Genomic DNA, 72,089 nt, shown 5'->3' on the forward strand with positions numbered 1-72,089 from the left:
TAAAATGCACTTGAAAAGGATGTACTTCAATTGTTTTCTCTCTAACATCATCACTGAACCCAGTACCATTAAAAAACAAAATTAAAAAAAACAATAGTTTCGTTTATCACAATAGTCTCTGGGAAAATATATAGTCCAGAAAAAATTGTTATCGTGACAGACCTACCAGTAGGGGAAAAACAAAAACAAAACAACACAAAAAACTCAATGAGTCCATGAGGAAAAGGGAGCAATAAACTGTTTAATAAATGAGTAAAATGCAACTTCAGTTTTTTGGTGTTTTTTTTTTTTTTTGCTACTGTAGCAGACGTCCAAAATGGGAGCAGTACATTTTTCTTTTCATTTCTTTTTTCTCACTATGGTCCGGAACCAAAATGTTTTCTGTGGGAGTGGGATGGGATGGGAATGAAAATCCACTCCCGTGTCACACTCTAATTCACTGACATAATGAGTTTTTTTTCATTGAATAGGAATGAAATGAACACAAAGAAAAAAGTATTTTATAATGTTTCATATTGATACTTAGTGTGAAACATGGGCCTGTTTGGATAAATATGCGTCACTAATTTTCGTGTCTCTAAACAAAGACAATTAGATACCTGCTGCTGCTGCCACCTGCTGGTATGGAAGAGTACTACAATGTAGTAAAGACATGACTACGCTGCCGGGCGCTAGACCGCACAGGCACACAAATGAGATAATTTCTCACGGCACACCTGACAATATCTCGCGGAACACCGGTTTAAAAAACATTGCTCTAAACTTTAGTATTATTACCACACACTTAAAAAAAGTACTTGATTTTCGGTTGCACATGATTAAAATGTGTTAAACTAATACATATTAGTTTATTTTTCAGGAAAAAAACAGGAAAATAACGATTAACTAGAGAATGCAATTGCTCCTGGAGAAATTGCGTGTGAAGGCGAAAGAAGCTGTATGGAAACCATGGAATGCGTTGGAAAGAAGTTGAATGAAGCTGAATGACCTTGAAAAAAATCAAAGGGGAAACAAGAAAAGAGGAAGTAAGGAAACAATGAAAGAAGGAAGTCAGGGGGGGAAAAAAAGGAAAACAAAGAATGATAAGCAAAGGAAGGGAGAAAGCAAGGAACCAAGCTAGCAAAGAAAACAAGCAAGAAAGAAAACAAAGTAATAATACAAAATAGTAGGAAGGAAAGGATAAGGCGAAGAAATAAGAAAGAAAGGACAATAGGAAGCAAGGAAGGAAGGAAACAAGGAATCTCGGGAAGGACAGAACCTGCTGATGAGAAATCAGGGTTACCCAATATTTTTTAACAAAATACTTAACCCAATACTTTTGAACAACATGGCTGCTTCATTAGGCACACCTGGGAATGAGAATTCTGGGTGTCCCAATACTTTTGAACAACATGGCCGCTTTTTAGGGACACCTGGGTATGACAATTCTGGGTGTCCCAATACTTTTGAACAACATGGCCACTTCATTAGGGACACCTGGGAATGACAATTCTGTGTGTTCCAATACTGTAAGATGGCCGCCTTACTGTGGCTGGCTGAGTGACGAGAATCATGGTTGTAGCTAATATCCCTGCCCAAGATGGCCGCTGCACTGGGGAGACCTCGGGATGAGTATCCCCAGTCTAGCTAATGTCCCTGTCCAAGATGGCTGCTGCACTGGGGAGACCTTGGGGTGAGTATCCCGAGTCGAGCTAATGTACCTGCCCAAGATGGCCGCCGCACTGGGGAGACCTCGGCGTGAGTATCCCCAGTCTAGCTAATGTCCTGCCCAAGATGGCCGCCGCACTGGGGAGACCTCAGCATGAGTATCCCCAGTCTAGCTAATGTCCTGCCCAAGATGGCCGCTGCACTGGGGAGACCTCGGGGTTAGGATCCCCAGTTTAGTTAATTGCCCTGCCCAAGATGGCCGCCGCACTGGGGAGACCTCGGGGTGAGTATCCCCAGTCTAGCTAATGTCCCTGCCCAAGATGGCCACCGAACTGGGGAGGCCTCGGGGTTAGTATCCCCAATCTAGCTAATGTCACTGTCCAAGATGGCGGCCGCACTGGGGAGACCAAGGGGCAATAACACCGGTCCACTGGAAATGAATGGTGAAATTGTGTGGCTTTTTTAAGGGTGAATGAGTTGAATGTGAGGGAAGTAGGAATTTTGGGCGTGTTGAAAAGCTGAATGAGAGTTGAATGAGTTGAATGACTTCAATTCTTCAAGATGGACGAGCTAGCGGCGCTTACCCGGCACGAGAGGGACTTCCGGGAGGCTAGCCTGATGCTATTCACGGAGTCGTGGCTAACAACGCTAACGCCGAACGCGGTCGTAGAATTGGACGGCTTCCAAATCATACGCGCGGACAGGACGCTGGAGAGTGGAAAGAGGAAAGGAGGAGGGCTGGCTGTGTTTGTGAACGATAGATGGTGTAATCCTGGGCACATCACGATTAAGGAGCAGCTTTGCAGCAGGGATATTGAGCTGCTAGCTGTTGGCATGAGGCCATTCTACATCCCGCGAGAGTTTAGTCATGTGATCGCGGTGACCGTCTACGTCCCACCAGCTGCCAGCAGCGACACAGCCTGTGATGTCTTGACTGCAGCAGTGAGCAGGCTACAAACACAGCACCCAAATGCCCTGGTACTCATCTCTGGTGACTTCAATCATGCCTCCCCTTCCTCCTCTCTGCCTTCATTCACACAGTATGTCACCTGCCACACCAGAGACAATAAAACACTGGACCTTTTCTATGCCAACACCAAGGAGGCATACACATCACTGCCCCTCCCCCCGCTGGGCAAAGCTGATCACAACCTGGTGGCTCTCCAGTCTGTGTACAAACCTCTGGTCCGCAGGCAGCCAGCTGTGACCCGCACGGTTCAGAGATGGTCTGGAGAGGCCGAGGAGGCCTTAAAGGACTGCTTCAGCACAACTGTGTGGGAAGTATTCAGCGATGCTCACGGGGAAGACATTAGTAGTCTAACGGACACTGTTACAGACTATATAAATTTCTGCATGGAGAACACCATACCCACCAGGACAGTAAGGTGTTTCTCCAACAACAAACCCTGGATCACACCAGACATAAAAGCTCTCCTGAAGGAGAAGAGGAGGGCTTTTGCGTCAGGCAACATAGAGGAGCGGAGGACTGTGCAGCGCCAGCTGAGGAGGAGGATCAGAGAGGGGAAAAGGTCCTACAGGAAGAGGATGGAGGAGCAGCTGCTGCAGAATAACGCCAGGGGAGTTTGGAGGGGCCTGAAGACCATCTCAGGCCACGGACAACCCAAGACCCGGACTGGGGGGGACCTGCAGTGGGCAAATGAGCTGAATCTCTTTTTCAATAGGTTCGATCAGATGCCTGGCTCCACTCAGTCTCTCCTGCTGCAGCCTCCACCTACTCCTCCTGCTGGGCGTGCCACCCCCTCCCCTCTTTTCTCCACAGTCTCCAGCTCCCAGCTACACCAGATAGCCACCACTCCCTCCTGTCCAGCCTTGGCCTTCACAACATCTCAGGTGAGGAACGAGCTGAAGAAGATGAAGGCGAGGAAGGCAGCGGGTCCAGATGGCATCAGCCCCCAGCTCCTCAAATCCTGCGCAGACCAGCTGTGTGGAATTGTCCAGCACATGTTCAACCTGAGCCTGAAGCTGGGCAGGGTCCCCCAGCTATGGAAAACATCCTGCCTGGTCCCGGTGCCAAAGACCCCCCACCCGAAGGAGCTCAACAGCTTCAGACCAGTGGCGCTGACGTCTCACCTGATGAAGACCCTGGAGATACTGGTCCTTGTCCACCTGCGCCCCCTCGTGAGCTCCTTAATGGACCCACTCCAGTTCGCATATCAGCCTGGCATCAGTGTGGATGATGCCATCATCTACCTCCTCCACACTTCACTCTCCCACCTGGAGAAGGCGGGGAGCACTGTGAGGATCATGTTCTTTGATTTCTCCAGTGCGTTCAACACCATCCAGCCCACCCTACTGGGAGACAAGCTGGAGCGGGCGGGGTTGGCCCCACACCTCACCACATGGATCCAGGACTACCTCACAAACCGGCCACAGTATGTGAGGACACAGGGCTGTGTGTCTGACGTGCTCCTCTGCAGCACGAAGGCCCCACAGGGAACTGTCTTGGCTCCCTTCCTGTTCACCCTCTACACCTCGGACTTCAACTACAACACCCCTACCTGTCACCTGCAGAAGTTCTCTGACGACTCTGCGATTGTCAGCCTCATCACAGGCGGAGATGATCGGGAGTACAGAGAACTTACTCAGGGTTTTGTGGACTGGTGCCAGCAGAACCGCCTCCTGATCAATGCGGGGAAATCCAAAGAAATGGTGGTGGATTTCGGTAGGCGCCAGCACTCTTCACCTGCACCAGTGAATATCCGGGAAACAGATGTTGAGAGAGTCTCAACTTACAAGTACATGGGTGTTCATCTGAACAATAAACTGGACTGGTGCGACAACACAGACGCCCTCTATAGGAAGAGTCAGAGCAGACTCTTCCTACTCAGGAGACTGAGGTCTTTTGGGGTTCAGGGGACACTCCTCAGGAACTTTTATGACTCTGTGGTTGCATCGGTCATCTTCCAGGGAGTGGTCACCTGGGCAGGCGGCGTCTCGGCCCGGGACAAGAAGCGGCTGGACAAACTGGTCAGGAGGGCTGCTCCCTGGACTCTGTGGACTCGGTGGGGGACAGGAGGATGTTGGCCAAGCTGTCATCAATGCTGGGCAACCCGGATCACCCCCTCCAGGGCACCCTAACAGCACTCCACAGCACCTTCAGTGACAGACTGTTACACCCTCGCTGTGCAAAGGAGAGATTCCGCCGTTCCTTCTTGCCTGCTGCTGTCAGACTCTTTAACAAGAACATTGTGTAGTCTCTACAAACTGGCGGACATTAGTGCAATTGTGCAGTCCTGCACCTGAGCTCATATCGTGCAATACCCAATATTCCCCACTACTGTAATACCGTGCAATACTCAACATTCCCCACTACTGTTAGTCTACTTTTATTTTCATCCTATGCTGTTCCTTACATTTCACTACAGCACTGCAGCACTGTCACTTAGAGTATTTTTTCCTCTGTACTATGTACAGGCCAAAATGAGTGTTCCTCATATTTTTTATGTAGATGTAGGTTGGTGTGTATATACATGTGTATATACACATGTTACTGCGTATATCTACATAGGTTTGATCCTAAATGTTTGCCGTCAAAGTTATACATTAATGGCCACATTATGCCGCCGCCCCTGTGTGACCTATATCTTTGCTACTGTAACAATGAAAATTTCCCCACTGTGGGATCAATAAAGGCATTCTTATCTTATCTTATTTTATCCCTCTCACATATGGAAACGTCACCATTGCTCTGTGTTCTTTTTTGTTTGTTTGTTTTTTCCTTCCCCCCTTATCTTATCTTATCTTATCTTATTTGGGGGATTTGGAATGGTATAAATGTGAAAAGTTGAATCTTCCAATGGAAATGAATGGTTAATGGTGGAATTTTTGTGGGGTTTTAAGGGTGGATGAGTTGAAAGTGTGGTGTGTAGGTATTTTGGGGGTGTTGAAAAGCTGAATGTGAGCTGAATGAGTTGAATGACTTGAATTTGGGGAATTTGGAATGGTGTAATTTGAAAAGTTAAATGTGCCAATGGAAATGAATGGTGAATGGTTACATTTTTGTGGGGTTTTTTAAGGGTGAATGGCTTGTATGTGTGGGAAGTAGGAATTTTGGGGGTGTCAAAGCTGAATGTGAGTTGAATGAGTTGAATGACTTGAATTTGTGGAAATTGGGAAGGTGTAAATGTGAAAAGTTGAATGTTCCAATGGAAATAAATGGTTAATAATGGACTTTTTGTGGGTTTTAAAGGGTGAATGAGTTGAAAGTGTGGTGAGTAGGAATTTTGGGGGTGTGGAAAAGTTGAATGTGAGCTGAATGAGTTGAATGACTTGAATTTGTGGAAATTGGAATGGTGTAAATTGGAAAAGTTGAATGTGCCAATGGAAATGAATGGTGAATAGTTGCATTTTTGTGGGTTTTTTAAAGGAGAATGAGTTGAATGTGGGGCGGCATGGTGGTCGACTGGTTAGCAGGTCCGCCTCACAGTTCAGAGGTCGTGGGTTCGATCCCGGCTCCAGCCTCCCTGTGTGGAGTTTGCATGTTCTCCCCGTGCCTGCGTGGGTTTCCTCCGGGTACTCAGGTTTCCTCCCACATTATAAAAACATGCATGGTAAGTTGATTGGACTCTCTAAATTGCCCCTAGGTGTGATTGTGAGTGCATATGTTTGTTTGTCACTGTGTGCCCTGCGATTGGCTGGCAACCAATTCAGGGTGTCCCCCGCCTACTGCCCGAAGACAGCTGGGATAGATTCCGGCATGCCCCGCGACCCTTGTGAGGATAAGCGGTATCGATAATGGATGGATGGAGATGAATGTGTGGGAGAAAAAATACTACCCTGGAAGTCAGGAATTTTCTGAATGTTTTGAAGCTTGAATGAAGTGAATCGGGTGAAAAATGTGGAAGGAGTCCGACGCCAAAAAAGTGAAGTGGAATAATAATAATAACTAGAGAATGCAATTCGTGGAGAAATTGTGTGTGAAGGTGAAGGAAGCTGTATGGAACCTCAGAATGATTTGGAATAAAGTTGATTGAAGTTGAATGACCTAGAAAAAAATCAGAAGGAAACAAGAAAAGAGGAAGTAAGGAAACAATGAAAGAAGTAAGTCAGAAAAAAGTAAGGAAAACAAAGAATGATAGAATCAAATGAAGGGAGGAAGCAAGAAACCAAGATACCAAGGGAAAAAGCAAGAAAGAAAACAAAGTAAGAATACAAAATAGTAGGAAGGAAAGGATGAGGTGAAGAAATGATGAAGAAAGGACACTAGGAAGCAAGGAAGGAAGTAAACAAGGAATCACGGGATGGACGGAACCTGCGGATCAGAAATCGTGGTGTCCCAATATTTTTTAACAAAATGGCCACTTCATTAGGGACACCTGGGGATGAAAAATTGGGGTGTTCCAATACTTTTGAACTACATGGCCGCTTCATTAGGGACACCTGAGAATGAGAATTCTGGGTGTCCCAATACTTTTGAACAACATGACCGCTTCATTAGGGACACCTGGGGATGAAAATTCTGGGTGTCCCAATACTTTTGAACAACATGGCCGCTTCATTAGGGACACCTGGGGATGAAAAATCGCAGTGTCCCAATACTTTTGAACAACATGGCCGCTTCATTAGGGACACCTGGGGATAAAAATTCTGGGTTTCCCAATACTTTTGAATAACATGGTCGCTTCATTAGGGACACCTGGGGATGAAAAATTGGGGTGTCCCAATACTTTTGAAAAACATGGCCGCATCATTAGGGACACCTTGGGATGAAGATAAGATAAGATAAGATAAGAAGGCCTTTATTGATCCCACAGTGGGGACATTTTCAGTGTTACAGCAGCAAAGATATAGGTCACACAGGGATGGCGTCATAATGTAGCCATTAATGTATAACATTAACGGCAAACATTCAGGATCAAACCTATGTAAATATATGCAGTAACATGTGTATATACGCACCAACATACATCTACATAAAAAGTATGAGGAACGCTCATTTTAGCCTGTACATAGTACAGAGGAAAAATACTCTTAAGTAAGTGACAGTGCTGCAGTGCTGTAGTGAAATGTAAGGAACAGCATTGGATAAAAATAAAACTACGGTATTACAGTAGTGGGGAATGTTGGGTATTGCACAATATGAGCTCAGGTGCAGGACTGCACAATTGCACTAATGTCCGCCAGTTTGTAGAGACTACACAATGTTCTTGTTAAAGTGTCTGACAGCAGCAGGCAAGAATTAGCGGCGGATTCTCTCCTTTGCACAGCGAGGGTGTAACAGTCTGTCACTGAAGGAGCTGTGGAGTGCTGTTAGGGTGCCCTGGAGGGGGTGATCCGGGTTGTCCAGCATTGATGACAGCTTAACCAACATCCTCCTGTCCCCCACCGAGTCCACAGAGTCCAGAGAGCAGCCCAGGACCGGCCCTTCTGACCAGTTTGTCCAGCCGCTTCTTGTCCCGGGCCGAGACGCGGCCTGCCCAGGTGACCACTCCCTGGAAAATGACCGATGCAACCACAGAGTCATAAAAATCCTGGGTGTCCCAATACTTTTCAACAACATGGCCGCTTCATTATGGACACCTGGGAATGAGAAATCAGGGGTGTCCCAGTACTTTTGAACAACGTGGATGCTTCATTAGGGACACCTGAGGATAAAAATTCTGGGTGTTCCAATACTTTTCAACAACATGCCCATGATGGCCGCCATAATGGGGAGACCTCGGGGTGAGTATCCCCAGTCTAGCTAATGTCCCTGCCCAAGATGGCCACCGCACTGGGGAGACCTCGGGGTGAGTATCCCCAGTCTAGCTAATGTCCCTGCCCAAGATGGCCGCCGCACTGGAGAGCCCTCCGGGTGAGTATCCCCAGTCTAGCTAATGTCCCTGCCCAATATGGCCGCCTGTCCAAGATGGCCGCCACACTTGGAAGACCTCGGGGTGAGTATCCCCAGTCAAGCTAATGTCCCTGCCCAAGATGGCCGCCGCACTGGGGAGACCTCGTGGTGAGTAAGTTGAATGAGAGCTGAATGAGTTGAATGACTTGAATTTTTGGAAATTGGAATGGTGTAAATGTGAATTGTTGAATGTGCATGAATTTTTTAAGTAATTCAAAAGTAGAACTGGTTGAATCGGATGAAGTATGTGGAAGTACTTGATGTTTGAATGTGCCATTGGAAATGAATGGGTTTTTTTGGGGTGCAAAAGGTTTCATTTTGGGGGAACCGTAAATATAAGGGGTGAAATCAACAACCTGAAAAGCTTAATGAGTTGAATGACTTGAAATTTTTGGAAACTGGAATGGTGTAAAAGTGAAATGTTGAATGTTCCATTAAGAATGAATGGGATTTTTTTGGGGTGATAGACGGGAAATATTGGGGGAACCCTAAATGTTAGGGGAGAAAGAAATACAAATTGTAATTACATGAATTTTTTGAATAATTTGAAATTCAAACGAGGGGAATCAGATGAAGTATGTAGAAGAAAATGATGTTTGAATTTGTGCCATTGGAAATGAATGGTGCCAGTGGAAATGAATGGGGTTTTTTGGGGTGAAAAAAGTTGAATTTTGGGGGAACCGTAAATGTTCGGGGTGAAAACAAGGAGCACCCATGGCATGAATTTTTTGAATAGTTTAAAGTTCGAACATCGGGAATCGTGTGAATTTTGTGGAAGTAGTGGAGCGCCAAAAAAGTGGGAGGAATAAGATTAATAATATTAATAATAATAATAAAATATAGGACTAACACATGTGTGAAGGCCTTCACCGCAGTGGGCAGACCTTTGGGTGAGTATCCCCAGTCTATCTAATGTCCCTGTCTAAGATGGCCGCCGCACTGGGGAGACCTCGGGGTGATTATCCCCAGTAAGCTAATGTTCCTGACCAAGATGGCCGCCGCACTGAGGAGACCTCGGGGTGAGTATCGCCATTCTAGCTAATGTCGCTGACCAAGATGGCCGCCGCACTCAGGAGACCTCCGTGTGAGTATCCCCAGTCTAGCTAATGTCCCTGCCCAAGATGGCCGCCGCACTGGGGAGATCTTGGGGTGAGTATCCCCAGTCTAGCTAATGTCCCTGCCCAAGATGCCCACCGCACTGGGGAGACCTCAGGGTAAGTATCCCCAGTCTAGCTAATGTCCCAGGCCAAGATGGCCGCCGCACTGGGGAGACCTCGGGGTGAGTATATCCAGTCTAGCTAATGTCCGTTCCCAAGATGGCCGCCGCACTGGAGAGCCCTCCGGGTGAGTATCCCCAGTCTAGCTAATGTCCCTGCCCAATATGGCCGCCTGTCCAAGATGGCCGCCACACTTGGAAGACCTCGGGGTGAGTATCCCCAGTCAAGCTAATGTCCCTGCCCAAGATGGCCGCCGCACTGGGGAGACCTCGTGGTGAGTAAGTTGAATGAGAGCTGAATGAGTTGAATGACTTGAATTTTTGGAAATTGGAATGGTGTAAATGTGAATTGTTGAATGTGCATGAATTTTTAAAGTAATTTAAAATTAGAACTGGTTGAATCGGATGAAGTATGTGGAAGTAGTTGATGTTTGAATGTGCCATTGGAAATGAATGGGTTTTTTTGGGGTGCAAAAGGTTTAATTTTGGGGGAACCGTAAATATAAGGGGTGAAAACAAAAACTTGAAAAGCTTAATGAGTTGAATGACTTGAAATTTTTGGAAACTGGAATGGTGTAAAAGTGAAATGTTGAATGTGCCATTAAGAATGAATGGGATTTTTTTGGGGTGATAGACAGGAAATATTGGGGGAACCCTAAATGTTAGGGGAGAAAGAAATACAAATTATGATTACATGAATTTTTTGAATTATTTGAAATTCAAACGAGGTGAATCAGATGAAGTATGTAGAAGAAAATGATGTTTGAATTTGTGCCATTGGAAATGAATGGTGCCAGTGGAAATGAATGGGGTTTTTTGGGGTGAAAAAAGTTGAATTTTGGGGGAACCGTAAATGTTCAGGGTGAAAACAAGGAGCACCCATGGCATGAATTTTTTGAATAGTTTAAAGTTCGAACATCGGGAATCGTGTGAATTATGTGGAAGTAGTGGAGCGCCAAAAAAGTGGGAGGAATAAGATTAATAATATTAATAATAATAATAAAATATAGGACTAACACATGTGTGAAGGCCTTCGCCGCACTGGGCAGACCTTTGGGTGAGTTTCCCCAGTCCAGCTAATGTCCCTGTCCAAGATGGCCGCCGCACTGGGGAGACCTTACGGTGAGCATCCCCAGTCTATCTAATGTCCCTGTCTAAGATGGCCGCCGCACTGGGGAGACCTCGGGGTGATTATCCCCAGTAAGCTAATGTTCCTGACTAAGATGGCCGCTGCACTGGGGAGACCTCGGGGTGAGTATCGCCATTCTAGCTAATGTCCCTAACCAAGATGGCCGCCGCACTCAGGAGACCTCGGGGGTGAGTATCCCGAGTCTAGCCAATGTCCCTGTCCAAGATGGCCGCCGCACTGGGGAGACCTCCGTGTGAGTATCCCCAGTCTAGCTAATGTCCCTGCCCAAGATGGCCGCCGCACTGGGGAGATCTCGGGGTGAGTATCCCCAGTCTAGCTAATGTCCCTGCCCAAGATGCCCACCGCACTGGGGAGACCTCGGGGTAAGTATCCCCAGTCTAGCTATTGTCCCAGGCCAAGATGGCCGCCGCACTGGGGAGACCTCGGGGTGAGTTTCCCCAGTGTAGCTAATATCCCAGGCCAAGATGGCCGCCGCACTGGGGAGACCTCGAGGTGAGTATCCCCAGTCTAGCTTATGTCCCTCCCAAAGATGGCCGCCGCACCGGGGCGACCTCCGTGTGAGTACCTCCGGTCTAGCTAATGTCCCTTTCCAAGATGGGTGCCACACTGGGGAGACCTCGGGGTGAGTATTCCCAGTCCAGCTAATGTCCCTGCCCAAGATGGGCGCCACACTGGGGAGACCAAGGGGCAATAACTGGAAATGAATGGTGAATTTATGTGGGTTTTTTAAGTGAATGAGTTGAATGTTTTTGAAAGTAGGAATTTTGGGGGTGTTGAGAAGCTGAATTTGAATTGAATGAGTGTAATGAGTCCACTGATAGTGTAGTGGTACACACGCCTGAGTTGTGTGCGGGCAGCGTGGGATCGATTCCCGCTCAGTGACAGTGTCTGTGTGTGCCCTGCGACTGGCTGGCGACCAGTTCAGGGTGTAGTCTGCCTTCGCCCATTGACGGCTGGGATAGGCTCCAGCAACTCCCCGCGACCCTGTATAGGATAAGCGGTTTGGAAGATGACATGACATGACATGAGTGTAATGACTTGAATTTGTGGAAATTGGGAAGGTGTAAATGTGAAAAGTTGAACGTTCCAATGGAAATGAATGGTGAATAGTTAAATTTTTGTGTTTTTTTTAAGTGTGAATGAGTTGAATGTGTGGAAAGAAGGAATTTGGGGGGTGTTGAAAAGCTGAATGTGAGCTGAATGAGTTGAATGACTTGAAATTGTGGAAATTGGAATGGTGTAAATGTGAAAAGTTGAACGTTCCAATGGAAATGAATGGTGAATAGTTAAAGTTTTGTGTTTTTTTTTAAGTGTGAATAAGTTGAATGTGTGGGAAGTATGAATTTTGGGGGTGTTGAAAAGCTGCATGTGAGTTGAATGACTTGAATTTGTGGAAATTGTTAAGGTGTAAATGTGAAAAATCTATTGTTCCAATGGAAATCAATGGTTAATGGTGGAATTTTTGTGGGTTTTTAAAGGTGAATGAGTTGGATGTGTGGGAAGTAGTAATTTTGGGGGTGTTGAAAAGCTGAATGAGTTGAATGACTTGGATTTGTGGAATTTGGAATGCTGTAAATGCGAAAAGTTAAATGTGCCATTGGCAATGAATGGTGAATAGTTGAATTTTTGTGGTTTTTTTAAGGGTGAATGAGTTGAATGTGTGAGAAATAGGAATTTGGGGTGTGTTGAAAAGCTTGACCAATATGCGTCGAATGAGATAAATGTTGGGAATTTCAAATTGGAATGATGTAAATGTGAATTGTTGAATATTGCAATGGGAATGAATGGTGGAATTTTATGGGGGTTTTATGGGTGAATAAGTTAAATTTTTGGAAAGTAGGAATTGTGGGTGTGTTGAATAGCTTTTTCAATGTGAGTTGAATGAGTTGAATCTTGTGAATTTGAAATTGGAATGGTGGAAATGGGAAATGTTGAAAGTGCCATTGGAAATGAATGTTTTTTTGGGGGGTGAAAAATGGGAAATATAGGGGAAACGATAAATTTGGGGATAATAAAAAAATACTACCCTGGAAGGCATGAATTTTCTGAATGTTTTGAAACTTGAATGAAGTGAATCGGGTGAAAAATGTGGAAGGAGTCGCACGTCAAATAGTGGGGTGGAATAATGATAATAAACTGTAGGGATATCATATGTGTGAAGGCCTGCACCCTCACACAATAATGAAGAATAGAAATAACATATGTGACAGCCAATGCCTGTTTTAACATGTACGGCCGCATGCGGCTGTTATTGAAATGTACAGGCATGGTCAGCCATTGGCCGGCAGCTGCAGTGGGGAGGCGGATCTTGCCTTCGAGGATGAGGAGGCCTTTGTTAGCTTTTTGCATGCATACATATATTTTGTTGGATTACATGAGAGGACAACATTTGAGTGTTTTCATGCACGAGTGTGTATCGTCAATGGTTACATTTAAATGACAGTTAGCATTGATATAGGAAGCATGCAATTGTCCATCAGGTTGGTCTTGCTGGTGACAGAGTTCAGAGATCCTGCCCTGGTTGTTTTTTTCTGTCATCAGTCTGGAGGACTTTTCTTGATGTCTGTTCTTTGCTGTTTTGCTCTTGTCAGCGTGCTGAAGATCTGTTGGTCCGCGTCGGATGCGGCCGGCAGTTCGGGTATGAAGTTGCCTTTGGATGGCGGTTGTGCCAATACTCCTCGGTTGATGGGTATGTGCGGTATGGTGTGGAAGGTGCAGTAAGGTGCATTGTTTGGAGTGTGGTTGGCAGTTATGATCTGGGCCGTCAGAGGCATGTTGATGGCCAGTCTTTCTGGAGCTGTTTCTATGTATAGTTCCATAGTGATGAGTACTTGCGCGGTGGTTTTGATGAGATTGTTGGCGGAGTCGAACAGCGGTATCATTTTTATGAACCAGTTGGGTATGGGTGACATCCACTGCTGTTCCATGATGCCCGGAACGCCACACAAAAAACGCTTCTGAGAGAGAACATGAACCAAAGAGGGCAAAAATCGATGAGGACAGCAATTATTTTTATTCCTTACTCTATTCTTTGATTTTTTACATGATGCACAACTCTAATTTATTGTAAAATAATCTAATTGTAACATGTATTTGTTACATGTTTTCAAACATTTTTATGCTTTATAAAACATTTATGTCTGAATATTAGGGGGTTTGGAACGGATTAGGGCAATTACATAGAAAACGCGTTTCAACTTACAAAATGTTCTACTTAAGAAATTTCTTCCAGAACCAGTTAATTTCATAAGTAGAGGTACCACTGTAGTTGAATAAAGTTGAATGACCTTGAAAAAAATCAGAAGGGAAACAAGAAAATAGTAAGTAAGGAAACAATAAAAGAAGGAAGACAGGGAAAAAAAAGAAGGAAAACAAAGAATGATGGAATCAAAGGAAGGGAGGAAGCAAAGAACCAAGATAGCAAGGAAAACAAGCAAGAAAGAAAAAGTAAGACTACAAAATAGTAGGAAGGAAAGGATGAGGCAAAGAAATTAGGAAGGACACCAGGAAGCAAGGAAGAAAGGAAACAGGGAATCACAGGAAGGAAGGAACCTGGGGATGAGAAATCAGGGTGTCCCAATATTTTTGAACAAAATGGCCGCTTCATTAGGGATACCTGGGGATAAAAAATCGGGGTGTCCCAATACTTCTGAGTAACATGGCCGCTTCATTAGGGACACCTGGGGATGAAAATTCTGGGTGTTCCAATACTTTTGAACAACATGGCCACTTCACTAGAGAAACCTGGGGATAAAAATTCTGGGTGTCCCAATACTTTTGAACAACATGGCCGCTTCATTAGGGACACCTGGGGATGGAAATTCTGGGTGTACCAATATTTTTGAACAACATGGCCGCTCCATTAGGGACACCTGGCGATGAAAATTCTGGGTGTCCCAATACTTTTGAACAACATGGCCGCTTCATTAGGGACACCTGGGGATGAAAATTTTGGGTGTCCCAATACTTTTGAACATGGCCGCTTCATTAGGGACACGTGGGGATGAAAATTCTGGGTGTCCCAATACTTTTGAACAACATGGCCACTTCATTACGGACACCTGGGGATGACAATTCTGGGTGTCCCAATACATTTGAACAATATGACCACTTCATTAGGGATACCTGGGGATGAAAAATCGAAGTGTCCCAATACTTTTGAACAACATGGCCGCTTCATTAGGGACACCTGGGGATGACAATTCTGGGTGTTACAATACTTTTGAATAATATGGCCGCCGCACTGGGGAGACCTCGAGGTGAGTATCCCCAGTCTAGCTAATGTCCCTGCCCAAGATGGCCGCCGCACTGGGGATACCTCCGGCTGAGCATTTCCAGTTTAGCTAATGTCCCTGCCCAAGATGGCCGCCGCACAGGGGACACCTCGGGGTGAGTATCCCCAGTTTGGCTAATGTCCCTGCCCAAGATGGCTGCCGCACTGGGGAGACCTCGGGCTGAGTATCATCAGTCTAGCTAATGTTCCCGGCCCAAGATGGCCGCCGCACTGGGGAGACCAAGGTGCAATAACACTGGTCCGCTGGAAATGAATGGTGAGATTGTGTGTACATGTGAAAAGTTGAATGTTCCAATGGAAATTAATGGTTAATAGTGGAATTTCTGTGGGTGTTTATGGGTGAATGAATTGAAAGTGTGGGAAGTAGGAATTTTGGTGTGTTGAAAAGTTAAATGTGAGGTGAATGAGTTGAATGACTTGAATTTGTGGAAATTTGAATGGTGTAAATGTAAAAAGTTGAATGTGCCAATGGAAATGAATGGTGAATAGTACAATTTTTTTTGGAGTTTTTTAAGGGTGAGTGAGTTGAATACGTGGGAAATAGGAATTTGGGGTGTGTTGAAAAGCTTTACCATTATGAGTTGAATGAGATGAATGTTGTGAATTTCAAATTGGAATGTGTAAATGTGAATTGTTGAATATGGCAGTAAGGATGAATGGTGGAATTTTGTGTTTTTTTTACAGGTGAATAAGTTTAATTTTTGGGAAGTAGCAATTGTGGGTGTGTTGAAAAGCTTTATCAATGTGAGTTGAATGAGTTGAATCTTGCGAATTTGATATCGGAATGGTGTAAAAGTGAAATGTTGAATGTGCCATTGGAAATTAATGGGTTTTTTTGGGGGGTGAAAAATGTGAAATTGTGAAAAAATTTTAAATTGGTGAAACAGGAAAAAAATACTACCCAAGAAGGCATGAATATTCTGAATGTTTTGAAACTTGAATGAAGTGAATCGGGTGGAAAATGTGGAAGGAGATGCACGCCAAAAAAGTGGGAGGAATAAGGCGGAATAATAATAATAAAGAATCCGAATAACATATGTGTGAAGGCCTTCGCCTTCACACAATAAGTTTAAAGTGTAGGAATAACATATGTGTGAAGGCCTTTGCGTTCACACAATAATAAGTTTAAAGTGTAGGAATAACATGTGTGAAGGCGAATAATAAGTTTAAAGTGTAGGAAGAATTTCACCTTCACACAATTAAGTTTACCACATTTTAATTATGTGTAACAGATGTCCATGTTCAAATTAAGTAAATCCAAAGGATCTTTTTTTTTCAATGCATACCATTTTAAACTGCAGAAAATTGCTAATCAATCTAATATTCACATTAACAATATTTATCACTTTTAATGCGATGATGTTCATCTTGACTTCTTATTTGTTAAGTAGGTTTGGGGTTTCATTTTTTCCAAAAATGATCTTCTCATTCTAGTGAAGAGAAAACTCTCTTACCTTGTTGACAGTTTCGGCTGTCACTGCAGCCTTCCTCGGAGCTGTTGCTGCTTCCTTGTGATGTGTCAGCAAGATAAGAGAGTTATCTCTTCACTAGAATAGGATCATTGTCTGAAAAAAGGAAACCCCCAAATGTATTTATCAGTTTTGTTAAATTTCATTCTAAAACTATCATTATTATTATTATTATTATTGTTATTATTATTATTATTAATATTTTATTACTTTTTGTAAGTGTTTGTATAATCACAGACACAGGAGAGTACCATAAAAGAATCTTGCCTAGGGCACCACATTTGCTCAGATCAGCCCTGGTCATGTGGAACAGATGCGCACCCACCCCTTTGAATGGGAACATCCTTTTATGTAACTGTCCAGTAGCGCTGTTTTCTTAGCAGTATTAAAGTCAACTGAAATTCAAATGTTGCGTTTAAGGTGCAGTAAAATAGTGTTATAATATTTATAAATAGTTCTGAATATTTTTATACAACGTAACTTTATTTCATTGTTGATCAGCGTAGTTCGCAGAGGGAAGTGACGTCATCTAACCGGAAGACGCGTACGCGGAAGCAGAAAGTTAAGCAAAAGATTGTCAACAAGAGAAACGTGATGGTAGTTAAAGAAATCAAGCACAATTCACATGCATCTTATGCCTTTGGTAGTATCGTGGGTATGTACAAGTTTAAGTTGTTAATTAATGCACAATTCTGTGACGCTTTTAGTTGAAAAGATGTTTAGAAAAACGTTACGATATAAGCTAGCACTCGCGCTAGCGTTAGCACAACAGTTTATCGCTATACCGGCTGAGGTAATGTTGGAGTTATTTGTTAAATTGTATATGTGAAGTGATCCATACAGACCAAATTTAAATTGTTTTATTGTAATAGCTGTACATTGTGTGAAGTGAGAGTAATGTTGCCTCGTACTTTATGTTACAGTTTCACCTTTTTCTACGCCATTAAACCTGTGGACTCAAGTACCGTCTTCAGAGTCTTGGTGTGTAGAGAAGGAGTTTAGCTGACTGTCCAAACAAGGCTTTGACAGTACAAGCGATGTTCAGGCTTTTCCTGTCCCTGACTTACCCTGTTGTCTTAAGATCAGACAAAGGGTGGTGCCAGGAATGATGCAGTGCTGGGCAGTCCGTCCCTGGGCCGGACGGTCGGACCCTCCAGCCCGGCCGGATGCCCATTTTTGGGGCGGATGTGGTGGGGGGTGACAAATTTTTAAAAATGGCTGGACTAAGCAGTGGATTTTAGTCCGGCCCACTAATCGGCCCTCATGATGGATGATAGATCAGTGGATAGATAGACAGACATCCAGACAGACAGCTTAATCATTGGCTGCCACCTTGCGACGTCACTTCTTGGTGACACACAGTAAAAGACCCATAACTCCCAGACGACTGTTCGAACTTCCTTCTTCTTCCTTCTTCGGCAGTGCAGCAAATAAATACCAAAATAAATACACATTAATCAACCACAAAATTAGTTTTGTAAGCTTAAAATAGAGTTTAACTTAGTTATAGTTTTTTTAAACACATTATTTCACTTCATTAATGAAAATATTTGTCAAATGATAGTTTTTGTTATTTATTGTTATTACAGATGCTTTGTGTGTCTATGCGTGCTTGTTCTGCTGCTCCGTGTGATACTAAGTACACTCTTGACACTAACTGGCTGTTGGTGTCACAATGACGCTTTGAGCTCACATTTGCAAACCCCAGCAAAATGGGCCGAGAGGCAAATGTTTTCGCCTCAAATGCTTCATCCATGGCTTGGCACACCCGCCTGACCACCAAACTGAATTAACTATATATGAAAACGCACCATCAGAAACACTCAACTCGAGTTCAGATGACCCACAGCTTGTGAGTGGTGAGCTAGGTGAGTGTAGTGTAGTGTAGTGAGTGTAGTGTAGTGTAGTGAAGTAGACTGGTAAATTCGGCTCAGCTCTTTCTTCACCATGACAGGCCGTTAGAGAGTCTGCATTGCTGCAGATGTTGCACCGATCCGACAGAGCACCCAGTCCATTTTTCCCTCACTAAGATGCTTGAACACCTCTACTTGGGGCAGTATCTCATCCCTGACCTGGATAGAGCACTCCATCAATGTAAGACCAAGAGCACATAACCACGTTTCCACCACTAGAGCCGGGAGCACTGTTGCGTCTTTCTATCCTTAAAGCCTGGAGCGTATACGTCATTTTCTTTTTTTTTATCGAATTCTCTGTCTCTTAACCAATGAAATGCATCAGAACATACACATGACGGTGTCGTGATCCCAAGGAGGATGTTCCAGAATTCGTTTGAGTCATAATGGCGGACGCCGTCGATCGTGGGAGCTCTGAAATGAGTATCAGCAGTGATATAGACCAGTGTTTTTCAAACTGTGTGCCGAGATATTGTCAAGTGTGCCATGGGAAATGATGTAATTTGTGTCCCTGTGCAGTCCAGCACCTGGCAGCGTAATCATGTCTTTGCTACATTGTAGTACTCTTCCATACCAGCAGGTAGCAGCAGCAGGTAGCTAATTGTCTTTGTTTGGAGACAAACAAATTAGTGACGCATGTTTATCTAAACAGGCCCATGTTTCACACTGAGTAAGTATCAATATGGAAAATTATAAAATACTTTTTATAATGTCATTCTTCAAAGTTATTATTATGCTTATATAAACAACACTTAATATTGTTTAAATAAGCTTTTTTCTTCACTATTTCAGATGGTGGTGTGCCATGGGATTTTTTTTCAATGAAATAAATGTGCCTTGACTCAAAAAAGTTTGAACACTGATGTAGACGACACGCTTGTAGAACCAGTCAAACGTGATATATGGTTAAGATATATGTTTGCAGACAATGACAATATCGACGAGAAAAGAGGATGGTAATTACCACTTGATTTCTAAAATCAAAAATAGTGCTTCTCTTGCACTGACACTTTATTTTTACTTCTTTGATTGAAACGGTAAAGATGAATAAACTCTGGACTGTGTGAAAGCCACGTCTAAGCTCTCAAACTCTTTCGGAATTATGTTTCCAAATCTGCTATAGGGGGTAAGATATTAGTTATTTTGTAGGTGTGGAATTTCTGTGAAAACTTCAGGTTCTCAAGGGTAATTCCAAAGACGACCTTAGGTTTTGGGGAGGTTTTGAGCCAGGCGCTTTAGGCTTTAATGAGTTAAAGTGCGTATACACTACCCAGTTATATCAAGGCAGAGCATGCGCAGACTGGATGCAGCCTGGATGCAGCCTGGATGCAGCCTGGCTATTATGATTGAACTGTTTACATTACGCTTGTTCAGACTGGCAAAAAGAATATACCACCCCTGTGAATAAGAATGAAACTTAATTCAGATTCCGACTTTATTCTGATTGGGGTGTTTATATGGAGCATTTTCATTCCGATTGGTCATCCAGACTTTCTAATCGGAATACATGGCTCCATGTAAATCCGGCTACTATAATGATGGCGTGAATTATAGATTTGTATTCATTTGTTTTTATTTGATTAGATGTGGTGTGTTATTATTTGCTCGCGTGTGGCATGTGACCTGATTAACTCTCACTTTCTTTGCACCGGCTCCAATCAATGTGTTCAGTCATGAGCACAGTATTCTGATTAAAATACTTCAATATGATTGATTGAAAACACATTGCAAAAACACATGCTCGTTCAAAGAAGCCTGACACAGTGTCACTAATGGCACCCTGAATTTCCACATTTTACATTACAGCCTCATTTTAAAATTTAATTAACTTGAATTTCATTCATTTTTCCCTCAAAATTGTACACACAACAACCCAGAACAACAATGTGAAAAATGAAATCTTCCGAGAGATGGACGCCTGTCTAAACTGGGCAATCAAGGGAGAAGGGCCTTAGTCAGGAAGGTGACCAAGAACCAGCTGTGGAGACAGAAAAACCTTGCAGAAGGACAACCATCTCTGCAGCACTCCACAAATCAGGCCTGTGTCATACAGTGGCCAGATGGAGGTCACTCCTTAGTAAACGGTTCACGGCCCACCTGTAGTTTGCAAAGGCACCCGGAGGACTCTCAGGCCATGACAAAAAACAATTCTCTGGTCTGATGAGACAAAGGTTGAAGTTTGCAAGACGTCATGGTTGGAGGAAACCAGGCACCGCTCATTACCTGACCAATGCCATCTCAACAATGAAGGATGGTGGTGGCAGCATCAACCAGTGGAGGGTTTTCATCGGTTGACAATGGGAAACTAGTCAGGATTCAGGGAAAGATGAAGAGTGAGACTGAGATCTAACTAAGACCTTAGGGATGGCCAAGCTGACTGGTCCCAAGAATGTTGACGGCAGAGCAGAAACTCAACAGGATGGACATTTTACAGACTTTTACAGACAGTTTAAAGGCTGATCCTGAGAACTTTCAAAACAGATCGGCAACTCACGCTCAAACATGGGTTCACTAATTAGAACCTTAGTCGAATTTTCAAAGCAAGCAATGGATACAGTTTGATTTTCCACCCCCAAATAAGGTCAAGCCGACAGCATCTGTTGGCAAGAACATGGCTGCGGTGTTTTGGGATTCTGAACTCGTAATTATGATAGACTATCGGGAAAAGGAAAAAAGTAATAGCGGATAGCACTACGTTTCAGAATTAACACTATTGAGGGACAGAATCATAGAAGAAAGCTGAGGGCAGTTGTGCTCTTGCTTCAGGTCAACATGCCTGTACACACTGCTCAAGTGGCAGTTGCAGAAGCAGCCAGATTTATTACCCCACCGGTTGACAATGGGAAACTAGTCAGCATTCAGGGAAAGATGAATTTGAATTATTACCCCACCCCCTTACTCTCCAAAGTTATCTCCTTCTGACTTCTACCTGTTTCTTAAACTGAAATCACACCTATGTGTTCACCATTTTGATACAATGAAAAGATCATATGTGCAGTGGAGGAGTTTTTAGGGAATCAGGATGCGACAGATACGTGTCCGTCTAATGCGGACAATAGAGAATGTGGATCCCAGAAATGCAGAACAAGACAAAAACCGTAGAATACAAAAATCTTTAATTCCAAATGCAAATGACCGAGAAAGTAGGAACAGAAGTCACTGGCGAAAACAAAGCCAGGAAATATCAAATTGGAACATCAAGTGCTTGCAAATGGCAAGGAAGAATAGATTAACCAAAAAATATAAACGAGATAGCAAATCCCAATTGCATGGAAAATAAAGCTCTCAGTCAAAATGACGAGGAAAAAAAATATAAAGGGCGAGAGATCTAGAAAAATTAGCTTGGGCTGTGAGGCGAACAAGGTCAACCATCCAACAAGAAGTGATGGAGAAAAGAGTCCTTTTAAACCTTGCTGATTATGATCAGCCACAGGTACACAACTGAAGGGAAGCCCCCCATTCTAGCTGGGCGAGAGAGAGATAGAGTAAAAACACAACAGGGCAAAACCATGACAGTACACCCCCCTTAAAGGACACCTCGCGGCGGACCACCCGGTTTTGAGGGATGAGCATGAAAGTCACGGACGAGCGAGGGATCTAAGATCCAAGAGCCGGGGATCCACTGATGTTCCTCTGGGCTGTAGCCCTGCCACTCGACCAGGTATTGCAAGTCCCTGCGCCTTGAGTCCATGATCTCCTTCACAGTGTAGGAGGCGGCGGATAAATAGGGGGCGGTGCTACTTACCTACAAAATACTGCATGGCTTAGCACCACCTATCTCGTCGATTTAGTGATACCCTATGTTCTGATCCGAAGCCTTCGGTCACAAAATGCCGGCCTTTTAGTGATCCCAAGAGCCAAAAAGAAGTTCACAGGCTCCAGAGCGTTTTCTATTCGGGCACCGATGCTTTGGAATGCCCTACCCGTGGATATTAGATGCACTACCTCAGTAGAAATGTTTAAAACACGACTTAAGACTTATTTGTACGATTCTGCATTTAGTTGAACTGTTTGTTTTGGCCTCTTTACTGCCGCTTCTATTCTTTTTCTGCCCCCTTTTCCCAGGCTTGGGAACTAGGTGATGACGACCGAATTGGAGGTTGCTGTTTCGATCCAACAGCAACTGACTGCTACAAGATTGGAGGCTGACCACATTTTCGGAGGCGCTGTTATGGAGATTTCTACATTGACCATTGGGCCCCTGCTCACTTCATCGATGTCATCTTCCTGCAGCACTTCATTTGATGAACTTTCACATCACTTTAACAAACACTGTATAGTACTATAATGTGTGTTCAATGTTTCCCATTCGGCATCCATTGCAGCCTGATCATCTTGGAAGGGGGATTCCCCCATCTGTGGTCCTTTCTCAAGGTTTCTCACTTTTCCCCAGATGGTTTTTTTTTAGTTTTTCCTTGGCCCCCTGGGGGTTAAGATCAGGGGATGTCGTGTATATGATCTGGTGCATATGTGAAGCCCTTTGAGACATTCCTGTGATTAAGGGCTATATAAATAAATTTGACTTGGCTTGACTTGGCAGAGGACTGTCCCCCACAGGCTTGACCAAGGAGATGTGGAAGACAGGGTGGACCTTAAGTTTAAGGGGCAAGCGGAGCCTGACTGCGACAGGATTGACGATCGCTTCCACCTCAAATGTCCCAATAAGCTTGGGCCCAAGCTTACGGGAAGTCCCGGCCAGGGTTCAGGTCCCGTGTGGACAGCCATACTTGCTAATCAGGAAGGTATGCGGGCACGGCATGTCGGCGACAGTCGGCAATCAGTTTATTACGCTCTGCTGTTCGGGACTGAGCCACCCGTGTTGCCCACCAGACACGTTGAGCCCGCCTCAAATGGTACTGGACAGACGGTAGTGAGACTTGGCTTTCCTGTGAGGGAAACAGAGGATCCTGAAAACCGTACGCCTTTTCAAACGGCAACCTGGCAGTAGGTGAGGACACCAGAGTGTTTTGAGTATACTCCACCCAATGCAGGTTGATGCAGACAAACAAATTGGAGAGCGATCTCCCAGTCCTGGTTGCACGCTCACTCTGGCCGTTTGTCTGGGGATGATACCCCAATGATAGGCTCGCAGTGGCTCCTATGGCATGGCAAAACTTTTTCCAGATCTTGGGCACAAACTAGGGACCACGATCAGACACAATGTCTGTGGGTATTACATGGAGACGAACCACATGGTTGATCAACAATTTGGCTGTTTCGAGGGAAGAAGGTAGCTTGGCCAGAGCCACGAAATGGGCGAGCTTGGAGAACCGATCCACCACTGTGAGGATCACGGACTTGACGTGAGAAAGTCCAGAGCTATGTGAGACCAAGTGCGTGATGAGGCTGGCAAGGGGCGAAGTAGGTCCGCCGATGGTTGCCGCGAGGACTTTCCACAGGCGCATGCTGAACACGCACCAACAAAATCTGTGACGTCCTTCTTCAAATCCGGCCACCAGAACCTTTGCGTGATCACAGCCATTGTGCGGTTAATGCCCAGGTGGCACGCTACCTTGGACGTATCTCCCCAAATTAATTTCCTCCTCAGGAGGGTTAGGGTTAGGTGTGTTTTCAGGCACAGCGGACTTAAGGCAATGAGCATGACAAAACAAGATCCCATTTTCTATAGCTGGACGACCCCGGTTGATGTCCAGGTTGTGCATCTTGAGCCACAAGATGGCTGTAACTAACCCTAACCCTAACCCCCTAACCCTAACCCAGCCCTAATACAATAGGTGCCGCACGAGACGGTATGACAAAGAACTGTCTTGTTTCGGCATAGTTACCAGAAAGATGGAGTAAAAAGGGCCTCATGACAGATTTGATTTCTTCTAGGAGGCGCCCATCAAGATCGGTAACCCGCTTTACCTCGCTTAGCTCTTCGTCGAGCAGCCCAAGGTTTCTACTATGTGAAGCTCAATGAAACAACCATCTGCCCCAGAATCAATAATCACAGTAACCGTTACATGGTTACCCGGCATACACACTTCGCCCAAAAGATCGAGTCTTTTAGAGTCTGTTGAGGAACTGGAAATTTGTCAGATTGAGGCCGCTGTATGGTCAGTAAAACCAACGTGGGAAGGCTTACGGGAGAAAGGTCGGGTTGGACACATCGCCACTCGGTGTCCCATCTGTCCGCGATAGAAGCAGGCCCTGGACAGTACGCGTTGCCTCCCCTGCTTGGGGTCGGCCTTCCACCGACAAGCTGTATGGGCTCCTCCTGCGTCGATCTGGATGACTCAGAAGGTGGATGGCTTCCCGGTGCAGATCCTGACTCATCTTGAGGAACCCGGGGTGGTCGGAAGCTTCCGAAACCAGAGCGATGACCCTCGTAGATACGTTCCCGACGATGGTCTCTTAGCCGGTTGTGCAAGCAAATAGAAAGGGCAATTAGTTCCTCCAGGTTAGTGGTGTCATCTCCTGCGGCCAGTTCGTCTTTAAGAGATTAACTAAATCCATGACGGAATATGCTACAAAGTGCGCAATCATCGAACCCACTCTCGGTCGCAAGAATGCGGAAGTTGATGAAATAATAGGCAGCTGATAGGTTGCCTCGAACGCAATCTAACAACCGACCTCCGGCCTCCCTTCCCTGTACCGCGTGGGGAAACACTATGTGAAACTGTTTGACAAAATTGGGGAGGGAAGACCGGAGCTCGGATTTGGTGTTGCTTACCGCCACAGCCCACGCAGCAGCTTGACCAGACAGAAGACTCATGAGAAATGCCACCCGAGAGCTCTCGGTGGCGTAGGTAAATGGCTGCTGATCAAAGATGAGGAAACATTGATGGAGGAAGAACCCACACAAACCCTCATACCGTGTAGGGTGGGGCAAATTGGGTTACCGACATCGGTACGTTTCAGGAGGCAACGAACCTGGTGTAGCTTGGAAATCCGAGGGAGGCGATGTCGCGCTGCTCTAGCTAGGCACTAAGACTGTCCCACCACTGGGCCAACAGAGCAAAACCACAACAGCGACCTTCTGTGATGGGAAATACTGTCTCCATCCCATGAGTATTTCAGATGACGCCTTAAAACTTTCTAAACAACCCTTGTAGGTGTAGGTCAAGCTTGTGGCATCATATTAAAAAAGACAAGGTTGTATATGGCCAAGGGGGCATCAACAAAGTATTGATCAAAGCCTATGAATACTTATGTACATGTCCGTCCATCCATCCATCCATCCATCATCTACCGTTTATCCAGGGCCGGGTTGCGTAGGTAGCAGCTACAGCAGGGAAGCCCAGACTTTCATCTCCCCGGCCACGTCTTCCTACTCTTCCGGAGGGAGGGTAGCAACGTAGATTGACCGGTAAACCGAGAACTTTGCCTTTGGGCTCAGCTCCTTCTTCCCCACGATCCACTTCACAGCAGACACTGCACCGATCCGCCTGTCAATCTCACGCTCCACCCTACCGTCGCTCCTGAGCAAAATCCCAAGATAATTGAACTCCTCCACTTGGGATCTTGTCCCTGACCTGGGTGGACACCCTTTTCCGACTGAGGACCATGGTCTCAGATTTGATGGTGCTGATTTTCATCCCAACTGCTTCACGCCTAGGCTGTGAACTATTCCAGTGAGAGTTGGAGATCACGGCTTGAAGAAGCCATCAGTACCACATCATCGGCAAAAAGCAGAGATCTAATACTGAGGCTACCAAACCAGACCCCCTCAACGCCTCAGCTGCACCTAGAAATTCTGTCCATAAAAGTTAGGAACAGAATCGGTGGCAGCTTTGTTGGAGCCCAACCCTTACTGGAAACAAATCCGATTTACTGCCGGCAATGCGGACCAAACTCTGACATCAGTGGTATAGGGACAGAATATCCCGTATTATGGGGGCCAGTATCCCCTTCACCCAGCGCACACTCCACAAGAATCTAGGGCTGGACGATTATGGAAAAAATAATAATCATGCTCGTAATAGGGAGCTCGGTACCCCATGCTCCCGTAGCACCCCTTACAGAACTCCCAGAGGGACACGGTCAAAAGCCTTCTCCAAGTCCACAAAACACATTTAGACTGATTGGGCGAACTCCCATGCACCCTCGAGGACCCTGTTGAGGGTGTAGAGCTGGTCCACTGTTCCACGGCCGGGACAAAACCCGCATTGCTCCTCCTGAATCAGAGATTTGACCTCCCGTCCGACCATCCTCTACAGCACCCCTCAATAGACCTAACCAAGGAGGCTGAGGAAGGTGATTCCTCAGTAGTTGGAACACACCCTCCGGTCCCCTTTCTTAAAAAGAGGGAAACACCACCCCAGCCAATCTAGAGGCATTGTCCTTGATGTCCATGCGATGTTGTAGAGGCGTGGTATCCATGACAGCCCCGCAACATCCAGAGCCTTTAAGCACTCCAGGCACATCTCATCCACCACCAGGGTGAACCCCAATGTAAAGGCGCTAAACCGGGGGGAAATAAGTATAACCGCACCTACTTGGGGCCTCCCAACCTGGGCAACTCAAGAGTGGAAGAGTGTCCAACCCCTCTCAAGGGAACTGGTGCCTGTCGGTGGAGGCGAGCCCGACTATATCTATTCGGAATTTCTCTGCCTTGCACAACATCTCGGGCTCCTTCTCTGCCAGAGAGGTGACATTCCATGTCCCTAGACCTAATTTCTGTAGCCAGGGATTGGACTGCCAAGGTCCTTGCCTTTGGCCGCCATCCAGCACACAAAGCACCCAACCACTTCGGCCCCTCCCACAGGTGCTGAGCCCATGGGAACGGGTACCCACGTTTTCTCTTCGGGCTGAGCCCGACCGGGCCTCATGGGTGCAGGCCTTTATACGAAGCCTTTATTTTGAAAATGTCAAACCGAAGTTGCATCTTACAGATTCACACCAGGCGCTTGCCAATAAGCCCCACCCGCATCTGGTCAAGGGAAATCGTGGACCAAGGTTTTTTTATCGTCATACGGGGTCGCTGAACGTGCTTTGTCTGGTCCCTCACCTAGCACCTGTTTGCCATTGGTGACCCTTCCAGGGGCATAAAGCACCAGATAACTTAGCTCCTAGGATCATTGGGACACGCAAACCCCTCCACCACGGTAAGGTGACAGCTCAAGGAGGTTTTTTACGTTCATTGGTCAGCAGTAAAAAAGCTGACCGGAGAGGAGGATTGGGCAGTCATGGAGTAAGTACCACGTTTGCGGAGCTCCTCAATCAGATAGGGAAACACCGTACTATATTCATTAGTTATTTGGCAAGCTGACTTTTAAGTTAAGAGGTGTTGACGATATGCCCAAATCTAACAAAAAGTTGGGTTCATGGATTGAAACAACACACTCAGGCGGAGATTTTTTCACCACAAGCGATACAGACAACCGCCATGAAGCTGGGGAGCTACAGGCTAATGGCGCTACTGCTAACCTACAAATGATACGACAAGAAGATAAGATAAGATAAGAAGATAAGAATGCCTTTATTGATCCCACAGTGGGGAAATTTTCGTTGTTACAGTAGCAAAGATATAGGTCACACAGGGGCGGCCGCATAATGTGGCCATTAATGTATAACATTGACGGCAAACATTTAGGATCAAACCTATGTAGATATACGCAGTAACATGTGTATATACACATGTGTATACACACCAACCTACATCTACATAAAAAATATGAGGAACACTCATTTCGGCCTGTACAGAACTAAGAGTTCCAACGTGAAAGCGCTAACACACTCACGGAAATCAGGGACGAAATCAAGACAACTAACATCAGAATAGATGACGTCGAAATGCGTATGTCAAGGACGGAAGAAAGAGTGCAGGGGTTGGAAGAAGCTACGAGGGAGCTGCTAAACTTACATGCTAAACTCGAAGATAACGGGACGAGCGAGACAGGACAATATAAGAATTCATGGTATTGAGGAGGGGGCCGAGACTGACTCTGCATCAATGATCGCGTTTGTTGATCAGTTATTTAAAGAGAAGCTGGAGTTGTCTCCGACCACCGATCTCAAGATTGAGCGGGCACATCGTGCGCTGGGCCCCAAACCTCCCCCCGAGTCTCTCCCAAGGTCTATAATAGTGAAGTTTGCCAGTAGCAAAATGAAGGAGGAGGTCCTGCGGAATGTTTGGCGCAAGAACGGGTTCCTGTATAAAGAGAAGAGGATCTTTGTCGACCACGACTATGCTCCGGAGACCCTGAGGAAGCGCGGGGAATACACGGAGGCGAAGAGGGTGTTGCGGGAGAAGAAGATACGTTTTCAGACTCCAGAGTCCAATCAACTTACCATGCATGTTTTTGGAATGTGGGAGGAAACCGGAGTACCCGGAGAAAACCCACGCAGGCACGGGGAGAACATGCAAACTCCACACAGGGAGGTCGGAGCCGGGATCGAACCCACGACCTCTGAACTGTGAGGCGGACTAGCTAACCAGTCGACCACCGTGCCGCCTATGTGTGTGTATATATATATATATATATATATATATATATATATATATAACTCAGCAACACACAACTCAGCAACACACAAATCCGACCACAACACAGATAACCCAATTCGTTACAATATGCTGTTGAACATTCAAAGATTTCAATGCCTAAAAAGTGTATACAATTTCATAAAAACGTTTTAAAGTTACTGTATATTTTCATTATAAAAAGAGTTTTAAAATAGTTAGCAATAATTGTAACTGTTATTGTATGTATTTTTTTTTATCACAAAAAAAGTATACATGCGCTGTTTTTAACTTGAATACTTAGGTGTGTCATAGGCTATTGCTGCTGAGTGTTTAAAGATTTCATTGTCTTAATAATTTTTCAAAAGTACGAGATCTTTATTGTTAGTGTATTTTTTATTCTGATGTAATTTCTTAGAATATCACCCAAATGGTTTGCTAGTACTTATTTTTTTCTAAAAAATGTACCATTTACTTGTCATCTTTTAAAAAAAACATGTAAAGAAAAAAATCAGTTTTTTTGTACCGAAAATATACCGAACCGTCCATCCATCCATTATCTGTACCGCTTATCCTCACAAGGGTCGCGGGGCATGCTGGAGCCTATCCCAGCTGTCTTTGGGCAGTAGGCGGGGGACACCCTGAATTGGTTGCCAGCCAATCGCAGGGCACACAGAGACAAACATCCGCACTCACAATCACACCTAGGGGCAAATTAGAGTATCCAATCAACTTACCATGCATATTTTTGGAATGTGGGAGGAAACCGGAGTACCCGGAGAAAACCCACGCAGGCACGGGGAGAACATGCAAACTCCACACAGGGAGGCCGGAGCCGGGATTGAACCCCCGACCTCTGAACTGTGAGGCGGACGTGCTAACCAGTTGACCACCGTGCCGCCCTTATACCGAACCGAAGTTTCCCAAAAAAAATGAACCGAATCGAAATGTGATTTAGCGTACCGTTACACCCCCAATGTATATATGTATATATATATATATATATATATATATATATATATATATATATATATATGTATATGTATATGTATATATATGTATATGTATATATATATGTATATGTATATGTATATATATGTATATGTATATGTATATATATATGTATATATATATATATATATATGTATATATATGTATATATATATATATATATATATATATATATATATATGTATATATATATAGATATATATATATGTATATATATATGTATATATATATATGTATATATATATATAGATATATATATATAGATATATATATATGTATATGTATATGTATGTATATATATATGTATGTATATATGTGTGTGTGTATATGTATATGTGTGTGTGTACAAGTATACGTGTGTGTGTGTATGTATATGTATGTGTGTGTGTGTATGTATGTATGAATGTGTATATATAGTTTCTGATCGCGGATTCTTGGACTTGTATATACAAATGGTTTTTTGGAGGGGGTCAATTGATGGAGGGAGACCTGTGTGGAGGCTTTCCCTCCGAGCCAGCAGAAGATCCTGGCTTTCCTGGGGTCACAACTGAGACCTCACAACAGAACGCTTACCCAGAGGTTTTTTTGGAAATTACTGAGTTTGTTTTTCTCAGAACTTATTCTATTATTGTTTTTTTCTTATTTAATATGTTGTTTGAGTTTGAGTAGAAATGGGGTTACTGATGCAATAGGTGTCAGTTATTCTTTAATGGAAAGTCATAAAGTACCACTTAAGTCTGCTTTTTATAAAGTGAAAGATGTCCTTAATCCTATTAAGAGAAAGACAATTCTTGGCAAAATGTCAAAAGATGGGGTAGATATACTATTTCTGCAAGAAACCCATTTAAATGTGTCATCTTCCAAACCGCTTATCCTGTACAGGGTCGCGGGGAGGTGTTGGAGCCTATCCCAGCTGACAATGGGCAAAAGGCAGACCACACCCTGAACTGGTCACCAGCCAGTCGCAGGGGACACACAGACACAGTCACTGAGTGGGAACCGATCCTACACTGCCCGCACACAACTCAGGCGTGTGTACCACTACACCATCAGTGACCCCCATTTAAATGATTCAGAACATTTGAAACTTAGGAGACAGGGATTTAATCAGGTGTTCTCAGCCTCCTACGAAAAGGGATATAGAAGACGGTTATTTCGGCAAAGGTAATATCTGAGCTGGAATAAAGATCCAAGCTTGCCTGATTGCTTGCCCGCTGCCAGTCACTATCTGCCTCCTGAGAGTTGACACGAGTTTAGCGTCGCTAAATTTCCGAAATATAAGCAGTCGGGGTTCGCGTGCTCATTCATGCTCTTCAGCCTGTGTAAGTGGAGAAGCGATCGCCAAGGTATTTTTGATTTTGTGGAGGTGATCATGATGACATCACATTTTATGTCAATAAATCCAAACTATTGTGCAGAACACTTTTATACTTTCACAGGTTGAAGTGGGCAAGAGTAGTAATGTGCATTTGCATTTTGGTGGCGATCGGTCGCCAACAGAATTGACAAAGCGAGCAATATTACCACGCTTGCCTCCCTCCCGTGACGTAGACTGCTGAGACCGAAAAAATATCAAGCCCATCCCCAAAACGGGGCGGGGCAGTTTGTCGTAAATCTAATCACAAAAATAGCCCTTAAATCACTAGAGAGTCTTTTGGGCGGAGCATTTTAGTACAGATGTTAGTTTTACATGCAAACCTTTTATATAAGTGCCAATGTTAAGATCATCCAAGTGTTAGGGATTTGTTATACGTGGTGGTGACTTTAATATGAGACTGAATTTCAAGACAGATTGTTGGAATTTGTTGTAGGTCTGGATTCATACAGATTCAGATCCTTCAAGATGTGTCACAAACATCACTATCGAACAATAGCCCAGTAGCTGATAAAGTGGTAAAGATGATAAAGGAGATGGGCATTTGTGATGTATGGAGAGAGCTCAACCCAACTGCCAGAGATTACAGATCTACAGATTATAGATCTTGCTATATTAGTCTGAAAATGATAATGGGAAGTGTCCCCAACTATGGTGTGGGATACAGGCAAGTTTTGAGAGGGAAAATTATTGTCTTAATTGGCCTTACAAAAGAAGCTCAGATGGGACAAATTGGAAAACCTAGAAAAAGCATTACATCAGTTAGAAAGCCAACATAAAAAAATGCTCAATCGGATGTTGTTCAAGAAATTATAGAAATCAGTCAGATAAAGGAGGTTTGTGATATGGATGTTCAGAAAAAAATGTACTTTCTTAAAACAGAGTTATTATGAGGCAGGTAGCAAAGCGATGAGAAAATTAGCATATAGATTAAGGAAGCAACAAGCAGAGAGGGTGATACATAAAATTAAGAACCCAACGACCAAACAAATGGAACATGACTTTAAAAATATTCAAAGTTGTTTTGAAAGATACTACAAGGATCTCTATTCTCAAATGGTCCTGGAAAGCGGGGGAACACCTGATGCTTTGCTGGCGTCGCTACATCTCCCGACGGTCTCTTGAGACCAGAAAGAAATTATAATGGCTGGGGTGACTATGGGTGAATTACAACAGGCAATCTCTCGACTAAAGCCGAACAAATGCCCGGGCGCAGATGGTTACCCATCAGAGTGGTACAAGACCAGAGGTGGGTAATCCAGGTCCAGAAAGTAAAACCCCTGCCACAGTTTGGCTTTAGCCACAGGTGCTTCTAATCAACTGAGCTTGTTTAGCTGCCGGTTGAGTTGAAGCACCTGTGGCTAAAGCCAAACTGTGGCAGGGTTTTTACTTTCTGAACCTGGATCACCCACCTCTGTGCAAGATTTATAATGACATTTTATTTCCACTATTATTGAGATATTTCAATTGGATCCTAGTGAATGGAGTGATCCCCCCTTCCTGGCGAAAGGCGATCATGGCTCTGATACCAAAGGAGGGGAAAGATAAATCTGATTGTGCTAATTTCCGCTGAATTAGTGTTTTGAACCAAGATTATAAACTCTTTAAATCAATTGTAGCGAGGCGTCTGGAAACTTGGATACTTCCAAACATTATACAGTTGGACCAGACTGGTTTTATCAGGCAAAGGCAGACTTTGGAGAATATCAGAGGAACTTTACACATAATTAATCATATAAAGATACATAATTTAGAGGCTGTATTCTTGGGGTTGGACGCCAGAAAAGGCCTTTGACTCTGTCAATTGGTATTACGAAGGTTTAAATTTAGTGAAAATTTCATGAGAACTATACAGGCGCTATATGATAAACCATTGGCCAGAGTAAGGCTAAATGGTGGTTTAAAGGATTCTTTTGGTGTAGAAAGAGGATGTCATCAGGGTTGCCCTATTTCCCCACTCTTATTTGCCATTTTTTATAGAGCCCCTGAGTCAATGGATAAGGCAGAACGACAAGATAGTGGAAATCACTATTTCCCAGGATGATCATAAATTAGCCCTATTTGCAGATGATATATTAATATATCTGGCAAAACCATCTACTTATTTTCACAAATTGCTTTCGACCCTGAGGGTATACGGAGGATTTTCAGGGTACAAATTTAACAACCACAAATCCCAGATATTGTCATTTAAGTACACTCCTAGCCAATTGATGAGAGAAGAATTCAATGTGAACTGGGATTCGGAGTCAATTAAATATTTAGGCGTGAATATTCCCAAACATTTGGACACAAGTATATCTGAGAATTATTACCCTCTCTTTGCCCGGATTAAGGCTGATTTGAATAGATGGGATCTTGTTCCATTTTTGGGATTATCGCAGAGAGTGGAAACAATTGAAATTAATGTGTTGCCTAGATTATTATATCTATTCCAAACTTTACCGATGGACATACCCAAGGGTACATTTCAAGAGTTGAATAAAATATTATCACGATTCATTTGGCAGGGAAAGATTCCAAGAATTCCATTTAGAACTCTTCAGCTCGCAAAACACAAGGGAAGTCCTTCCGAATATAATGAATTAGTATAGGGCAACTCAGAAAGATTTTGGTTAACATCTGCAATCCATCCTACAGCACAAAGTGGAAAGACATTGAGTGTCGTGTGTCCAGTGATATTCCATTGCAGGCGATCATAGAGAATTCTGGTTTGATTGACTATCTTAAAGGTGTTAATTCTTGAATAAAAAATTCAATCAAGATGTGGCACGGAATTGTAAAGCAAGACAAAGATAAAAGACCATATTTGCTCTTAAAATGGATTGGGTATGATTCAGATTTTTTACCAAATAGAATGGATGCAGCAACAATTGGGTTGGAAAAGGGTCAACAATATATAGCGACCTTTTCGAGCAAGGCGTGCTGAGACAATTCCAAGATCTTAGAAACAAATTTGGACTGAGCAATCAAGATTTTTATTGATTTCTGCAACTGAGACCTTATGTGCAGAGAAATATATCATCGCTGTCATGTGAAAAACACTTATCCCCATTTTTTTTCATTTTCTTATTTTTACATGAATGGTGTTTCCGCATTACAGACATCGCATTAATGTGAAAATTAAAAAAGTTTCCAAAATTGGAGATGAGTGTTTTTCACAGGACAGTGACGATATGTACAGGTTGGGTGCAACAATTAGGTTTGGGCTTAATCAAGATATTCCTACCTAGCTACAAGTCAGCAACATATCAAAAATATATAAGGAGTTGCAGGGTCTAGGAGGGGAGGGATACAACATATATAAAGAAGAAGTGGGGTAGAGAGGGTAATATTACAATTCAGGTGGAAGCATGGGAGAAATATTAGCACAGCAATGGAGGAGTACATCAGCTCTCTCTTGGAGGGAATTTGGGTGGAAGAATGTGGTAAGGTTCTTGAGAGTTCCAGCTCAAAAGACTTCACAAGGAGGGACCACAGCATGCTGGAGATCCTGTGGTAACAGCAAAGCCTCGCATTTACATATGTTTTGGGGATGCCCGGTCGTTTCCAAATATTGGGAGGAGACGAGGTTGATTATGGGTAGAATCCTGGGAGTAGTGGTTCCCCTGACTTTTGAGGCCCTGTACCTGGGATTGAAATCTGTATCGATTCATATATAAACTCATGGTCCTTCATACTCCAGCTCCAAAGCCCTTTCATATGAGCTACTGATGCCCTAAATTTCACACTTGTGATTTTTATTATTAGCATTAATTAAAAAACTTCTTTTGAAGTTTTAAATTACCAATATGATTGGAAGCAACTACAGGGTGGGCTATAATTCCTGGTCTGTTGTTCTTCTCTCACCATGGTTCTCCGTTGTACTTTTTCTGTTAACCTGTTAGGCTCTGTGCAAATAGCTCCCTGCACTTGATTGTGAACACAGGTATTGGACCACAGCTTGCAGATGTGCACAGACAAGAAGTCACCCATGAATATGAGCTCATCAACCGCAGCTGAGGATAGCAAATGGCCAAGTGGTCAACAAATGAAAATGGAAAATTGCTACCACATGATGGGTTTTGTTCAAGTACCTGCAGGCGGGAGAGATGGTCAGGTCATGATGGATGCCCCATGTTTAGGTTTTTGTTGATATGATGGAAAAATACCGACGCTGAAGCATGTTGCGTCTCCCCCCCATCATCACCATGAGAGAAAAAGAAATATGTGCAGGTACTTTTCGACTACAGAAAATTGCATCTGCACAAAATAGCTTTTGAAATCAAAATGTGGTATCTTAATACACACACACAGAGACGCGTACACACTTTACATATACCTGTGTGTGTGGGTGTGGGTGTGGGCGGCGGGGGGTGAGAGAGAGAGAGAGAGAGAGAGAGAGAGAGAGAGAGAGAGTTCCACTGTTTTATAAGTAACCAGGAGTTGTTGCCAGGAGAGATAAGAAGAAAAAAAAGAAGAAAAAATGCAAGCAAAAGGGAGAGCAAGCAGGAAGTGTCCACACGGGAACAAAACAGGGAGCTATAGTACCACATCATCATCTGCAAAAAGCTGATATGCTATGCTCAGGCCAGAAAAGCCGACCACCCCCCCCAACTGCTGTTTGGTGCATAGGCACAAACAACAGTCAGGACCGTCCCCCCTCCCTAAGACGGAGGGAGGCTATCCTGTCGTCCACTGGGGTGAAACCCAATGTACAGGCGCCAAGTCGGGGGGCAATAAGTATGCCCATATCTGCTCGGCGCCTCTCACCTTGGGCAACTCCAAAGTGGAAGAGTGTCCAATTTTGTTGTTCATCATAAGGGGTCTGAGAGCCGTGCTATGTCTGGTCCTTCACCTAGGACCTGTTTGCCATGGGTGAACCTCCGAGGGGCATAAAGCAGACAACTCAGGGGGGACATGCAAACCCTTCCAGGTGACGGCTCATGGAAGGGTACATACGTGTGTGTGGGGGGGGGCGGGGCGGATGGGGGGGGAGTGCGTGTGTGTGTGTGTGTGTGTGCGTCTGTGTGTATATATATATATATATATATATATATATATATATATATATATATATATATATATATATATATATATATATATAGTGTGTACTGTTTAACTGACTCTCTCAAGTCATTAACCACAAAAAAATGGCAAGGAGGCGAGTTCACAACTGTCATGTAGTTACAACATAGACAACAGTTAGCCTAGCTTATTGTTTATTTTTGTACTCTTACTACTCCCTCTGTTTTTGTATTATCAAGGAGTCTGTATTCCCTATGGCATGATGCTTCCTCTCACAGGTCAGTTTTGATACACCGACAGTGTTATGATTTGTTTTGTTTTTTTGCCTCCTTCTCCTGCTGGAATGGTGGGCGTGTCCTTGGCAGCACACCTGTGCTGCATTTTCAATCAGTGGACTATTTAAGGACTGCCAGGCATACTGCACACTGTCAGATCTTTTGCCTTGCTCATGACCTTGTATTGCCAAGTGATTTTTCTAGACGTTCCATGGTTTTGCCCGTTTGCTCTTGCCTCGTTTTTTGCTTAGTCTCGTGTAAGTAATATTTTTGTTCCTTAGAATTACTTTCAGTTGTATTATACGTGTTTTGGGTTTTCTTATTCTTTAGCAACAAGCAATCTCCTACCTTGCCTTTTGCAAGCGCTTTTTGTTTCTCACGTTTTTCCTGGTTGATTGAATCCAGCGTCTTAATTTGTACTTTGTCGGTCCTGCGGTCTTTTCCTGTAAATAAAACTGTTTTCAAAATTCTTATCCTGGTCTGCGTTTGTAGAATCCACATCTTTCTGGAAACTTTCCAGATTATCGTGACAGACAGACATTTTTCTGGGTAGCTGTACATACATAACTAGCAAGAAGCATGCAAAGAAAATTCCTCATCATTTGTGGAGTCTCACATTTAAATCAATGTTTTCTCATTCTTAACAGGAACCGGGAATTTTATGATGAACTCCATTTATTCATTCTCCGAACCGCTAATCCTCACTAGGGTCATGGGTATGCTGGAGCCTATTCCAGCTGTCTTTGAGCAAGAGGCAGGGTACACTCTGAACTGGTCGCCAGCCAATGCAGCGCACAAACAGACATACCCAAATTCAAACAAGCTCACTAGTCTTCCCTGAGATGTCAGAAATTAGTCAAGCACAACATTCAACATCTGCTACAAAAGTAGTAACAATGGATTGCATCTCAATTTCAGAAATGATAATGTGTTGAAGTATGTTTCATGGATTTAGCATAGATAATAAATATTTTCATATTTTAACACCGAAAAGTCTCATTTTGGTTAAAACGTTTCTACATACTGGTGTATTTATTGTGATTAATTTAGGACAGCTGCGGCAAAAAGTACATACATTTGTAGGTGGTCTAGTGAATTTATAAAGCACTATATTAATATGCCCATTCATCTTTCCATCTAACCATTATTGATGCATGTACAAGTGAATCACACTGAATCAAATCAGGCAAGGAGAAACCGTTTTCATAGAATAGTGTCTATTACTCAAACGAATTTGTGCTTTTTGCCTGCAGTTGTTTGACAGTTTTCAATTGATGGACAAGAAATACCCAAGTCTTCTAAATTGGAATTTTATTCCCCCAGGTACTTCTGTTCATATGATGAAAAATGGAATGCATTTGATCTGCCCTAATTTCATTAATTAGCAACAATGGTTGCTTTGGGAGTCCTACAGGGCAAAGAGAAGGAACCATCAGAAAAGTGAAGGGGGAGGTGGCATCAATAAACTGTTAGAGACTCATTAGTGGCCTAAATGGCTCTCCTGAAGTCATGACGTGGGACCTGGCACCTAATTACTGGCCACAGTATCCATTAAAGACCCCTCCTCCACACATTGCTCCCTCTTTTATTCCACACATCTGTGCCACAGTGGAATCAGACTGTTGATGATTGCGCGACAGAGCGAGATTAAGGACACTGTCGTACTGGGAGTGAATTTGAGTGTTGACAGCAAAAATGATAATTTCAATGTGTTCATTGGTGTGTGTCGCCTTTGATGAAACAAAAGAACCAAAAATGACAAAATTTAGGGACACTTGTGGAACACTATTCATCAAGTTTTGTTGTTAAACTCAAACGAGTATTAAAAGGTGTTTTACTTGAGCAGCAGGACTGATGCCTAATGTGACCATAAAAGAAATATAAACAATTAATTCAACAAACAATTAAAATAAATTAAATCATTATCATTACGCTACCCTTGGTCACAATTAAAGGGATGTGGGGCCGGGATGGCCATGTTTTCACTAACAAGTTCATTTTATATATTGTTTGATCAGGAAAATGAAAAGAGTTGCCATTTTCTATTTTACCCATTCATTTTGGAGAAATTAGGAAATAAGTAACTCCATGAATAACGCCCCTTGTTAATCAGGACAATGGCCGCGCCCCCTACCATTCTATCCTTGTTCGGCCAGAGGCACGCGAGGAACCGATTCCAAACTCTCCATTGGAAATCATTGTATTTTTATTGATTATAATGTCCAAAAACGTTGATCAATTGGCACCAAAGTTTATGTGGACATCCCTACTAATGCCCACTTCAACATATCAAAAGGATTAACCTCTCCATGGCTGATTTATACGAGGATGAGGAAATGTGGAAGTGAGCAGAGCTACATAGATTTAAGCTGGGACGAGCGCACACTGCTTGTTTGCTTGGAAAAAAAAAAAAATGCTTCTTTGCTTATTGGCGAGACACCAGTCAGGATATTTAGAGACTGAAGTAGGAATGAGTAGACGTGCACATTTAATTTGGATGCAGAATGTCCACATTTTTTCGACTTACAACGCGCCGTCCAATTTGGAAGGTAACAGCCGAAATGGCACGTTCCAATGCAGCCACACTCGTCTGTGCAGTCAGCCTCGCTGGAACTTTTTGTTCACTGTGGGTTTTCGTCACTCTCAGGCCGCTTCACTCAAGCGGCTGCAAGCAAGCAAACAGGGACACCGCACGTAACTGCTTGCATGAAGACACATGCTCATCTTAACCTTCACACGCTGGGCAGACAGTAAGGAGCTAATGTTGTTGTGCTAACGCCTTTAGTTTTAAAGACCTGAAGCTAGTTGTTGCTATTAACCGTCCCATTATCCTACCTTTAGCCGGGGAGGGAGAGGGGGGGTGTAAAGCTCCAATCTGCCTGCTGCTGCTGCAAGCCTCTCTCCCTCCTGAGACACGAGTTTAGCGTCGCTAAATGTCTGAAATATAACCAGTTGGTGTTCGTGTGCGCATTTATGCTCTTGTCCGCTTCAGCTTGTGAAAGTGGAGGAGCAATCGCCACGGTATTTTTGGTTTTGTGGAGGTGATCATGATGAGATCAAGTTTTATGTCAATAAATATTGACGTGACGTAAGACCGCTGAGACCGAAAACATAACATAAGCCACACTCCAAAAGGGGGTGGGGAAATTTGTCACAAAAAAATACCTTAAATCACTACAGAGTCTTTTGGGGGGGACACTTTGGTACTGATGTAATTTTTACATGTGAACCTATTATATAACTGCCAATGTTAAGATCATCCCAGTGTCTCTTTAATAATTCATCTACTGTACGACTAGACCAGTCGGGTCGGCAACCCGCAGCTCCAGAGCCGCATGATCCTCTTTCATCCTTATGTTGCGGCTTTTGCGTGGCCTGGGAAAATACATTATAAGCGTCCGATTGAAGTGTATTGAAACATCTTCCAAAGACACAACGTCAGACGTAGCTTAGTTATCTCCCTTTTTATTATTCCAACACAGCTGCCTTTTTACTGTATTATTCCAACTACGGTGCCCCAACAGTTCCGTCGTAAGTATACACGGATCTCTTTGTCCTTCTCGCCCATCCACTCATTTCTCTCTCATTAACACACCCCTTCCATCTGTCATGAGTAGTGAATAGTTTAGCCTACATTGACCATGATGCTTTGAGTGCGTGAGCACGCATACATGCGTATGTATATATGCCTTACACGGAAGTGACAAGAGAGGACAAAAAGAAAATAAATGGTTGCCGTGTTTGCACTGCTCACGAGAGTCAAACGTCATTATTGCCGTGATGTTATGTAATGCTACGTTCACACCAAACGCGAATGAAGCGTTCAGAGTCGCTTGATTCGATCGCGTTCGACCGCTGGAAATTTGAAACCTGAAATGCTGCAGCTGCTCATTCATTCATGAGGTGAGGGGCTTCGTTTGGTAGTAGACGAGAGTATTTTTGTCAGCCATTTTGCGAAGAGCCATGGAGGACGAAGTAGTGGAAACCTGCTTTTTGTACTTGCTCTGGAAGAAATACAAACGTCGGAATGCCACACGCCGTCGTGTATGGATTCACCACACCAACCTGAGGCGCACACAGCTTGGTGAATACCATCGTCTTCTCAGAGAATTGCGCCTGGACGACTGCCACTTCTAGCAGTATATGAGGATGACCAGTGCCCAGTTCGACAGCCTGTTAGCTCGTATCGATGCTAGAATATCCCGCATGGATACGAACTACAGGCGTTCCATTACCTCTGCGGAGCGCCTGTCAATTTGTCTATGGTGAGTACCACAATTGTTGTTTACGGCAGCGCTAGCTAAATGTATCAGATATGATATTTGAATACATATGTCATGCTGCCAAATATTTAAAAGATGAATTCATGAAAATGATGTAGTAGATGACGTTTGGCTTTTACGAGATAATCTGCTCTATCAAAAAATTAAATACACGGTCACTTTAGTAGTAGAGTAAACATGAAATAAAGTCACTGGACACACATTTATGATTGTTTTTCTTTGCTAGCAGCTATACAGCCCTGTCAATTAAATAGTAGAACTACAGCAAGACCCTTTGTGTATTTGTGTTGGATGTACAATATATAATCACAACAAACATCAGTAATAGCATATTAAATCATGTTTTGTACACAGCCAGCCAAAAATAATGTATACACACATAGGGAAATAAAACATTGGATAAATGCTTAATTTGTAAAAGTACAACAATACATATAGATACCTCTTTTTGAGTTTGAAAGAAATTTCCACTATTAGTGCAAGAAATACTTTCCTGACACATGTATACATTATTACGGATGAATATATATGCTACAGCAATTTCAGTATGACCCTGGTACAATTAATATTTTATTTATTGCAGATACCTTGCCTTGCCACAGGTGATTCATTCAGGACCATAGCGAACAGTTTCCATGTTGGGGTGTCCACTGTTTCCTTGATTGTCCCTGATTTGGCAATGGCAATTTGGGACTGCCTTGTGGATGGCTTCATGGCTGTTCCCACCACAGAGGAGTGGAGGTCTATTGCAGGGAGATTTGAGGAATGCTGGGATTTTCCTCTCTGCTGTGGAGCACTGGATGGGAAACACGTTGTCCTCAAAGCCCCTGTTAACTCTGGCTCCCAGTCCTTCAACGACAAGGGAACCTACTCATTGGTTCTCTTGGCAGTTGGTGATGCTGAAAAACGCTTCAGGGTGATCGATGTCGGGGGCTGCGGATGAACCAGCGATGGGTTCCTGGCCAACTTGGCTTTCGGTCAAGCACTGCGCTCTGGTACCCTGCACCTGCCTCAGGAACGGCTGCTACCAGGAGCTGACCACCTTGGAGCCAAGCCACATGTTTTTGTTGCTGATGGCCTTTCCACTCCAGCGACATCTGATGAGGCCATTCCCTGGACGCATCTTCGAGCCGGACCGCCGGGTATTCAATTACCGTCTCTCCCGGGCTCGGCTGGTGGTAGAGAATGCCTTTGGCATCCTTTCCCAGTGGAGGATGTACAGGCGTGCCATGGAGGTGCATGTAGATGTTGTAGAGAAGTGTGTGAAGGCTACCTGTGTTCTTCACAACTTCCTGCAGAAAACCTAGACATCTGCAGGAAACATCCAGGCATAGGAGGCGGAACTACTGCCAGATCTGGGAAGAGTTGCTTCCAACAACCCAACCAGAGAAGCTATCAGGGTCAGGGAGGCCTTCACCTCTTTCTTCTCGGCGGAGGGAACAGTCCCATGGCAAGATGTGCAGTACACCCCCCACAAGGCCCCCAAGAGCCGCCCACACATATTAAGGAGCAAAGTTCTGCAATATTACTCTATCAACACCAGAATTATTGTTGAGCTTTTGTGGCACAGGTCAATTATTACGCAATGTCATATTGAATTTTATAAATGTATATATATATATATATATATATATGTATATATATATATATATGTATAAGGGCGGCACGGTGGTCGACTGGTTAGCACGTCCGCCTCAAAGTTCAGAGGTCGTGGGTTTGATCCCCGCCCCGGCCTCCCTGTGTGGAGTTTGCATGTTCTCCCCGTGCCTGCGTGGGTTTTCTCCGGGTACTCCGGTTTCCTCCCACATTCCAAAAACATGCATAGTAAGTTTATTGGACTCTCTAAATTGCCCCTAGGTGTGATTGTGAGTGCGGATGTTTGTCTTTGTGTGCCCTGCGATTGGCTGGCAACCAATTCAGGGTGTCCCCCGTCTACTGCCCAAAGACAGCTGGGATAGGCTCCAGCACGCCCCGCAACCCTTTTGAGGATAAGCGGTATAGATAATGGATGGATGGATATATATATATATATATATATATATATATATATATATATATATATATATATATATATATATATATATATATATATATATAAATTGTATGACATTGTGAGGTAATAATGCATTTAGCAGGTAAAAGAATTTGTTTCTACACTGTGAATAAACTGAAATTGTGACTCCCCTTTTGACATGACTAGAATATCATTGAAGAGTACATGTATGTATTACCCAAAATGTTATATGTAAAAAACAAAGAACAAGTAAAGAAATAAAGTGGATTCATTTTCCAGCAGGCGTGTTAAATACAAAAAAAAAACACTGTCCCTGCGAACATTGCAAGAAGTTATAAAATAGAATGTTCAATGAACAACATGAATAAATATATAAGGTTTGGAAGCCTGATTCCTGCCCTGAAAAGATTGCCACCCAGACACTATTGTAATTCATCACCTAAACTTAATTTTCCTGTTTTTGCAATAGTGTTTTGAGGAATTGAAATTTAACTACATGAAGGAATAATTATAAAATAGTTATCACACATTTGCTGATTATGCTAAATGAACATATGTTTGAGTGATTTAGTTTACAATATATATGTGTATTGCAAACTAAATATAAGAACAATGTGATATTTGCCTGCAAAGAAGAATATTGCTTCCGCTCTTGTATGTGTTCGCAATGAAGAATTTGCTTCTACTTTCATATCTGTCAATAGCAGACTCGTTGACACCAGCTGATAAGGTTTAGAAGGTTGTGGATGTGACTGAATGTTTTTGCAATGTAATGCTTAGGCGTAATTATGATGCATGGACACATTAATGTTCCACTCACATACACACACATAGAGAAACAAGTTCACGTGTTTCCAATGGCTTGCATAAGTTCCCCGCCTCTTAGGTTGGAAACACCCATGTAACCAGGGAATCCTGAAAGTTAATAAAGAGAGGTTACAGAGAGATAAGGTTAGAACGTATGAGGCATTCTTCTCACGAGGACAGCGGGAAGCAGAAAATGGTGCTATTTCTCCGTTCTCCTCATGGTAACAAGGAGCTGAGTGTCTTCCTTTTCATTGGTGTTGTGTTATGAAATGTCTAATTGATGAATCTGACACTACATCTTTCTGGTCGGGTGGCAATCTTTTTAAAGCAGGAACCAGGCTTCTCATAAACAGCTCATCCTCATCACTGCATGCGGTGGAGGTGGAGGTGGAGGTGGAGGAGAGTTGATGCGGTGCATAAGGTACTGGAGCATAGTGTCTTCGATCCCCTCATCCTTCTCCTTCCCTCCAGCGCACCGCTTAAATCTCCTTTTTCCTGTATGAAATGTGAACACCATATTTGTCACAAAGCAGATTCATTCATTATCCATACCGCTTATCCTCACAAGGGTCGCGGGGCGTGCTGGAGCCTATCCCAGCTGCCTTCGGGCAGTAGGCGGGGGACACCCTGAAATGGTTGCCACCCAATCGCAGGGCACACAAAGGCAAACATCCGCACTCACAATCACACCTAGGGGCAATTTAGAGTGTCCAATCAATTTACCATGCATGTTTTTGGAATGTGGGAGGAAACCGGAGTACCCGGAGAAAACCCACGCAGGAACGGGGAGAACATGCAAACTCCACACAGGGAGGCCGGAGCCGGGATCGAACCCACGACCTCTGAACTGTGAGGCGGACTAGCTAACCAGTCCACCACTGTGCCGCACAAAGCAGATTGTAAAGTTTATATTTATTGCAATATTGATCTCACAAAAGAAATCACAAAAAAGTATTAAATTCAGTAGTAGTCAGGGTGAAAAGCATACCATAATTGCATATAGTGTATGTGTAAAAGTTCATGATATGTTTTATAGTTTGGCTTCACTTATTGAGATGTACATGGGTTACCTGTGATTCAAATGCATTAAACAAACATTTATAACAGATATTTTGAGGAAAAGAAAAATATGCCCGTTTCACACGTTTGCATCTTGTGCAATGTAAAATTAACTTCCGCTCCCAGTGCCAAGTGTTTTTTAGGTACATACCACCTGGAAGTTTTTGTGGGGCAGCGGCACAGGCAGCAGCTCCAGCCTCCTGTTCCCCCAGAGAGTCACTTTCCCCCGGATGTGTTTCATCGGTTTGGTACCAGTGTGGTAAGAGATAAAGTATGGTTGTGTGTGAGGCCTGGATGTGGGGCTCGATGGCGAGCGCCCGGTTGCCGGGCCTGCACCCATGGGGCCCGGCCGGGCTCAGCCCGAAAAGGAGACGTGGGTCCCCCTTCCCATGGGCTCACCACTGGTGGGAGGGGCCAAAGGGGTCGGGTGCCGTGTGAGCTGGGCGGCAGCAGAAGACAGGGATCTTGGCGGTCCTATTCCTGGCAACAAAAACTAGCTCTTGGGACATGGAATGTCGCGTCTCTGGCAGAGAAGGAGCCCGAGCTGGTGTGTGAGGCTGAGAGGTTACGACTAGATAGTCAGGCTCACCTCCACACACAGCTTGGGCTCTGGTACCAGTTCTCTCGAGAGGGGTTGGACAATCTTCTACTCTATAAAGTTGCCCAGGGTGAGAGGCGCTGAGCAGGTGTGGGCATACTTATTGCCCCCCGGCTTGACGCCTGTACATTGGGGTTTACCCCGGTGGACGAGAGGGTAGCCTCCCTCCGCCTGAAGGTGGGGGGGACGGCTCCTGACTGTTGTTTGTGCCTATGCACTAGACAGAAGTGCAGAGTATCCACCCTTTTTGGAGGCCTTGGAGGGTGTGCTGGACGGCGCTCCACTTGGGGACTCCATCATTCTGCTGGGGGAATTCAATGGTCACATGGGAAATGACAGTGAGACCTGGAGAGGTGTGATTGGGAGGAACGGCCCCCCCGATCTGAACCCGAGCGGTGTTTGGTTACTGGATTTCTTTTCTCATCACGGATTGTCCATAACAAACACCATGTTCAAACATAAGGGTGTCCATATGTGCACTTGGCACCAGGATACCCTAGGCCGCAGTTCGATGATCGACTTTGTAGTCGTATAATTGGATTTGCACCCGCATGTTTTGGACACTCGGGTGAAGAGAGGGTCAACTGATCACCATCTGGTGGTGAATTTGTTCCGATGGTAGGGAAAGATGCCGGTCTGACCTGGCAGACCCAAACGTATTCTGAGGGTTTGATGGGAACGTCTAGCAGAATCCCCTGTCAGAAGGAGTTTCAACTCCCACCTCCGGCAGAACTTTTCCCACGTCCCGGGGGAGGTGGGGGACATCGAATCCGAGTGGACCATGTTTCGTGCCTCTATTGTTGAGGCGGCCGATCGGAGCTGTGGCCGCAAGGTGGTCGGTGCCTGTCGTGGCGGCAATCCCGGAACCCGCTGGTGGACACCAGCTGAAGAAGGAGTCCTATCGGGCCTGTTTGGCCTGTGGGACTCCGGAGGCAGCTGACAGGTACCGGCTGGCCAAGCGGAATGCAGCTCTGGCAACCGCAACCAGGGCTGCTGGAGAGGAGGGTCCGTTGGAAGGTCGAATGTCGGATTCAGGAGGAGCAATGTGGTTTTCGTCCTGGCCGTGGACAGTGGACCAGCTCTACACCCTCAGCAGGGTCATCAAGGGTGCATGGGAGTTCGCCCAACCAGTCTATATGTGTTTTGTGGACTTGGAGAAGGCGTTCGACCGTGTCCCTCGGGGAGTTCTGTGGGGGGTGCTTCGGGAGTATGGGGTACCAAGCCCCCTGATAAGGGCTGTCTGGTCCCTGTACCACCGATGTCAGAGTTTGGTCCGCATTGCCGGCAGTAAGTCGGATTCGTTTCCAGTGAGGGATGGACTCCGCCAAGGCTGCCCTTTGTCCCACCGCTCCAAACGCATCATTTGCACCGCCCCGCGCGCAACCATGCCCGCCCGCGCGAACTATATTGACTCCAATACAATACGTTGCATACCCCAACATGGTTCCCACCCTTCTAAATACTTATTACACAACAAATTTTACTTTACAATGCAAAATGGATAGTAAATACCAAGCTGCATGCTGTGAAAGGAATGTTTGCTGCAAGCCCGGCAGCGGATGATTATAACGGAACGCTGGTTGATAACTACATACATTTTAACATTTTTATCTTAAAATTGGCTTACCTTAACAAGAATCCCGCGGTGCATTTTAGCCAAAGTTACAATCCTGGTGTATTAATGCACTTTTAAATTCTCCTTGTTGTTGTACAAAGCAAAAGAGAGTCATTACTTCTGCTCTTGGTGCTACTTGTTGCTGCTTCTTTGTTGCCTTCTTCTTCTTCGTTGTCGTCTTCTTCTTCTCTCTTCTTTTCAGGCGATGAAGAAGAAGCTCTGTCACCGGCATTAATCATGGCAACTTTGGCTTTGTACGATAACATCAACCAGGCCCTTTGGATAAAATGCAACGCGGGATTCTATTTAAGGTAAGCTTTTTAAGACAAACTTGAACAAACACATGAACATTTTAGTTTCGTCGTCCTTATGCTTGTCGCTGGCTGAGCAGACTCCGGCCATTACTTCTGAACACAACTGTTTACTGTTTACTTGTTCGGCTTTACTCTGACTAACTAAACTGCACATTTGAATAACGTTATGAGTTTTTGAACAGAACGTTGTTCAAACATGGCGTTCATTTATTAGCGTGGACGAGACTGTCGAGACACAACAAGAGAAATCCCGGTGTGGCTGTGATGATGCACAACCCTTTTTTTTTTTCAAAATATCCACTAATTTTGAATTTTTGAAATCTACAACACAATCTGGAGAAGTTGTGACAGGTCATTTCACCACTGTGTTACAACACATTTCCTTTTAACCAGAGCTGGGCCTAATTGTCACAAAGTTCCGTCTGCATATTTAGCCGATCCACGTGTTCCCAGTCGGCCCGACTCAGCCAAACGGCGTTGAGAACGGACTTAACCTGTACCACGTCTGCCATGGGCATATACATACCCACATAACCATCAAAAGATGCTAGCTTTTGAACTCTGCAGTCAAAATATTCTGGATGGTCCTTTTCTGCTTTGGACCGGAAGACACAACATTCATGACTTCCAAAAGCAGTTTAAAATGTGGACTTTGCATAGCAGATAAACTGTGGTAACAAACAATGGTTTTCTGAAATGTTCTTGAGCCCATGTGACACAATGATGTCCGTTTTTAATGCAGTGCTACCTAAGGGATCAAAGATGACCGGGCTGATTTTCGACCTTGGATTTTTTCAGATTCTCAGAATATTTTTATGATATTATGAAGCATAGCTGATGAAATCCGTTATTCCTCTCACTTGTATGTGGTTGCCAGAGCTGAGCAATACCACCTATGACGGACACCCATTTAGTAGGCGATAAACGATAGACAGGAAATAGTCGGACTAAGCATAGTCAGAAGCCCATTTTTTGCCGTCTATGCGATCGTCTATTTTCGTCTATAACGCAAAAATATAAAAGTAGTCCTAAGACGGTTGGTCAACGCTAATGCATGCAGTGCAAGAGTGTTAGTTCACTACACTGAAATTGAATGAAGGTTAATTCTTCCACATTTACAGTGCACTGCTGCAGGAGCAACTTTGCACATTATACTACATTTCAATGTACACAAAAATAGTTAAAAAGAAAAAAATCAATAATTAATAATTGAATAGTGACTGATAGGATCTACTTATATTGTGAAACATTTTTCAGCTGTATCAGTCATATAAAAAAAAGAACAAAACCAATATATCATCGCTGTCCTGTGAAAAACAATTATGTCAAATTTTGGAAATGTTTTTGATTTTCACGTTAATGCGATGTCTGTAGTGCGGAAACACCATTCACGTAAAAATAAGAAAATTGAAAAAAATACACGTGTTTTTCACAGGACAGCGACGAAATATGGATCGAATATGAAATACTTATATTGTGAAACATTTTTCAGCCATATCAGTCATATAAAAAAAGAAGAAAAATCAATATATATCGATAGACTATGAAATTCTTATATTGTGATATACTTTACTGTCATATTGTCCAGCCCTGGTTGACCCATCTCAAACTCCATTTGAAAAAAAACATTATAAAAGATGATTTCAGCATTCAATTGAGTTCAGCTGGAAAGGAGGGGATAGTGTATGGGAGTTGTGTTGGCGGTCATGTAAAAACAGAATGGGATGGAAACGAGAGTAACCAAACGGAAAAACAGGAAGCTAATCATAGGAGATTATCTCTTTGTGATGGAAGCAGAGCTGCAAGGACAAGTAGGCTATCTGAAGATGACAATCCCAAACCAACCAATGACCCCCCCATGCGTGTTTATCTTAAAAGGCAGTTTGGGCAGTAAGGGGCCAAAAGTGGTACTCATCATGTAGGGCAGTAACACTTCACAGGGGCCTGATTGGCTCAGATTTCACTGCATGTGTTCTTGTTCCCACAGAAATACATAAAAGATAAACTGGACTGGATTTGCCAATGTTGTGACTTCGGCACAGCATCTGAAAAGTCATTGAAATCGGTTTAGATTTAGACGAGTCAAAAAAAAGGTAAAATACAGCATTTATATGCAAAATATTTGTTACTAGTTAATTATATAATTGAGACAAGGATTAACATTTCAGCTTCTACCATATTTCCAAATATTTACATCTGAATCAGAGGCATAACTAAAAATGTTTTTATTTTATGATCCATCCTTTTTTCATGTAAGCTGTTGGAACATGATTGAAGGCATGTTCTGTTGCGCAAGTGTAACCTATACCATATTTTCCGGACTATAAACCGCACTTTGAAAAGTGCTTTGAGTACCAACGGTAGTAAAAGCACTATACAAGTGGCTGTCCATTTGTAAGGCAATAGCCACACCGACTCTTTTTAAAAAAATAATAATAATGAAAAAAGAAATGTATAAGACGCAACTTTATATAAGCCGCACCTATCTATGTTGAAAAATTAGATATTTACTGCATTTACACTTTTATGTCAACCTGCCAGAATGGATCTCCAAAACAGCAATTGCACATCAGAATTGATGATTAGTAGCCTACATGGGCAAGATGTGATTCATTTTAAGCAATCAAAGTAGTGATAGTTAAAATTTGCATGTAGAAAAACAAAGTTATTTTGATTTTTAAAATAAAGTAAGAAAAAGAAAGAAAAGAAAATTGAACAACCAAATTCCAACAAAACATATTGACAAGGCTTGTGGCCGCTTTCTACGTTGGTATTTTCTATTTGTCATAATATAACCATCTCTTCCCCTGAAACTGTCAGAGGCATTGCACCTTATCCATCACAATGGTCCAATACTTGCACAGCTGCAGGTCACAGCTGTGCTCTTCCTGCTGCTATTGACAGCCTGGCAGGGTACCTACACACGACAACAAAATAGATGTTTATGACTGTGTGAGAGCATGTGTTTAAAAGCATTAGGGCTGCACATTTTTTAACTTACATGTAATTTTGAACATACATGTAGTTGTCTCTCTGCAATTTTTAAATAAGTGTGTGCGCAAGGCACATGCGTTTGTGTATTTATAATGTCTTCTAGCTGCATACCATCTGGATAATTGTTTGTTACCATAAAAAACATAAGAGGATATAGAATATGGTGTAATAGTCCACTGTTCCCTGCATTTTGTAATCTATTTTTCCCATCTGTTTTTCTGTGTTGGGAGCTCACAATTGCCATCATGTTCATGAAGATTGTATAATAGTATAGATTACACTGCAAATTTATGACATCTTAATAAAGATTTATTGTCTTAAATCTAGTGAAATTATCTCCTCCATCTTGTTTTTAGTGTGAAATACTAGTTATCAGATGAATGTGTAAGATTATTCCACTTACTTTAAGTAAATACTACTTTTTTTTCTTATTTAGTCCATACACCTAGAAATTGATTTTGCACTTAAATTAAGCAAAAATGGTGTTCGGATAGTGTTTTGAACAATATCATTTCTTAAATTAAGAAAAAAAACTACTGACACATTCAGTTTTTTCACCCTTAAAATAAGAAAAAGCTCAACCTTGTAAAAAGAATGGACATTGTGTGCTCAATAAGAACTGTCCCGACCAAACACAACGAACTTAGCGGAGCAATGACAAAATGCAAACGGTTGTTTTTTTAAATTTGGTGAACAAATCTTCGGAACGGCAGAGGTCGTGGGTTCGATCCCGGCTCCGGCCTCCCTGTGTGGAGTTGGCATGTTCTCCCCGTGCCTGCGTGGGTTTTCTCCGGGCACTCCGGTTTCCTCCCACATTCCAAAAACATGCATGGTAAGTTGATTGGATACTCTAAATTGCCCCTAGGTGTGATTGTGAGTGTGTTTGTGAATATTTGTCTCTGTGTGCCCTGCGATTGGCTGGCAACCAGTTCAGGGTGTCCCCCGCCTACTGCCCAAAGACAGCTGGGATAGGCTCCAGCACGCCCCGCGACCCTTGTGACGAGAAGCGGTACAGATAATGGATGGATGGATGGAATCTTCTGAACGGTTCCTTTTGATGAACTGATTCTAATGATTCAGTTCTCTTACAAGAATTGTCATGCACATCACTACTGTGGAGTGTGGAATGTGTCTGTAATGGATGTTTCTGTCAGGGTTCTGGGTGTGAGGAGTGCCCAATTGCAGAGGCCTGAGACAAGACAACAGCAGGAGCATTTGACAGACCAAATGGCATTACCAGGTACTCATAGTGGCCGCGGTGGGTGTTGAAAGCCGTCGTAGTGGGGTTGGGGCAGGCACATGTGGCTCCCTAACCACCTGGGAGGAAGGTGGGGCGGCTGCAGAGGCTGGCTGTAACCCTCCGCGTGTGTGCAATGAGGAAAACTGTCACTGGAGTGTGGTAAGGGCTTGTGAGAACTCACAGACTCGATCCATCAACATGGTGAGTGCTTGACCATGCTGATCCAGAAGTGCGCCTTGTCCGGCGAGCCTTTGACTGACTGGGTCGGCCTCTGCTGGGTCCATAGCTGGCCAGATCAAGCTGTCAGGGTTCTGGGTGTGATGGCTTGCACCTAACAGTTTCTTTGAATTGGTTCAAGTTTATGAAGGGGAAGTTCAAGTTTTTGAAGGGGAAGTCAACCCAATTTTTTACCTACAATTATAAGTCTTATGCAACTTCACTAGTCAAAACATGGCATTCTGATTATTGTTGCGTTTGTGGAATATGAGTTAAGCAGCAAAATCTAGCCGTTTTTGTCCATGTCAGGGGCGGCCATTTGGTCGTTACCGGAACCCTGAGCAACTTTGATGTCATTTTTGGTCGACAGAAATTGGCAAAATGGCCGTTCCCAGAGATGGCTAAAAACGGGTCTATTTTGCTGTTTAGCTCATCAGTTATTTTGTCAGTTCAAAGGGCTTCACATGCCCACAGCTGACAAATATTAACAACATCCCCTGATCTTAACCCCCCAGGGCACGGAAAAACAAAAAAAAAACATCTGCAGAAACATGCGAAACCTTGAGAATGGACCGCAGATGGGGGAATCCCCCATGATGATCAGACTGCAATGGATGTCTAATGTTATTTAAAATATATATTAAAAAAAACAGGACTTTTTTTTCAATTGAATTCAATTGATTCAATGCACACATTGAAAATGCACAAACATGAATTAATTATGATTCTGTAACTAGTTTTGTCCATGACATATTAGAAAACAGGCTAAAATGTTGATCGTTTTCCAAAGTAAATGCAAATATTTTATTTTGATATAACACAAATCAGTTGATTGGACACTCTAAATTGCCCCTAGGTGTGATTGTGAGTGCGGATGTTTGTCTCTGTGTGCCCTGCGATTGGCTGGCAAGCAATTCAGGGTGTCCCCTGCCTACTGCCTGAAGACAGCTGGGATAGGCTCCAGCACGCCCCGCGACCCTTGTGAGGATAAGCGGTATGGATAATGAATGAATGAATAACACAAATCTGCTTTCATGGTGGACTGCAGAAATTGAAAAATATTTGCTGATGAGAAGATGAAATTGAGGATTTGGACAATTTTAAATTAAGAAAGGTATCCAAACAATTAATGGATCATCAAAAATAATTATCAATTAATTTGATAATTGATTAGTTGTCAATGAATCGATTTGCATCTCTATTCTCAATTATTTTCTGTTACGCCCCCATAAAAAAATATTTCACCCACGACTAACTAACTTGCCGGGAATATAAATAGTATAATTTGTCTATAAAATGGTTACACCTCTGCTCAATAACTTAATTAACATTGTTTATGCTCCCTGCGCACACTGACAATGAGTGTCACTGCCACTTACTGTAGTGGATGTACTATTACACTATATTATAGTAAAGACAAAAAAGTAGGTTCCCTAAACTGGTCAGATAAATAAAGAACTAAAAAAATGCATGACACAATATTTTGTCACGACAAACTATATTTATTCAGTAAAATATACATCATTGCTCCCTTTGCTAAATAACAATTCCAGGGCTATCACTTGGAATACACCATTGTGTAAAAAAGGGTGTGTGTAATTGTCACAGACTCTCTAGACTCAGCTAAACAACAATTTTTTTTTTTTAAGGCAAAGTAGTTTTAAATTATGGCAACAGAACTTTACATTTTATGCTGCTTATGCTTCATCAGCGCATAAATTCACAGATTGGATGTAGATGTACACATTTATATGTGTACCCCTTTCATTTTTATCTTGTAACCTCGCGGCTGACCGCGACCAAGCGCCTCTTTGAGTTGCTGCTGGAGACGAGACGAACTTTTGAGTCAGGCTCCTTCGACATGAAAACGGTATAAGAAAACTCCAGCAAGAATGGGAGGTATGCCAGTTTTTAATGTCAAAATTGTAACTATAAGCGGCATATTGTTAAGTATTTTTATTTTTATATTAAAGCGAATAGAGCAATGAATCTGCCTTGGGAGCGCTGACAAGACTTGCTTACAGACCGTTAGCTTAGCAACGACGGTTATCTTAGCAGGGGCCATCACCTTTGCAGCGGCCGTTACCTTAGAAGACGTTGCACATTTTTCACAATGCATTTTAATCAATTAGGGCTGTATCCGAATGTCTACACTTAAACCCCCAAGCCCCCATTCTCTATATAGTCCCGCACAATATAGCATTTTCCTCATTCTGTTTGGCTATTCGGATAGCCAGCTACGCCTCGTCGCATATCACGTGATCACCGTACCTGGCGACGTATCCCTTTTTATTGTTGATAACATTATTTTAAACTGTTCTTTATTTCTTTTGTTGTACATTCTCAATTAAATAAAATTATTTCCGTGGTGTATAGTCACTATCACTTTGTATTCCACTTATATTTGGGCTTGTGCTATGTCGTGTTCTTACAATGCATTGTGTTCTATATTAACCTGTTGAGTGATCATCGATACTACTTTTCCAAGTGCTTTGTGGCAATTTTGAGTAAACTTTATTTTTTCGTTTGGATATTTGGATACAATAATATTCAGTACAATATATTATTTTTATATTTAAAAATAAATCATTGGCATTTTGTGGATTCCAACCAAGTTTAATTCAGTAATCAGTTTGTTGCCGACCAGCAGTAAATGTAACATTTCTGTAGTAATAATGTAAGTGCATTTTTTACAGGTGATAGAGCAATGGAGAACCTGGGGCAATGGAGAACCTGGGTGATGTCACAGTGTCTGTCCTAAAAGATAATTTTATATATTTATAATACAGTAAGTATTCTCTAGTAAGGAATCATATTTGCATTGACCAATCTGTAATTATACGTAATTTCCTTATGTGGGAAACAACTACGGTACCGGTCCTGTATAAACGTGCAAGTATGTTCACAAAATACACGTGTAACAAGTTAACAACACAAGCAATATAATAATAAAAAAATATTAAACAAAAACTGCACTAAAAAGTACAGGTATATGAATGAAATACAGTACAGTATAACAAACATGGTCCAAATACTGTTGAAAAAAATACTGTAACACCAATGCAGTACAGTACTGTACTTAACTAGAGTAAACTGTACTGTATTTTAATGTTGACTTTTCTCAGACTTAGGAAAAAATAGTCTATTTTGAGTTGTTGTGTTGGCTTCATTCTTTGCTGTATGAAAATGTTTGTCTGCCAATCATACAGTTTTGTTGCTAATTGCAAGTAACTGTCCCGTTGATCATCACTGATGTCTGGTGATTCTTGTGCATACAAAAGGACACGTTCATTTACGCCACTGTACTTCGTCTGTCGAGCCGCAAGCAATTTCCTTTGAGCAGGCAAAATGCTGGAATCGTATTGAGCCAGAATCGATTCCTTGTTTTTCAAAGTCTCATAGATTTGAGTTTTGTTCGACTCCAAGTGTTTCCAGCTTCGCTTAATCGGATGCATTTCACTCTCTCGACCACGGTCATTACCGTTCTTCTTCGTTTGGACGCCATGAGCTACACACGAAAATGCAAATTAATACATTTGAAATCTTTTGCAATCCGCGACCCTGTATAGGATAAGCGGTTTGGAAAATGACATGACATCTTTTGCAATTTCAGCAAAACGCATGCCAAAAAAGTAACTTGCATGTCGCCGTTTTGGATCCGATGATGGCAGAGCGGTCAAAGTTTTTCCATAGTATCGAGTCGGTACTGCTTGAGTTTGCGCTACTGCGGGCTTCGCTATGGCTTCCGTGTTCCGGATACAATACAGGAACTTCGTTGTAAGGAATCGATCATTAATGTAATATAGTAGTAGAAAATAGAATGCATACGTTTTTTTTACGAGTGAGGGAATTTCCGTTTGATCTAATGATGGCGCAGCGGTCAAAGTTTTTCCGTAGTATAGAGCGGGGACTGCTTGAGTTTGCGCTACTGTGGGCTTCGCTATTGTTTCCGGGTACCGGAACTTCCGTTGTCAGGAATCGATCGTTAATGTAATATAGGAGAAAATTTAATGCATAGGTTGTTTTTCCGGGTAAGGGAATTTCCGTTTGATAGCGGTCCGCAGGTGGGAATACTGTATTTATATTCATATTTTCTATCAACTGATGTTCTTTTTTTAATGATATTGTTTCTTTTTGCTTTTGTTTGCTCCATTGACGAGGGCTTGTTTTCAAACACTTGAATAGAGATGATCTGACAGGCCTCTTAGGCCTGAGCACTTCATCAGAAGAAAACAACTGTGGTTGGGAATTTATCCTGTGTTTATTTTCTAGCAACTAATCTCTGCAAATTGTGGATTCATTTCCGTACTTGTAGTAATTTACATTTTTATGTTTTCACCTTAAATCCGAATTGTATCTCAGACTCCTGAAGCTGCATCTTCACCCATGATTTGCAGCCAGTCCCCACACTGTTGTGGATAAAAACCCATTTAGGACCTTGCATCTCCCCAGTCTTACAGAATATGTTGCGTACGCCAACAATGAGTTGAAGTTATGCTGCAAAAATTAAGAGTTGGCCCACTCCAGCAGAAAAAGGTCATGTCAAAAGAACTGAGATGCAGGCTGCTGAGAAACACAATCACCATAATTGCATGAAACACATATGTTCTTTAATTCATGTTTCCTTTATCTAGTTTATTTTTTTCTCTTTTTATTAAACGTGAAATTATTTTTTGCCACCTTGCAGGAGCGCATCAATCTGAAGTTGTAAAAACTGCAAAATATAATATCTCCATTGAAACAGCTGTGTGCAACACATGAGGGTGGACAAGCAAAGATGAGGCTTGTGGCATCTTTCGAGGTGATTAAGATTTTAAATCTTCAGTACAAAGCAAGATGAGTGTTCATTGTCTATACAGTAAAATAAGATAATAGTGCTGTCCTTAAGATGCTTATCCTTGTTTGAAAGAGCTTACTCATAAAAGCAATTATTAATGCTGGTCATCAAATACAATTGGTGTCATCATTGTGTTTTGATTTTTTTTTTTTATTATGAAAAATGTTTTGGGTTAGGTGAGCTACAAAGGATTTTGGATCCACAAAATAAGTTCAGAACTCAAGTTAAACAGATATTGGAGGATTTCTGCTCCAGGGGCCGGTTCTACAGGGTATGAAAGAAGGCAATGAATCCACCAATAACAATGGCTCAAAGCAAGTATTACAATTTTAAAAGTAAGTTGTCATCCTCGGATATGGCGGTTTGAAGGTCTGTTATCTGTTGCAGCTGAAGCCCACGTTATAGTGATGTGCCTTTCCAACATTCTTTCCCTCTCCAGCCCATCCACCAATGAAGATGGGGCATGGCAGTGAGGCTTTTCTGCATGTCCTGAAGGTAACAATTTGATTTATAATTTTCTTTAGAAAAATGGACAGAACAGAATTACTACAACTAAGTTGTGAGGTGGCGGGTCCTGAGTAGCACATTATCAAGTCCTGGTTACAGAATCTGCACAGCTCACCTAAAACAAAACATTTTTCATTACAAAAAAAAAAAGTTTCAAAATAAATCAGTGATACCAAATGTATTTGATCATCACGATCAATAATTACATACTTGAATAGGTTCTTTCAAACAAGGATAAGCGTCCAGGATAAGTATGGCTCTGTTAACTTCTATTATGGACAAGTCTTGTCTAGCTTCATACTGAAGATCTAAAATCTGGGACACACTGTCTTGATTCGGTTTTGGCTTCTTATATGTTTCTTACGAGGTTATAATGTATCGTTTGAATAAACTGACTACCCTTATCAGCTAAAATGGAGAGAACTACAACACTATTTCAGTATTACACTTTTTGATACATTTTTCTGTAAAGAATCAGATTGCACTGAGGCTCATGTACAGTCGGGTCAATAAAGGTAAATCAGGTCAATTGCTCTCGCTACCTTCTAGCTTTCTGTCGCACTGGTTGGTCAGATTCGATCATGTGGTATGAATCGATCATGAGGGATGGTGTGCCCGCTCTATGAGTCCAATAAAACAAACAAATTTGGAAGTAAGTACTAACACTGAAGTAAGGAAATCTCTGGTGACATGCGCCAATGAGCAAATTGGAATTGAAATCAACAGGCATCATTTTGAGATTCTTTGGCTTGGTTAACATTTAAGTCGCTTTAGTTTTCTTTACTCCCTTAGACATTTCCTCATTAACAAAGTTTGTGTTATCAAATACCTACAAAAAGCATAAATACCCCATTTTAAATGTATGCCATATATTTGATCTGTTACAGCCTACAGAAGAGCAGATGTCTTTATCCAGAAACGAAGCTTGACCTGTCCAGTAATGGTTTTTGATGTAACCAAGTGTGTCATTGCTGTTGGTAATTTGCCATTTACAACATTTGACAAAGAGAAGTTAAGTGAATCACAGATTTTAATTTACCATCCTCTTTATCTGTCCACTTCTTGAATAAACAAATGGAAATTACAAGTTGTTTGTTTTAATCCGAGTCAATGATTAATCGACTGATTAATCTATCGTTAAAATAATTGTTAGTTGGAGCCCTACTCTTGTGTTGAAATAGCTTAACGAAAGCATATTAGGACTATGACATGTCACAGTGAGTTATTGTATTACCCGAGGTGATTGTGTTCCATTAAGTTGTCCTTTAAGTACAATTAAAGATTGATGGATCATGTTCTGATTCAGTATTCCTTTAATTTTCACTGAATCAAAAAATACAACTAGCATTTTAATAGCTAATTTCAAAAAGCAAATTTGGGAGAAAAAATTGTTGTTTGAAGAATATCTGTCTTGATTTGTTGCTTAGAGTAGGCGTTTTGATCTTATTACAAGCCTAAATAGCCTCATAAAAACACGTGTTTAAAGGTTTAAGATTTAATTGACTTGTTTTGTTGCTTAAAATGAGCATTTTAACCTTTATTTTAGACTACATTTCCTTTTTTTGTTGCTTTAAATAGGTGTTTTGATCTTATTCTAAGCCTAAATAGCCCTATTAAAATGAGTGTTTAAAGCTTATTTTATGATTTATCTGATTAGTTGTGTTGCTTAGAATGAGTGTTTTAAGCTTTTTTTAAGATTACATTTCCTTCATTTGTTGCTTAGAACAAGTATGTCATGCTTGTTTTAAGATCAATATAGTTCTATATATTTTTCTTATTTCAAGAAATCTAGGTTAGTAAAATTATCTTGCTGCACTGGCAGATAATTTCACTTGTTTCGGGTCATTTTACACTAAAAACAAGTGTATTTTATCTAGTTTTAAGGGGGGGGGGCAGTGTTTTTGCAGTGTATGCATTGTCTGTTATGATGGTCACTGACCGGAAATATTTCAGTCTTGTACCACCCTTTAGTTCCAATACTTGTTATAGATATTTCTTAATATTTATTTGAGTTAATTAACTTACCTAGAACTGATCTGGATATTCAAATCAGGTAACTTTACATTGCGCATTCAGCACTTTACATTGCACATGCAGCTCTGTAGCAAATGTTCCTCACAGTCGAGAGGATCCGTCACTACATAATATGACTGCATTACGGTAGCCTTCATATCTCTGTGGTTTATTTACTGTCAAGTAATTTTTTGGTTTGTATTTATTGTATTTCTATTATGCTAAGCGGCAGGACTTATAATTGGATCAATTTTATGACTAAGTATCAGTTGATGCTTGAACAAGAGCATCATGCTGAAACCCACAGCCCATCTGCTTTGGTACCATGGAAGTGTGCAGAGTGCTCACTCTAGTCCAAAAACCTTGACCTTAAGCACGCTGTTTTGGTAGGCAGGTGCCTGTGCACTTGGCGTGAAAAAGGATGGTCAAATCAACTTTAAGCATCTTTGTGAATTTGGTAGAGGCCCTATGCCTCACTGACCGTTCCGGGTGACACTGCTGCCGTGCCCCCCAGCACATCTCGCAATTTGATGACAAAGAGTAGACTCCATTAAACTACCTAAAAGCATGTCTAACCTAGTGGTGTAATGCAATTTTGATGTATTTAAACGAGGCGCAGGCAGACCTGTTGCTCCTCGGATGTGCTTGCTGGTGAAGGATATAGGTGACTTTGTATTAGCCAATATGTTAGCAACAATGTAAACCAGAATAAGTTAGCAGAACTCAAAAAAAGTATTGCCTCACTTTTTTTGTTGATTAACTCAAAAGTCAGTGTTTCCAGAACTTAAAAGATTGGATAATATTCTATTTATGTTTTTTTATATTGTACTCAGAAACTTTATGTTACAGTAACTCAATTATTGTCAGTTACGAACTTATAAATGTTAGTTTTCAAACTACTGGATTAAGTTAACGGAACTCAGGAAAAAAAAGTGCACACGACCACACAATTTTAAGTTCACAGTACTCAAAAAGATAAACACACGACCACATAATTTTGTTAACCATCCATCCATTATCGATACCGCTTATCCTCACAATGGTCGCAGGTGTGCTGAAGCCTATCCCAGCTGTCTTCGGGCAGAAGGCGGGGGACACCCTGAATTGGTTGCCAGCCAATCGCAGGGCACACAGAAACAAACATCCGCACTCACAATTACACCTAGGGGCAATTTAGAGAGTCCAGTAAACTTACCATGCATGTTTTTGGAATGTGGGAGGAAACCGGAGAACCCGGAGAACACCCACGCAGGCACGGGGAGAACATGCAAACTCCACACAGGGAGGCCGCAGCCGGGATCGAACTCACGACCTCTGAACTGTGAGGTGGACGTACTAATCAGTCGACCACCGTGCCGGCATAAATATCACTTTTTCTAATGTTGGGGTAAATTTAGGAAAAGTCATAAAATTTCAAGGTGGAAAAAGAAGTTTAAGATATTTTTTCTTCAGCTAAACATGGTAGTGGGTCACTTTTGACCCACAAGACAACACCATCCGTTAAATCCATATATGGCAGATGCAATATTTTCTAAAATGTCATGCTTTTGGTCTCTTGTCAAATTTAGGTGTGTGTTGTTCCGCTCATATTCCGCATTTCCATCTCTAAGTCCAAGTTCAACATTATATCCAAATGTAGGAATTGGAAAAAGACCTGAAGGCCAACCGCTGTTACGCTCTAGAGATGACACATCTGAAAATACAATAGTAGATGCAAGAGACCTGGAGTCTTGTAAAGGTGAGATGTGCACAACTGCTTTCTGTGGCAATTCCACAATGTCTTTAAGAAAAGTAAGTTTCCCGTCAAAGTCTGGATCTTCATAAAGCAACTCAAAGTCACAGTCAATTTCCAGTTGTTCTTTTATAATTTTGATCAGTGCATCAATAGGGCCTGGTTGTGAGCTGAGTTTTAATTTTCGAGCTCGGTCTGGCTCAACAATACGAATAATCATTGGTGGGGATGCAGCTACCACTGTCCTGATGAAAAGACAAAATCAGGTTGGTAAAGAGTACCATATGCAGTTTATAAAAGGCTTAATCGCTCAGTGACCTGACACAATACATCCATCCATCCATCCATCCATTATCTATACCGCTTATCGTCACAAGGGTCGCGGGGCGTGCTGGATCCTATCCCAGCTGTCTTCGGGCAATAGGCGGGGGACACCCTGAATTGGTTGCCAGCCAATCGCAGGGCACACAAAGACAAGCATCCGCACTCACAATCACACCTAGAGGCAATTTAGACAGTCCAATCAATTTACCATGCATGTTTTTGGAATGTGGGAGGAACATGCAAACTCCACACAGGGAGGCCGGGGCCGGGATCGAACCCACGACCTTTGAACTGTTAGGGGGACATGCTAACCAGTCGACCACCATGCCGCTGACACAATACAATACAACACAATTTATATAGCGCATTTGATAACAGCTAGAGCTGTAACAAAGCACTTTACAAATATACAAATATAATATACAATAAAATATACAATAACCAGAGCTGGGCACTTGACCCTTTTTTGCCCGTCCGGCCGCAACCCTCCACCCTCGACCTGGGTACCCTTCCGGCCGCGACCCCCCCGGCCATATTCGTAAACATTGTCGGCCCCCGCCACGTTCCGACTTACTATTCAAACCCGCTGCGGACACTCTTCAAACGCGCCACTTACTCACGTACTTACCCATGTAGTGTAAGGACCTACTATTCCAGGGGTAGTTATTTGCACTGTGATTTCCTTAGTGCACCGCGACGTGCGAGGAGTGATATAATTTCAAGTGTTATCAGTGATTCAACTCGTCTGTGAATGAATGCCTTTTACGCAATAAAAAGAAGCTGAGCTCCGAGACTTCTCCAAGTTATTAAGTTGTGAAAGACACAACAACCCAGCTGCGTGTTCTTACTTCCATTGCGAGCCATGGGGTTGGTTTTGTCGTATTGTATAATTATTTGGGTCCAACAGACAAGTCTGCAAGCAACAAGTTACCTATTTTCCACACTCCTTCACACTTCCCTGCCTTCAAAATAAAAGCATTCCAGCAAACCACTACACAGCAGGTTTGCTACGGCGTATTTCCGGAAGTAAGGAAGTGCATGATGTGCCAGTGTCATACTTGAGTGCTGCGCGCAGCTTGATTTTCCTCCCGGACACAATTTGTTTTGAAAGAAGCCTAAAAAGAAGCCTTTCACCGAATAGGCTGAGATTAAATTTGGCCGCCTCGCGAGCACGTCACACGCATGAGGGCCGATTAGTGGGCCAAACTAAAATCTACTTCCGGCCATGCTTAGTCCAGCCATTTTTAAAAATTTGTCACCCCCCACCCCTCCACCCCAAAAATGGGCATCCGGGCGGGCCGGAGGTTCCGACCGGTCCAGCCCAGGGACGGACTGCCCAGCTCTGACAATAACTAATAGATACAGTAAAAGGACCATTCACTATTACCTGAACTCAGTTCTGTCTCACATGAATGAACCGCTTTGGGGTCAGCAGCAGCAAACCATCTATTTTGTATGCTGAGAGAGGGACTGTATCGTTCAAGCCAGACTGTAGGTGGATCGACAGGTTTGCATATTCAGTTGTCAGCTCATAGGACCGTAGATGTTCTACATACCAGGACTCAAATTCACGACACAATAAAGATCCTTTGTCATTCACAATCAAGATGTGTTCTATTTTGCTAAATTTAGACAGTCCACCGCTGACTCCTACAGAGACAAACATTCCACACAAGTAGTCTGTGCCATCAATGGTCACATTTGTTGTCTCGTAGATTGTGTCACTAACTGATTGTTCTCTGATATGTATTTGAGTAACTTCTGGTAGAGTTGAAACCAGAACGGAGTCAATTCTGGATGCCTGTGTTTTGGCTTGAAAAATGATGGTGCAGCAAGATGATATCCCATCATGTGTTGGTGTCTGATTGCCATTGTTTTCAAAATATTCTTGAAGTTTTGAGCATCATGCACCACTCTTGAAAATGCGGTGCTTAGCCTCAAACCGCATGGTCCAAACATGCAGCAGTGGCTCAAAGCACTTGACTAAAGCAGGATAATGCTCCAGATAATGATATTTAGGCTAGAGCCTAACCTCTGGGAAAGCTTCTTGCAGTGCCTGTCTATGATCACTGATTTTACACACAAAATAGTCTAAGGTTTCATCAGTAAATGATGGGCACAGTGCTAATTCTATCACCTCTTTCAGCTCCATCAATACTGTCCATACCTTATCACCCTTTGGTACTACATTACCAACAAGCAGTGGAAAGAGTCAAAGCAGAGTGGCATTTTCATGTCCATTACCTCCAATTGTTTCTCGAGAATGAAATGTTTTGGTTAGTGGCTGAGGTCTGTCCTCTTTATCAGTGTGTGGATATGGGAATGATGTAATTATGTTGTTCAAATACTCCAAAGTGAAGTATTTCAGCCTGATCATCTCTTTAACACAAAGAGCAAGCACCATGGGAACGATACCTTCCAAAAGATCATGGCGTATATCAGGAGGAAACCCAGTGACTGTATGGAAGTAATTCAGACTCACTCAAAACACAGCCACCTTTTACACCAAAGTAGCTGTTCAAAGTGTCACTCTCTTGAACAGTTTGCACATGTAGGTCATGGTTGGCTTTGGTTCTCTGAGGAAAAATTCCTTCTCTGACTTCAGTAGCTTGGAACTGTTCGACTGTGCTGATACAGGTTCTGCAAACATGGCCCACTCTAAATGACTCTACAAAGCCACCTAACCCATGTGCAGCCAAATTGTCAGCGGAAACACAAAAAACAATGCCTCTGACATTCTGTCCAACTCTTTCAATGAAGACACCATCTTCTTCCAGAATTTTAAGATCTCGCAACAACGGAGCAAGCACAGCTGCATAGCCATACTTAAAGAGATCTGTCACTTTTACCAGTATTGCTAACTGTATCGCATGTAATGCTGATCTGTATTTTGGTGGCACATTGGCAAGGACCCAATATACAGCACACAATTTGTGAATTTTGCATTATGTGCCAAGTGGATTGGCAATTTCAAGGTCATCAGTATATAGCTGCAGTGGTAGAATAAGATCGCCTACATATACACACACGCTTGTGGAGTGGAATGTGGAGTTGTTTCACAGAGCCGAGTCCTTGGGACTCTGGAGCCGGACTCGAGGCGCCAAGATGACCAGGCTTGGAGTGGACTGAACCTCGGAGGGAGAAGATTCGAGTTTACCGTCATTTTTTGATTACCGTATTTTTTGGATTACCGTATTTATACGTCGCTCCGGAGTACAAGTCGCGCCTGCCATAAAATGCATAATAATGAAGAAAAAAACATATATAGGTCGCACTGGAGTATAAGTCGCATTCTGGGAGGAAATGTATTTGATAAAATCCAACACCCAAGAACAGACATGTCATTTAAAATTTAAATGACGAACAATTTAAAATAAAAATAGAATAGGGGCAACAACAGGCTGAACGGTATGCTTACGTTACATTATACAACATATACACCACCTCCTTGCAGAAGCCAAGTTGTCTCTGTCGCGTAACGCAAATAAATGTGTCCATATAAATCAAATTAATGAAATTTTGCGATTAGTACACATCATTTCCACCGAGCTACGATGGTAACATTTAGCTAACATCCACACATGTAGCATTACAGGAAACCCACGGGACTTATAGTCCGGAAAATACAGTAGAATTCTCTGTTAGGGCAATATGATATATATGTGAGGGTTGCATTTTAGATCTCTCTCACTCATTTCTGACTGTGCCCGTCCCGGGTACGATTCCCCGCGTGATTAAGGGAAGTAGCCTAGCTTGACTTTTGTCAGATTCCTGAACTTCAGAGACTGAAAGAAACAGAAGGAAAATTCAATCAACTTGTGTGAGTATTTATATTTGGATGCCTTCTTGAAGATATAACAAACACGCATTGAGTTGTTTTTGTGAATTGATGATTGGGTTTGCGCCGTAGTGATCCAAACAACTCCAACACTGGATATAATTTATTCTATTCACAAATATGACAACAACATGGATCAATCCCTCAAAATCATTTTAGAAATCAATTCATTAACGAATTATAACCTTTATCCTCGTTATAGTGCCACCCTGACATCGCGGCACAAATATGAGGATGGGGTGGAGGGGTTGGTTTAGATGCTGGGGTGAAGGTGGTCTCCAATTGCCCAGGTCACATGCTAGTACATCAACTTCAGTGGGAAATCTTGCAGTTTATCTGCCACTCACATGCATGGACCCCTGCTAGCCTATTTCCGTTTATGTAATGTCAATCACGGCATGCGTTACGACCTCCCTGATGTTGTGTTGGGTTCGTTTTTAAAGGAAAACCACCGCTCACTTCAGTAGTGTTATCACGGAGCTGCTTTCTTTGTTTTCCTTTTCAACAACACCCACTCACTAGCCTCGGCTGCCCTCTAGAGGTTCCATACGTGTAATACCAATGATTACACCACATCCCCCTTACTGAAGCTATGTTGACCCTTAGCTGTAAACAACACATAGTTTTAAATTAAATGTTACTCCTTTGCTTTGTAAAAATGAAATAACATTGTTTTCCTACTTATTTTCTTCTTCTCTTAACACACCTCAAGTGGGCAATAATATTTTCTGCAAAACATTTTAAACTGTTTTCAAGGCATATTCAGAACAGTAACTCAACATATACATAATACAGTAATAAAACATTCACAGATGCAGTCTTTTTGGTTTTATAACCTCTCTACCTGATCTGGTTCGAACAACACTTTGTGTATGTTGTGCTCCTGGCTCTGAAACTGTCTCTGTAGGAGTATTATCCATCGACTGGGCCAGTTGTGTTTCAGTCTGAGTCTCTAATATTGGCATCGGAACAAGATGACTACGGTTCCTTCTGACTGTTCCTTGTGGTCCACTGACGACATAGGACCAGGGTGCTTGGTGGGCAGATGTCACACTACCTTGTGCTTTTGCATCGGTAATCCAAACAGGGTGTCCGGGTAAGAATTTTTCCAGATCTCTTGTTCTGTGTCTCTTGTTGAAACATTCTGCTTGCTTCATCCTTCTCTCCTTCTCCACGCGACGTAGTCGTTGCAGATCTGGCACACATGGCTGCAAGGCCTCCGTAACTATTGGCAAGGTGGTACGGAGTCTACGTCCCATAAGAAGCTGTGCAGGGCTGTATCCATTTGCCAACGCTGTTGTTCTGTAAGCCAATAGTGCTCGGTATGGATCACTAGCTTTCTTGAGGAGAGTTTTGACTGTTTGGACAGCTCTCTCCGCCTCACCGTTGCTTTGTGGGTACCAGGAACTACTGGTCACATACTCAAAACAGTATTCCTTTGCAAAGTCTTTCATTTCCTGACATCCAAACTGTGGTCCATTATCTGTGAACAGTATCTCTGGTATTCCATGGCGTGAGAAAATTGATTTCATATGCACACTGATGTTAACAGAACAATCAAGGCTGAGCTGTGCAATCTCTATATACTTAGAGTAGTAGTCCACTAACATCATTTAGTTTTTGTCTTTCAGAGTGAACAAGTCAGCACCTAACTTCTGCCATGGCTTTTCCGGTAGTTCTGTGGGCATTAATGGCTCCCTCACATTAACTCTTTCCTGTATGCACTGCTTACATTTTAAGACAAGTTCACTTATTTGGTTGCTTAAACCTGGCCACCACACTGCCTGGCGGGCACGCTCTCTGCATTTAACCACACCTTGGTGACCCTCATGTATCTTGTCTTAGCAGTAATCCATTGTGCACACTCAGGATGGTCCTCTCAGGCCAGTAATGCTTGTAATGGCCAGTAATGCACTGTTCCCTGTAGCTGGCTGCTGTCCGGCCAGCCTTCGGTACAGTACCTCATAACTTAAGAGCAAACACTGTTGGACTGGAGTTGCTCTTGAAGATCTGCCAGGTATTTGCTGGTTGTAGGAAGACCTTCTAACACTGATTCAACATAAATGTTAGTGTCCTCTATAAGATCTGTGTCAGTGTGTGTAATACTGTTCGTAATCGGAAAGCGTGAAAGTGTATCAGCAGTAGTGATACTTTTGCCAGGGATGTGCTTTATTGTGTATGAGTACCTCATTAGACGAATACGAAACCGCTCTATTCGTGGCGGAAGCGCATCCAAGGCTTGTCCTCCCAGAAGACTCACCGATGGCTTGTGGTCAGTTTCCATTTCAAAATGTAGACCTAGGATGAAATCATTGAACCTCTCGCAAGACCAGGTGAGAGCCAATGCTTCTTTTTCCAGCTGGGCGTAGCGCTGCTCTGTAAGTGTCAATGACCTGGATGCATAAGCAACTGGCCACACCTCTCCCTCTCTCTGTAGCAAGACTGCCCCCAGCCCATATGAGAAGGCATCTACGGAGACTTTCTGTTGCTTATTTGGGTCGTACAGCTGTAGCACAGGGGCAGAGGACAGTTCCTGTTTGAGATTATGAAAGGCTTTTTGTTGGTCATGTCCCCAGTGCCACATGTTTTTGGTCCAAAGCAAGTCTCTCAATTCTTTATCCTTTTCAGAAAGGTTTCGAATAAACTTTCCAAGTTGATTCACCATTCAAAGGAAGCTTCTCAATTCATTCATATTACTTGGCTCTTTCATTTCCTGAACTGCCTTAGTTTTATCCAGATCGGGGCTCAACCCTTCTGCTGAAACAATGAATCCAAGGAATTTGACTTGTTTTTTGCCAAACTCACATTTTGACATGTTCAGCGTAACGCCCGCTTTCTCCGTCCGCTTCACAGCAGCATGCAACCTTTCGTTGTGCTGCTCCATGGTGGATGTCAAGGATGTCGTGCATGTGGCAGACGACTCCCTCAAGGCCCGCTGTAACTTCTGTAACCATCATGTTTTGGAAATGTTCAGGCGCACTAGAAATACCAAATGGCAGACGGTTGAAGTGGTATCTACCAAATAGCGTAATCAAAGTGGTGAGGGGAGCTGACTCATTAGACAGTGGCACTTGCCAAAAGCCCATATTTGCATCGAGCTTTGTAAAGAACTGAGCACCCGTGAGCATGCCTAGCATTTGGTCTACGGAGGGAAGCACATATCTCTCGCGACACACCAACTCGTTTAGAGGAGTCAGGTCCACACAGATACGCACTTTTTCCTTGTCCTTTTTAGGTGCGACAACCATGCCACAGCACCAATCTGTTGGCTCCTCAACACGACTAATAACTACCAATGTCTCCATCAGCTCCAGTTCCTCCTTGACTTTGCCCATGAGTGGAAGCGGAACACGTCTAGACATCTTAAGTGAATAGGGCTTTGCATCAGGCTTCAGTTTTATTGTGTATGGTTTCTGAACCAGTCCAAGTCCATCACACAACTTGGGATACACTTTTCTCACAGTTTCATGATCTATACAGTCAACTCTGGCAATCAGTTTCAATCTCACAAACGCCATTCTGCTCAGTAGCGCCACACGCAGGTTTTTGGCCACGTACATTCTCTCAATTGTGCTTCTGTCACCATACGTGATAGTCTCAGTTGTAGACCATAACACCATTAGTGTAGTTCCACCTGGTCCACACAGTGGTTTTTATGCCTTTTCCAGCTGTTCATTTCTTATTTTAAAATGTTCATGTTTGTTCGGAAACAGCTGTGACGTCTGCACCAGAATCTAACTTGAATGTTACTTTATCTCCTCTCACATTTATGTCTGCCCACCATGGTTCTTTTCCCGAGTCCATTTCACCAAGAAAAAGTCCATCTGCACTGTCAGCAACCTCATTCACAGTTGATTTAGACCTACAGACTCTTCCATAGTGTCCATGTTTCCCGCAGTTATGGCACTCTGCATTTTTAGCTGGGCACCGTACTGCTGCATGCAATGGTGCTTTGCCACACTTAAAGCATGTCTTATTATCTTGTTTCATTTGCTGGTGTTTTGGTGAGTTAAACTGTTTCTGTTAGTTGCTTTTGAACTTGTTTGGCTTGACTTTTCTTACGTTTACTGCATCAACATCCACTTTACTGGTGCTCATGTCGCTTCTCAGGTAAGACTGCTGTCTTTTTATTTCTTCAGATTGTCTTGCCATTACGATAGCTTTTGTTAGGGTAAGATCTTTATCCAGCTGCATTCTTTCTGACAGCGATGAATCTTTAAGTCCCACTACAAGCCTATCTCTCAGAAGGTCATCGTGAAGTGCACCATATTCAAAGTTTTCAGCTAGGGCATAGAGCGCTGTTATGAACGAGTCCACTGGCTCTGATGGCAGTTGCACTCGCTTGTTAAATTTTGCCAGTTCATAAATCACATTCTTCCTTGGTACAAAATGTCTATCAAAAGCCGTTTTGACCGCATCATAAAGCTGCCGCTGCTCATCTGTTAGCGTTAGCCCTTGTAGTACGTCGTCAGCCTCATCTCCCGTGCAATACACCAGCGTGTTCACTTGATTCGCATCTGAGGAGTTGTTCAGGTTACTTGCCAGTCCAAAACGCTCAAACCGTCTTATCCACTTCTCCCACACCTGGGGTTTCGAGAAGTCAAAAGGCTCCAGTGGTTTTATGGTGAAGCATGCCGCTGGGGTAGCCACCGCCATTACAGGAGCTGCTGGTGTGTCCACTTGTTGCTAAGCTGACTTTTACCTCCACAAATCACACCAACTTCTGACACCATGTTGTGTTGGGTTTGTTTATAAAGGAAGACCACCACTCACTTCAGTAGTGTTATCACAGAGCTGCTTCCTTTATTTTCCTTTTCAACAACACCCACTCACTAGCCTCGGCTGCCCTCTAGAGGTTCCATACGTGTAATACCACTGATTACACCACACCTGATTTGAAAGTGTACCTGTGCAAAGTCTAGCAAAATACCAAAAGAAAGAAAACTGTACCCATGCTCACTGCACTTTGTGCTCGACTTGCGCTGGGAAAATAGGGTCAAATGTCAAACGTATAATCAGAGCTGGGCATCACCTAACCGCCACAGAGTCTGCATGGTCCCAGTCGGTCTGAGTCAGCCAAACGACGTCACAAACAGTCTTGTGTGCCTTGCGGTCGCAAAGACACAATGACATGCCTCATATTGTTTTTATTTCACCGATCACCACGCTGTGCGTGTGTGTGTTTGTGTTGTTTTTGTTAGTTGATAGTTTTTCTTTGTTTGCCGGCGTGTCTGCTTGTGCGGTGCCTGCGTTTGACGTGAAGATAACGTTCTCGACGCAGATTGGCTGAGAATTATTATTTTTTCTAATCAAGCAAGGATGGAAGTGGGACTTCGTCTTTCCCTGTAATCGTCCCTAACGGGGTCAAGTATCGACGGACATGTTGTGTTGGGTTCTTTTAAAAAGAAAGACATCTGTTCTCTTCTGTGTTACCTCGGAGCTGCCTTCATTAATTGCCTGCAACCACACTGTCGAGTCCTTTTTTTCTTTTTCATATGCGTTCCCTGCAGTAACATTGTACTCACAGGCATAGTCTGCCCTCTAGTGGTTCAACACATTTAATACCATGGATTACCCCACAGGACACTCATTTCAGTGACGACTGACAGAAACACGCCGAGCCTGTCCAGAATGTGTAATCTGCCAATACACCACTCAGACCGAATGGTAAATATCGCAACACTCCATTTGTCTCGTGTGTATTCACCGTGTTTGTATACGGGAGAGAGTGACTTCACTTTGCTTCAAGCGGACAAGAAGAGCACTCGTCCTCCTTCAAAGAAAGTTCACACATCGCCAGTGAGTCTGGTAAGCGTTGTGTTGACAGCTAAATGCTATCGTGTGTGACACTTAAATGATCAAATCCACTTACGATACTCTAAGGCAGCAAGTGGATGTGAAGAGGAAATTAACCAACTAATGAGCTTTGAATAATATTTATGAATTAACAAACCTCTGCCGTTAGCCCTTCTCCCACTGTGTCATGCACAGATGTTTTTTTGGGGGTGGGGCAGGGGGGACAGACTATTGAAATGTAAGGACGCAAGCGTTTTAAAAGGCCAGGGAGGGAGGACAATTACTTTATGAATAAGAACGGAGGGATGATGACAAAAGGATGCCCAGGTCGAGGATGGAGGGCAGACCGGCAAAATACTGTAACGTGCCCATCTCACTGCTACCTAGTAATGCCGTGTTCCATGCACTGCTTGCCAGCATCTTACACCCTGCTGTGATGTACTGTTCTGGGCACTGTGGCTTCTTTGCACAGCCTGCACCTGGGGTGCTGTCTGATGACCCTGACCTCTACTGATATTGTGTTTAGGGCCTGCTGTTGTGCTGCCATTGTTAGTGCCTCCATGCTGTCTTACAGTCCAGCCTTTTGCAACCACTTCCTGGCCACTGTAGGACTAATCAATTGTGAGTTCTGAGGGGGAAAATCAGTTATTATGAAATATTGTTGCCATCTTGCCATTTGCTGAGAGGCCCGATTTAATCCCTTTTGTTATATGTCGATGGGGAGATGTTGAGCCAGATCCCTTCACCTTCTTGAGCTGAATCACACACATACACGCACAGCCATGCACACACACTCACACGCACGCACACACAAACGCATACCTACAAACAAACATGCACACGTACGCACACATATACATACACAAAACATCATCCACCGCGACAGAGACTTCTGTCTGGTGATGATAATTTGAACGGTGGTTGAGCGACACAGAAATTCATTATGGTTTGTATTGGACATCCTGTTTGATCACGCTGCCGTCACAGAGAAGGGCCTCTTCCTCCAAATTTTGGGGGGAGACTGTTCCCTTCAGGCCCTTAATCAGGGCTCATCACGGGTCAAGATCTGAGACCCCTACATTGGGAGTCACAAAATTTTGTTGGTTGAATGTTTTATTCGTATTGTTATTTTCACCCCCATTCGTTCTTGATGGGGAAGGGGAACACATTAGGTTGTTGAGGATGTGTAAAGGAGCATTGACTGATGGAGAATAGACCTATACAGATTGTGTCATTTAATATTAACAGTTTGATTAACAGATTGTACTCAATCCAATGAAGAGA

This window comes from Filicampus tigris, chromosome 7 (genome assembly GCF_054856515.1).
Source record: "Filicampus tigris isolate MCC_2025a chromosome 7, RoL_Ftig_1.0, whole genome shotgun sequence".
Classification (NCBI taxonomy): domain Eukaryota; kingdom Metazoa; phylum Chordata; class Actinopteri; order Syngnathiformes; family Syngnathidae; genus Filicampus; species Filicampus tigris.